This window comes from Loxodonta africana, unplaced genomic scaffold (genome assembly GCF_030014295.1).
Source record: "Loxodonta africana isolate mLoxAfr1 unplaced genomic scaffold, mLoxAfr1.hap2 scaffold_100, whole genome shotgun sequence".
NCBI classification, from domain to species: domain Eukaryota; kingdom Metazoa; phylum Chordata; class Mammalia; order Proboscidea; family Elephantidae; genus Loxodonta; species Loxodonta africana.
The window spans coordinates 524,647-596,735 of NW_026974869.1; the positions used below are offsets into that span (position 1 = coordinate 524,647).

Here is a 72,089-nt window from a genome sequence, read left to right on the forward strand (position 1 = left end):
CATAAAAGGAAATGAAGTCATCTTCAAATTCATACTCAGGAGCAGATTTAAAAAAAAAAAAAAACCTAATTGGTCAGGAACATGAAAGTATTCACAATACCAAAGCTAATCGAACCACATAAAATCATGTCTTGGAGAGTCATACTGATGGGAAATTTTTAAACCCTGGGGGGCAACTGAGAGGCAGTTCTACAGGCTCCTGTCCTCTCAGGGAAAACTCTTTAAATTCTAAATGGAACTACAGGAGGAAACTTTGGTTTCTTTTTGTTCCCAAGAACATGTTGAAGGCAGCACTTGAGAAGCAGTGGGGCACATTCTCTACCTTGTGTGCCTGTGAGGCTTTCTCTCTCTCTTAGATGTAGAAATAAGACTTGGAAATGGCATTCCCTTTTTTTTTTTATTAACTTTTATTAAGCTTCAAGTGAACATTTACAAATCCAATCAGTCTGTCACATATAAGTTTACATACATATTACTCCGTACTCCCACCTACTCTCCCCCTATTGAGTCCGCCCTTTCATTCTCTCCTTTCCTGACAATTTTGCCAACTTCCCTCTCTCTCTATCCTCCCATCCCCCCTTCAGACAAGAGCTGACAACACAATCTCAAGTGACCACCTGATATAATTAGCTCACTCTTCATCAGCATCTCTCTCCCACCTGCTGACCAGTCCCTTTCATGTCTGATGAGTTGTCTTCGGGGATGGTTCCTGTCCTGTGCCAACAGAAGGTCTGGGGAGCATGGCCGCCGGGATTCCTCTAGTCTCAGTCAGACCATTAAGTATGATCTTTTTATGAGAATTTGGGGTCTGCATCCCACTGATCTCCTGTTCCCTCAGGAGTTCTCTGTTGTGCTCCCTGTCAGGGCAGTCATCGATTGTGGCCGGGCACCAACTAGTTCTTCTGGTCTCAGGATGATGTAGGTCTCTGGTTCATGTGTCCCTTTCTGTCTCTTGGGCTCTTAGTTGTCGTGTGACCTTGGTGTTCGTCATTTTCCTTTGCTCCAGGTGGGTTGAGACCAATTGCTGCATCTTAGATGGCTGCTTGTTAGCATTTAAGACCCCAGACGCCACATTTCACAGTGGGATGCAGAATGTTTTCATAATAGAATTATTTTGCCAATTGACTTAGAAGTACCCTCAAACCATGGTCCCCAGACCCCCGTCCTTGCTCCGCTGACCTTTGAAGCATTCATTTTATCCCGGAAGCTTCTTTGCTTTTGGTCCAGTCCAATTGAGCTGACCTTCCATGTATTGAGTGTTGTCTTTCCCTTCACCTAAAGCAGTTCTTATCTACTGATTAATCAATAAAAAACCCTCTCCCTCCCTCCCTCCCTCCCCCCTTCATAACCACAAAAGTATGTGTTCTTCTCAGTTTTTACTATTTCTCAAGATCTTATAATAGTGGTCTTATACAATATTTGTCCTTTTGCCTCTGACTAATTTCACTCAGCATAATGCCTTCCAGGTTCCTCCATGTTATGAAATGTTTCAGAGATTCGTCACTGTTCTTTATCGATGCGTAGTATTCCATTGTGTGAATATACCACAATTTATTTACCCTTTCATCCGTTGATGGAGACCTTGGTTGCTTCCAGCTTTTTGCTATTGTAAACAGAGCTGCAATAAACATGGGTGTGCATATATCTGTTTGTGTGAAGGCTCTTGTATCTCTAGGGTATATTCCGAGGAGTGAGATTTCTGGGTTGTATGGTAGTTCTATTTCTAACTGTTTAAGATAATGCCAGATAGATTTCCAAAGTGGTTGTACCATTTTACATTTCCACCAGCAGTGTATGAGAGTTCCAATCTCTCCGCAGCCTCTCCAACATTTATTATTTTGTTGTTTTTTTGGATTAATGCCAGCCTTGTTGGTGTGAGATGGAATCTCATAGTAGTTTTAATTTACATTTCTCTAAATTTTTTTTTTTTAATGGCTAATCATCGAGAGCATTTTCTCATGTATCTGTTGGCTGCCTGAATATCTTCTTTAGTGAAATGTGTGTTCATATCCTTTGCCCACTTCTTGATTGGGTTGTTTGTCTTTTTGTGGTTGAGTTTTGACAGAATCATGTAGATTTTAGAGATCAGGCGCTGGTCGGAGATGTCATAGCTGAAAATTCTTTCCCAGTCTGTAGGTGGTCTTTTTACTCTTTTGGTGAAGTCTTTAGATGAGCATAGGTGTTTGATTTTTAGGAGCTCCCAGTTATCTGGTTTCTCTTCATCATTTTTGGTAATGTTTTGTACTCAGTTTTTGCCTTGTATTAGGGCTCCTAGGGTTGTCCCTATTTTTTCTTCCATGATCTTTATCGTTTTAGTCTTTATGTTTAGGTCTTTGATCCACTTGGAGTTAGTTTTTGTGCTTGGTGTGAGGTATGGGTCCTGTTTCATTTTTTTGCAAATGGATATCCAGTTATGCCAGCACCATTTGTTAAAAAGACTATCTTTTCCCCAATTAACTGACACTGGGCCTTTGTCAAATATCAGCTGGTCATACGTGGATGGATTTATATCTGGGTTCTCAATTCTGTTCCATTGGTCTATGTGCCTGTTCTTGTACCAGTACCAGGCTGTTTTGACTACTGTGGCTGTATAATAGCTTCTGAAATCAGGTAGAGTGAGGCCTCCCACTTTCTTCTTCTTTTTCAGTAATGCTTTGCTTATCCGGGGCTTCTTTCCCTTCCATATGAAATTGGTGATTTGTTTCTCTATCCCCTTAAAATATGACATTGGAATTTGGATCGGAAGTGCGTTATATGTATAGATGGCTTTTGGTAGAATAGACATTTTTACTATGTTAAGTCTTCCTATCCATGAGCAAGGTATGTTTTTCCACTTAAGTATGTCCTTCAGAATTTCTTGTAGTAGAGCTTTGTAGTTTTCTTTGTATAGGTCTTTTACATCCTTGGTAAGATTTATTCGTAAGTATTTTATCTTCTTGGGGGCTACTGTGAATGGTATTGATTTGGTGATTTCCTCTTCGGTGTTCTTTTTGTTGATGTAGAGGAATCCAAGTGATTTTTGTATGTTTATTTTATAACCTGAGACTCTGCCAAACTCTTCTATTAGTTTCAATAGTTTTCTGGAGGATTCCTTAGGGTTTTCTGTGTATAAGATCATGTCATCTGCAAATAGTGATAACTTTACTTCCTCCTTGCCAATCCGGATACCTTTTATTTCCTTGTCTAGCCTAATTGCCCTGGCTAGGACTTCAAGCACGATGTTGAATAAGAGCGGTGATAAAGGGCATCCTTGTCTGGTTCCCGTTCTCAAGCGAAATGCTTTCAGGTTCTCTCCATTTAGAGTGATATTGGCTGTTGGCTTTGCATAGATGCCCTTTAGTATGTTGAGGAATTTTCCTTCAATTCCTATTTTGGTAACAGTTTTTATCATAAATTGGTGTTGGACTTTGTCAAATGCCTTTTCTGCATCAATTGATAAGATCATGTGGTTTTTATCTTTTGTTTTATTTATGTGATGGATTACATTAATGGTTTTTCTGATATTAAACCAGCCTTGCATACCTGGTATAAATCCCACTTGATCAGGGTGAATTATTTTTTTGATGTGTTGTTGGATTCTATTGGTTAGAATTTTGTTGAAGATTTTTGCATCTATGTTCATGGGGGATATAGGTCTAAAATTTTCTTTTTTTGTAATGTCTTTACCTGGTTTTGGTATCAGGGAGATGGTGGCTTCGTAGAATGAGTTGGGTAGTATTCCGTCATTTTCTATGCTTTGAAATACCTTCAGTAGTAGTGGTGTTAACTCTTCTCTGAAAGTTTGGTAGAACTCTGCAGTGAAGCCATCCGGGCCAGGGCTTTTTTTGTTGGAAGTTTTTTTTGATTACCGTTTCAATCTCTTTTTTTGTTATGGGTCTATTTAGTTGTTCTACTTCTGAATGTGTTAGTTTAGGTAGGTAGTGTTTTTCCAGGAATTCATCCATTTCTTCTAGGTTTGCAAATTTGTTAGAGTACAATTTTTCATAGTAATCTGAAATGATTCTTTTAATTTCATTTGGTTCTTTTGTGATGTGGTCCTTCTCGTTTCTTATTCGGGTTATTTTTTTCCTTTCCTGTATTTCTTTAGTCAGTCTAGCCAATGGTTTATCGATTTTGTTAATTTTTTCAAAGAACCAGCTTTTGGCTTTGTTAATTCTTTCAATTGTTTTTCTGTTCTGTAGTTCATTTAGTTCAACTCTAATTTTTATTATTTGTTTTCTTCTGGTGGCATTCACTTTTTATCCAGCCACTGAATGGACTTTTCTTGATAAAGAATAGGAGATTTCCAGCACCGGAATTTTCAAGGGACTGATTGATGGTGAGGTTTATAATTCACATTTTTGCATTTTCTGAGGGGGTTTTTAAAGTGTGTTGTAGTGAGTGCTGTGGTCAAACTACCAAATTTAGTGCATGAGTCTATCAATGATGTGAACACTTGGGCTAGTGACATCACCCTTCTGGTTTTCAGATGCCTCATCTTTAAAGGTGATAATGGCATTAGTAAGGCTTATGGAAATATATGAAGTGATGCATAATAAATGCTCCATAAATAGCAGCTAATATAATCCAAAGTTTTTTCTGGGTTGGGAGTACCAGTTATTTAAAGTCTTATGAAATTAGATCTATCTTCAGCTTGTCGTCTTCAAATTAAGTTCAAATAACTTAGGAGTGCAACAAGTGCGGATTTCATCCTAGCTCTCTCTGTAGCATTTTATTTGTTCTTTTGGAATATATCCACATTTATCCCCTCACACTCTCCCCTTCCTGGTGTTGTAGATGGAAAAGTGGGATTTTCTGAGGCTCTAAAGAATACTGATGTAGTAACATGGAACCTTGACTACTACTTTATCATTTACAGAATTCCTATACATAATATACACTTAGAAATCTCGGTGGCATAGTGGTTAAGAGCTAGGGCTGTTAACCAAAAGCTCGGCAGCTGGAATCCACCAGGCCCTCCCTGGAAACTCTATGGAGACAGTTCTACTCTGTCCTATAGGGTCACTATGAGTCAGAATTGACTCGACAAATATCATAGGGCAGGGAATTAAGAATAAGAAAGAGTTATTTGTTCAAATCACAGAGCACAATCTTCTGAGGAAATTTTCAATAAGTACCTTTGATGTCATAGTTAGCATTCAGTTTCTGTCGCAGAATTGTTCAAGAATGTTTAAACAACTAAAGCTATGAACTACTGTATTGCTACATTTGGACCCCTTTTCTCTCTCCTTAAATGAACTAAACTGCCAAGAGAGAACAAAGAAGGCTCAGGCATCCATCAGAAAGGACCCAGGTAGGAACACGGAGAACTTATTATTATTTTTCAATTCCAGAAATAAGAGTTTAAGAGGAGATGTTTAGAGAAATCAGCAGAACAACACTGAAGAATGGAAAAGCATCTGCAGTGTGAAGCGAAGAGATTTCCCAGGTTGTCAGGGAAGGGGGTATGCTTAAGTAAACAGACAAGGGATATATATTGCTGAAACAAATGGTAATAATATCTTGGATCAAAACCACAGTGGACTAAGGAAATTAACAGAGAAAGAATGGAATTTAATCTATTATTTTAATTTGTAATAACTGTATTAATTTAGGAAGTCATATTCATATGTAGATATGACTGCTATGCAAATATATCTATATATAAATGATTCTAAAATATACATTTATATCTTTATTGTTTGAAACATAATTACAAAAACATTACTTACAATGATAACCTTACCAGTAAATCTGCATTTACTTTTGAATGTTATATATACTTCAAAGTTGAAACAGAAACTTCTATTGTTTTCAGAAAGATTGGCATTAGAATTAATTTTTCTGTTTCCTGATAAAATTGATAGAAAAGAAATAGTGGGCAATGAGGGTAGTGGGGAGTCAAGCTTGCGGCGTCACAGCCCCAGGAGATGCCCCAGAGGCCACAGTTCACAGCTGGCCTTCAGAGGACCCTAAGCAATCTATGATGCAGCCTCTGGCTATCAGGAAAGGAAAGACCATGGAATCTTCTAGGGGAAATATCGGCAGAATAAGGTGCTTCCTGAGACAGAGACGTAATTTAAGATTGATATCAGAGTGAGCATAAGGGCTGGGTAAGGCTGGACCTGATGGTATGGCTGTTTATCGAAGGTTTACAATAATTTTTACTTTTTAATATAACAGCCTAATCTATATTATGTCAGCGTGATAATTCCACCTACACAAATTATATTGGATAAATGATAAAATTATCCCCAAATCCCATCTCCTTTTTCGAGCTGTTCAACTAGTGGAAAATATGGTTTAGTGGGTTTAACCTTGATGAAACATAAACGTTTTAAATATTTATATAATATATAAAGATTACAAAATCTCTACCATTTTCATATGCTCTGTTTTAGTTTTTAAAATTATTTTAAAATATCTATACAAATGTGCAGGGGTATTACAACTTATCTTCTGTTTTTCTCATTTAACTTGTAAAAATACTTCACCTTCTATGTCTTTATATTATTAAGTAGTATTTTATTCACAGCATCATGCCCTATTAACTTAATTAAAACAAACAAACAAAAAAAACCTTGATTTTAAAAACACACAGTTTATTCTTAAGCTGATTTAATTTTCTAGCTCAATTTTTGTGTGTGGTCACTGCTTGAAAATAATGCTGACATCACTCTCTGACGTGTTTAAAACTTTATACTTTGACAATCAGTTTCATAATTGGTATCTTGTTGGATTCTTGCAAGTGAGGCAGCTTGCACAAGTGTTATTCTCACTACTTTATAGGAGAGTACACTGAGGCTTAATTGTTTTTTCAAGGGCACATGGCTATTTAGTGATAGCAGAAACAGAGCAATTATCTTTTTTTTGTGAAGCTTTAATAGTCACTAATTTTAGATTTACAGAGAAGTTGCACGGATCGCATAGGGAGTTCTTTTATACACCTCACCTAGCTCCCTCTATGTTCACATCTCATGTAACCCTGAGTACATTTGTAAAACCTGTGAAACAAACATTGGGATATTGTTGCAGGGCAAGGATTCCCAGCTTGGAAATAAGCCCTGCCTAGGTTCTTGCCTTCTACTAACCAAGAATGACCAGGAGAAGCTCAGAGTTTCCACACGAACAAAGGTTTATTAGTGGCAGAAAGAAAGTGAAGGCTCAGGAGCAGAATCAGAGAGAGACCAAGCAATGCTAGGCTCTGTTGCCCCAAACAAAGGTTTTTCTGGGGCTTATATGGGTTTGGCAAGGATAATAGGGTAACGAACATTTAGTAGGTTTCTTTCCGGGGGGGGAGGATTTCTCAGAATGGCAGTGCATACTAAATTAGGTTGCACGTGCATCTGGAATCCAAGATGGAACCAGTAGCAAAGGCTTCCGGGACTGGGTGGCAGAACTTATTATGGGGGCGTTACGCCTGGGCAGTCCCTCTGAGGGAGCCCGTTCAATTCCTGTCACAGGTACTAGCATCAGGTGGAGGTCATCTGTCAGTCACCTTGTGGATGTCTGCGCATGCTCCAGGGAACAGATAGGTCAGTCCTTCTGAAAAACATTTTATAAGGGAGTACATTGTTCTTTCCTTAGTGAATACTCCAAGATAGAGATTTTGCATTTGCCAAGCACAAGCATATAGTATTGTAAGTAAGTTGCAGGTGTTGCAGGGCTCCTTGCCTAGGAGCTCAGTCCCTTTTTCCTTCCTATCTCAATATTACAATTAATTAAACTCCAGACTTTATTCATCATTAACTGGTTCTTCCACTACTGTCCTTTTTCTGTTCTAGGACCCAATCCAGGAAAATTACCTTTTATATGACTTAGAATCATAAACCGTGTGATCATAAACCATAAGGACATTGTACGCTTCATTGTCAACATTTTCATGCTAATTTTGCAAATTGATTTCATCTGAAAACATAGAGAGCTATTTTGTTTATATCTAATGGGCATTGTAGATCTAAAATTGTATTACTCTTAAAACCCCCATAATGGGGAAGTGGAAAAGTAAGAATTATTTAAGTATTAAAACATGTTAGTATAGATTAATATAAAGCCAATTTGATTTCCTTTATCTAAAGAAGCTATCTGAAGTAGAAGTGGACTCATGGGTTTGAGAGCTACTAAGCGATTACAAAGATCATTTAAAAGTAGAATGCTTAAAAAAAAGAAAAAAGTATATTTACACTGTGACCAACTAAAATAATTTATACATTTAAAGTAATAGAAAGATGAGTCAGAGGGCTTATCAGTAAAAGCACTTAAGATCCCTGTTCATGGTAAAGTGAAAATTAAGCATAAATGAAAATGTTGACAATTCTTGTCTGTGTCAGTGGTCTGGGGGCTTGATCTCTTATTGAAAGATTTTATGTGTATACTGTTATCTGATTCTATCAACAGACATTCTTATTATATTCACTTTCCGAAAGTGGAAACCAGAGCTTTTAAATAACTTATTCCATAACCCATAACCAAAAGGAAGAGATTGGATTTGAACCCAGGTCTATATGAGTTTGGAGTTGATGTTGTTATTCATTTAACTTCGTTGTCTCTCTTGCTTTGGTCCTAGGATAAACTGACCACTCTTGGATCATATATTGATATTCTTTAATTTTTAATAAATGGTTGTTGACAGACACAATGACCTCATTGAGTTTGTATTATACTCTTGTTTTCAGGGTGACAGCTTGTAGCTGGATATGGAGTTAATAGTGGCGGCACAATTTAGGATTGCCTAGACCTTGGGACTATAAGGAAATGATTGTTATTAAGCAAGGAAACAGAAGGTATTAACTTACACAACTGCATATTTGCTGATTTTATTTGTTAATTCTAGTGACATTCAACAAAATCAATTTACTGATAATTCTCACAATAAGCCCCACTGTTCTTTTATTCATCCCTTCAGTAAACATGTAATCATGTGAACTACTTGACTGATAAATTTCTGCTATATGCACAGGTGAGAACACACTCAGTCTTCAAAACTGTGTCTGCCTATGGAAAAGGAAGTCAAAAGTTGAAGTAATTATCAGGTAGACTCATGGAAATGCTTTCAATGGGTAAAGCAACTGGCTTATTAAGTGAGATAATAATAACAACAATTTACAACAGTTCTATATCATAAGCAACATTTTCACATTTTTGAAATTGGCCATCAGCATAACCCTGCCAGATGATCAGGTAAGCTACATATGAACTATTTTACAGTGAAGCTATGTAATTTTGAAACAGTTATAACCTGAAAACTTGAAGAATTGTATTTGATCCTGTGGGGCACGTTGTATAAATGATTGGTTAATAATTGGTAAAGCCTTAAGACTGGTTTGTATTTAACATACTGTTTCTATTCCTTGCTAATATGGTTGTCATTAATTTATATATGTGTATGACCCTTACTGGGTTGCTATGAGTCAGAATCTACTCCATGGTAACTTTTTTTTTTTTTTTTTTAATAATGTGTTTTAAGGTGAGGCCATTACCTTCTGAACAAAAATCCTTTGGAGTTTCTTTCTCTGAGGTGTCCCATTTGTACATGATCAAATGAATCAGAACATTTTAACTTTGAGAGTTGGTTGGAGGCTCTAGAAGGCTATCCGTGTTCTGAAGTTTTCCCTAGAAAAGAAACATTCTCACCCATTTCCTTATTGATCCAGTGGATTACCCTTGGGATTTGGAGCCAGAAAATCCAGATCCACCTTTTGGTAATTTTTTTTTACCTTAACCTCTCAAAGCATGAGTTTGTTACCAGGGACATAGGGATTATAAAACCTAACATGGACTTTATTCTAGACACTATCGCTTGAGAAATTGCTTTCCTTGCATGATTTCACTTAGTCATCAGCACAACAAACTGAAGTAGGCATTATTATCAGCCTCTTTTTCTTCCTAAAATGATGAATAATAAAAAGCAACTCAACCTTTAATGTATACCTAGTACTTACTAAGCACAAATATAAGCACATTTCCATAGGATCTTTTTTTTTAATAAGAAATCATTTAATTCACCTTAAAGGCCCACTTGAGCTCTGATTTTAAATATTTAGGGAGTAGGCGTGATTTCCAAGTGCCTCTTAAACTGCATGCTATCTCTTCTTCTGTTTGTAGATAAGAGCAATTTCCAGATGAGAGATGGATTTCCCATGCAAGTCATCCTGGTTCCCATGCCATGTCAATGGCAGACATATCTAACACATTACAGCCCTCCTTTCCTCAGAGCTTGGATGTGCTTCAGAATCCTTGACAATTCACTCTAGGTAGCCACTACCAACTAATCAGTGTTGGTACCTAAGATAAACGCTATTGGTCATCTCCAGCACATATGAATGTTTCGTTCTCCAATATTGAAACTCTGTTTTGAAGTATTTAAGGGATTGCACTTAAACATACTGAGCCACATTGTATAAGTAATTGGTTAATATTGATAAAGCCTTTAGACTGGCTTATATTCAACATCTTGTTTCTATTCCTTACCTATATGGTTTTTGTCAAATTGTATATGATAAATATGTATACGGTGGGGCCATTACCTTCTGATTATACATCATTTGCAGTTAGTTTCCCTGACATGTCTCATTTATACTTGAGCAAGAGAATCAGAAGTTTTTTAACGTTGAGAGGTATGTGGAGACTGTAGAAAAGCCATCCTTCCTCTGAAGTTCTCCTTAGAAAAGAAATATTCTCACCCTTTTCCTTACTGATAAGGTGGAATGGACCTAGGCTCTGGAAACGGAAAATCCGAGATCCACTTTTTGAAAATTTTTTGACCTAAACCTCTTAAAGCACATATTTGTTACCAGTAACATAGGGATAATAAGTCCTAACATGGACTGTATCCTAGACACAAGGCACTGAGCAATTGCTTTCCTTGCATTATTTCACTTAGTCATTAGCATAGCATGCTGAAGTAGGTAGTGTTATTTTTACCAGCTTCCGTTTTCATTTTAAAATTATGAATTAAAAAAAGCAACCAAAAAATTAACATATACATATTATTGGCTAAGCATATGTCTAGGTGATTTTATAGGCCTTTATTTTTTTTTTTATAAGAAATGAATTAATTCATCCTAAAGGCCCAATTCAGGTCAGACTTTTAAAGAAATATCTGTGGGAGTAGGCATGATTTCTGCGTGCCTGTTAAACTGTATGTTATCTTGTCTTCTATTTGTAGATAAGGCATGCCTACTCCCTAAATATTTAAAATCAGAGCTCAAGTGGGCCTTTAAGGTGAATTAAATGATTTCTTATAAAAAAAAAAGTTCAGGAATAAGGAAGTAAAAAATGCCATGAGGAAGTTGTGGACCAGACTGGTGGTGGTTTCTGATAAAAATAAAACATGAAACTTATAAAAAAGCAAACTTCCAGAAGAAGGAAATCAAAACAGGCTTAGAGAAAAACTTTCTATGGGATGCACCTTGTAAGATAGAAGGTAATATAATGCAACAGAAAAACACTAACATGAAGGTCAGGAAATGTTTTTTCTACCTTCAGATCACTCATCATTTCGGAGTTGGCAGCTCAATGTCCTCATATGTAAAAAGACTTGAATTTTAAGCTTATTTAAAATATAATAACAAAAAGAAATTAGGAAAAGAGAGGAATCAGATTATCTATTAAACTGCTTGCCATTCACATCATGCTCCGAAAAATATTCATAGAAGGAGGACAATAATATCTTAGAGATTAGAACAGGAGCTTCCTGTAACTCTTTCAATTGAAAAGAAGTTTTATTTTTAGGGTACTGATCAGAGTTAAGGATCCCTGGTGGCCAAGTGGTTAAGTGTTTAACTATTAACCAAAAGTGGGTTGGTTTGAACCTACCAGCTGCTCCAGGGGAGTAAGATGCAGGATTCTGTTTCCATGAAGATCACAACCCTGGAAACCCTATGAGGAAGCTCTGCTCTGTCATATAGGTTTGTGATGAGTTGAAATGGATTAGATGGCAGTGGGAGGTGATCCCAGTCAATCTGACAGAAAAGCATTCAGGACCCAGGAAGGGCAGAGACAAGGGCATTCTCAGAAACTCAACTATAGATGTTCCTGGAACAAATGACTTCATCATTTAACATGGGTCCATTAACATCTGCAACAGGATTGGTGGAAGACTCATTAACAACCTACAGTATGCAGATGACACAACCTTTCTTGGTCAAAGTGAGGAAGACTGGAAGCACTTACTGATGAAGATCAAAAACCACAGTCTTCAGTATGGATTACACTTCAACATAAAGAAAACAAAAATCTTCATAGTTGGACCAATAAGCAACATCATGATAAATGGAGAAAAGATTGAAGTTGTCAAGGATTTCATTTTACTTGGATCCACAATCAACACCCATGGAAGCGGCAGTCAATATATCAGAAGATGCACTGCATTGGGCAAATCTACCACAAAAGACTTCTTTAAAGTGTTCAAAAGTAAAGATATCACCTTGAAGACTAAGGTGCGCCTGACTTAAGTCATGGTGTTTTCAGTTGCCTCATATGCACGCAAAAGCTAGACAATGAATAAAGAAGACCAAAGAAGAATTGATGTCTTTGAATTGTGGTATTGGCGAAGAATATCAAATATACCAAAGACTGCCAAAAGAACAAACAAATCTGTCTTAGAAGAAGTACAACCAGAATGCTCCTTAGAAGCAAGGATTGTGAGACTGTGTCTCACATACTTTGGATTTATTATCAGGAGGGATTGGTTCCTGGAGAAGGACATTATGCTTGGTAAAGTAGAGGGTCATCAAAAAAGAGGAAATCCTTCAACAAGATGGATTTGACACAGTGGCTGCAACAATGAGCTCAAGAATAATAAGGATTGTGAGAACGGCACAGGACCGGGCAGTGTTCCCTTCTGCTATCCATGGGGTTGCTATGAGTTGGAACTGGCTCGATGGCACCTAACAACAATAGCAACAACACTTGTTAAAATTCTTGAAAGATAACACCTGATTGGCCATTTCCTGCCAATAGCTGAGGTCCTTTTGGGTCAGTTGACCACCCCATGCCAATCATCTGAGGGAGAGGAAGGGAAGTAGATTTCATAAGGGAACCATTGATGAGTAGCTTTAATTTGAGTTCACTCAAAGAGGACTCTTGATAAATCATTTTCCTAGCAAAACCAATATCAAAGTTGCAGGTGTTGTGAGCTGACTACAGGGTAAACAGAGGCCGGAGGTATCTGAGAGTAAAATTTAGATTTCAAAGGGGGATTGCATTCAATTTACTCATTGATTTGAATTTTGTTGACTTAGTTTATCCAAGTGAAAATAATTCTATTTGAGCATTAGTCAGTAAAGAGAATTCAAATCAAATTAAACACATCTGACCTTGCCTATATATTTTTTAAATAGCAATACCCAACCTGGCTTTTATAGCTTTTCCTATCTACTCTGCATATTTCCATAACAATTTCTACTCTATAACCTACTATATAGTTTATTTCTTTCTTGTGTCTTATCTGCCTCCTCTCATAGAATAAACTGTGAGGCAGGAGATTTTTTCCTATGTGATTCACTGATGTATCATCAGTATGTAGAATCGCCTGTTGCAAGAGCTCTGTGTCTGTTGAGTAAATGAAAATAAGTGAGCTATCTTCCCTTTTTGAAATTTAAATGTATTTACACTATTAATCTACTAAAATGTTGAGTTTGGCAAGTGAATGTAGCTGTTGCTGGGATTTGTCCCTTGATCTTGAAAATAACCGTAGATAACACTTTAACACAACACAGTGAAGAATATTACAAATAAATTATCTACTCTAGTTATTTTCCCAAATCTATATAAAAAATTAAAACAGCAAATAAAGGTATTACTCTCTACTTACTCTTTCTCATTCTCCATTCCCTCTCCTATCACCTGCAAAAATAAGCGTTATTAATGATTTGAATTTTATTCTGAAGGCATTTTGGATCCCAATAAAATAATCTCTTACTTCAATTTTTCATTTTATTAATTGGGTTTGAATCTTGCCATAGTTTCTGAATTATTCACTAGGAATGTCACCTCAATAAGATGCAAATGAATAGGGTTTAAAATAGGGTTAAGTGAACAGGGTTTAAAGTAGAACACTAATTCATCCTAAAACTACATGTGAGAAACAAGTGGATCTAAACCCAAATATTTCTCAGTTGTCGTGTGTTCTCAGTTCCCATAACTGAATGTTCCATGATCAACTGCATTCAATAATACCCTGACATTTAACCTGCAGTCCAGTTGAATAATCCAGTCATTCAGTCTACAATGAATAGTTAATGAGCACTCCTGATCTGTTCACCTCAGATCTTGAAAGAACCTCAAGGGAACATTTTCGTAACTTCTTGCCCTTGGACAGTTCCATGATCTCCTTCGAAACTTTTTTTTTAGTTGTCTTTGAGTTGATTCTGACTCATGGTGACCCCATGTGTGCAGAGTAGAATTGCACTCCATAGGATTTTGAAGGCTGGTGCCTTTTGGAAGCATTTTGACAGGCCTTTCTTCCCAGGCTTCTGGGTGAGTTCAAACCACCAGCCTTTCAATTAGTAGAGAAGCACTTAACCATTTATGCCACCCATGGACTCCACTTTTGGCTGTTGTTATTTTCCAGGCCAAGAACATTTATGACTTTACTGTACATACCTTATCAAAAGAAAAGAGCTTTAGACTTGTAATTAAAGATTTTATCTTATGCTCAATTCTGTTACTAACTAACTGTGTGACCTTAGGTGAATTATTTCCCTTCTCTGGTCCTGAAATGTGCAAGTTTATTGTTGTTAGGTGCCATTGAGTCAGTTTGGACTCATAGCAACCCTATGTCTAACACAACGAAACACTGCCAGGTCCTGTGCCACCCTTAACAATCATTGTTATACTTGAGCCCATTGTTGCAGCCATTGTGCCAATCCATCTTGTTGATGGTCTTCCTCTCTTTCATTGACCCTGTACTTTACCAAGACTGATGTCCTTCTCCAGGGACTGGTCTCTCCTAATAACATGTGTAAAGTATGAGACGTAGTTGAGTCATCCTTTCTTCAAATGAGCATTCTGGCTGTACTTCTTCCAAGAAAGATTTGTTCAGTCCTCTGACAGTCCATACCAGTGCCATAATTACAAGGCATCTGCTCTTCTTTGGTTTTCCTTATTCATTGTACCGCTTTCACATGTGTATGAGACAACTGAAAACACCATAGCTTGGGTCAGGTGCACCTCAGTCCTCAAAGGGGCATATTTGCTTTTTAATACTTTAAAGAGGTCTTTTGTGGTAGATTAACCCAGTATAATGTGTTGTTTGATTTATTGACTACTGCTTCCACGGGCATTGATTGTGGATCCAAGTAAAACATAATCCTTGACAACTTCAGTCTTTCACCATTTATCATGATGTTCTTATTGGTCCAGTTTTCTTTATGTTGACGTGTAATCCATTCTGAAGGTTGTTGTCTTTGATCTTCATCAGTAAGTGTTTCCAGTCCTCTTCACTTTGAGCAAGGTACATTGTGTTATCTGCATATTGCAGGTTGTTAATGAGACTTCCTCCAATCCTGATGCCACCTTCTTCATGTAGTTCACAAGTTTAGGAAGGATTAATAAAAACACGTAAGTACTTCTTTGCACATTTCTGAACCAGGGGTGCTTTCTTTCTATGTATTATATCTTTCAGTTTTTACAGAAGCTTTTTAAAGTTAGGTCTTCTTGTTCCCGTTCAATTGTTGGAAAATCTGAGGCTTATATACTTTCAATGACTCACCAAAATGCTTCCTCAAGAGTATACTCCTCTGTTTATAACAAAAAATTCCAGATGTTGGGCCTGATTTTCTCCAAGAAGTTTGGGTCTGCTTTTTGCCACTAGGCCCTTCGATAAAAATGCAAATCATGCCTCCTTTTCTGCCTCCCATCTCTCCGTCTCAGCCCCTCCTTGGACTTCTCATTTCATCCTCATCGGGGATACCTAGCAGGCACTGATACACCTAGCAGGAAGAACATTCTGATGTCAGAATTCTGGGTAGGAGCATGGTCTCCCAAATAAGAAAGCAATATTGCAATGTAATCTGTCCTATCTTTAATTACTTGCAACCACATTAAAAAAACAAAAATCCAGGTTTCTTTCCTGTGAGTGGAAAATCATATCTTTAAAAAGAAAAAGAAAACACGTAAGACAAGTATTCCATATTTCCTTTCTCTTTTCCTTCTGTCTCCCTTCTTTATGAACTATTTTAAAACATAGATGGGGTTAGAAACAGGAGAATGTAATATTAATAATGTTAAAAGTAATAAGTAATAATTATTACCAGATATCTCTTACAAATGAGGAAACTGAAATTAATGGGTTAAGAAACTTGCCTGAATTCATGTCTACCACGCATATTTCACTCATCTGAGCCTTTAACTGGCTTCAAGACTTTAATCCTTCTAGAAGAGATGGGTTTAAGCAATCCTATGGAGAAGGGATTGAGGTTTCCTCAAACGCATTCAAAGTGAGAATGGAGTTTAACTTATTGGCCCCAAGGTTTGCTTTTGCTCTTGAACTGTCTGACCTGGGTAGCACATTGGAACATCCTTAGGGACTTGGCTGGGAGTAATGGTTTTTTTGGAGCTCCTGAGGCTGAAAGCCTACCATAGGCTTTTGTAGATTTTGTGTGAATTACAATAAATATCCAACACAGTAAAAAGAGAAACCTTAACTCAAAAGTACCTGTGGGAAGGGTACTGACCTCAGAGTTATTTCTCCCTCTGTGTACGGAAATAGCTTATTCCATAAAGACCTTTTCAAGAACAAGATTGATGAACATTTGATATATTTTTTTAAACCACACTGCCCAGTGTCATCGACCCACTTGTTTTTTCTAAGGTACTGCTTCTAGGGAGCAACAATGTAAAGTCTGCATTTGCAGGGTTTCTTCTCTCCATAAACTCCCCACTCTCCATAACCTCCTGTGATAGAAAGCATTGAGAAATGTCAATGAAGTACTGTTTCCATGTTTCAACTGGGATTCATATGATTCATCTTCTAAGCAAATTAATGCTGAAGATATGAAAAATATACTTAATTGGAAGTCATATATCTGCTCATAAGAAAAGAGGTAAGTTTTTCAAGTCTGTTAAAAATATTTTCTTCCCAATACCTCCTTATAAGTGATCTTGTGGAATCTATGCTCTGATGGAATCTATACTTGGTCTTTACCCCCCAATGAAAGGTGAAGGTGGACAAGGATTCCTAAATCTTTGCTGGCCTCAGAGCAAGTACACTATCTATCAAAGTCCTTCCTGCTTACACAAGAGGAAATAAACTACACTATGGCATTGAAGCCAGCCTGAGCAGAAATTTCTAATCTTCGGGATCCTCTTTTAAAGATTTGAAGTTCAGTGGTGATGATTATGAGACAGGATTTTCAAGACCCATGGCAACACTTGATCACGACCTACAATGGCACCTGCTCTCAGGTTGAGGTCCAAGTGGTAGTGTAGTTAGTCAGGGAGAAAAAAGTTGAACTCTGTGATGAAATCTTGGGTCACACAGCCATCAATAACATTCTTTGTTTGTCTCCTCCCATTTGTCTTTCTGCATCCCCTTCTCTTGCTCTTCTTCCTTCCCTGGAATTCACTGACTGTCACTCTCCTCTCCCCTACTTTAACTTCGGCCAGTCTCTGTCCCTTCCCTCCCTTCACTATTATTTGTTATGCACCTAGTTTGGTATTTGTCCCACCATGAAGTTTACAGTGGTTGGTTTTGGAGACAGGAAAGAAACTTAAGGTGTCATTTGACATCATTCTCTGCTGGTTTGGGACTTCTCCTTTCTAGGATGCAGTCTACATGGATGGTTGAGATTTTATGATTTATATGATTGTTGTTAGACACTAGAGAGAGAGGCTATCTAGTAGCATCCAAACCTTTTTATAGCCTGGTTAAACTTGGCAAAACTCTGTTACAGGTGAATCTTTGTACATAAGGAAAACAAGAAAAATGGCTAACTTACCTCGTGAAAAAGCACACAGGTCAAACAATGAAAGTGAAAACCTATTTAAGGTCATGCAAAAATAATATATAATCTAATATTACCTCATTCAATTCGATACATACCTAATAAAGTACATACTAATATAAGAGTATAGAGGATAGAGGTAGATGCCTATTTGTCTGGGAAGAAAAGGGAAGATTTTTGGGGCCAGAGATACAGATTTGGGAGGAGCTATAATTTGGACTATTAACATTTCAACAGGTAAAGTAAAAATTAAAGATACTAATAGATAGATAGATACAGCTAATAGCAAGTTCCCCTACCGTGGTGTCCTCCAGTATCAGGGAGGTAGGACTGTTCAGGAGTATTAGGAAACAATGGCTGAGCTCAGCGATAGAACTCTAAGGGACTGCTGACCTTAGCTAATGCATACATCTTTGTGAAGTGCTGCTTGCCTATCTTCAGGTTTCAAATCTTCTTTGCTCATTTAAAGCAAAATCAAATAGAATTGCATCACCTGGCTTTCAATGCTGTCCATCAGCAGCCCCCAAACTTACCTCTTACAACTTCTTGTTTTAATGAGTATAGTTTTTTACAATGCTTACCTGAATCAGTTCATGCTTCTCCCCCTCCTTATCATCTTTTACTCACTCGCTAACCTAACTGCTCCTCTCCTCACAGCAAATGACAGGCTTTTGTCTTTAGTCCCTGTCAGGAACTTAGTGTTTCAAAATAAAGTAATAATTAATTCACTTGCTCTTTATATTTGTCAGAGATAACTGAAACTGCCAGTCAAAGCTTTTTGTTTTTATAACCGGTATTATCACACTGAGTTAATATTTGAGCTGGATCACAGAAAAAAAAAATAAATAAATAAACAAAATTTTATTTCTTTTTGTACAGCTTTATAAGAGGAACAATTTGACTTACTAATTTGAAACATTAATTCTACATGGTAAAATTCAGTATAAGCTTTTCAATACTTTAGTTCCAGAAAATTTAGTGAGAAACTTCAGTTTCATACATTGAAATCAGTAAATCCATTCATTTCTCATTTTTGAACCTTCACTGACCCTCAATTTGTTCTCTAGGGTTCTCTCTACTTTTGGAACCACAGTTCATTAGGTATTATCATATACAGTCCTGTGTAACTTTTTGCAGATAATTATCTTATTCAGAATTATGTTATCCCTCCAATGTGATCATAAAGAGCTTGAAGACACATATCTATGTGCTGCTATAGCTACCAGAGACCTGATTAGGTTCTTAGTACATATGATGGCTGAGTTGAAGGTGCTATTGATTCATTGATGAATAGATGATTAATCAGAAAAAGGAAGAGTACCTCAAAATTCATTCTAAAAAAATTCTAGATCCTTTGACATTAATATTAAAAATTATAGAAATAATATAAGACAGGATAAAGACACAACTCTCCAGATTGATGACTGATGGACATAAATATGAAAAAAGGGAAAGAGCTCAAATTTAAAGGTATTTAAAAAACTAATGGATGGGGGCCAAGATGGCTGACTAGGCAGAGGCTACCTCGGATCCCTCTTGCAACAAAGACTCGGAAAAACAAGTGAATCGATCACATACATGACAATCTACGAACCCTGACCAACAAACACAGATTTAAAGAGTTGACCTGAGTGACAGAGATGGAGAACGAACAACTACGGGGAAGCAGAGACTGTTTTCGGAGCCTGGAGCCAGCGTCCCAGTCAGGTAACCTTGGCGCTGGGCTTAGGACTGGGCGCAAGGGAGCTGAACACAGCACCCTGTGTTGGCGCAAACACGGAGTGCAACCCTACCCCCCTGAAATGACCTTGGGAGGGGGCCCAGCTGGTCAGCGCGGGCAGCGTGGCGACACGACTGGCAGGAGGAGAAGTCGCTGGGAAGCAGTGACTGGTTTTGGAGCCGGAAGTGCAGCATCCCACCCGGGGAACCTTGGCACGGGGCTTTGGACTGACAGCACAGGAACTGACCACGGCTTCTGCGGGTCTGACCCTCGGGGGCAGTCTCTACCCAGCCAGCACACATAGGCGACACGCCCCTTGGAAATCTCAGATAAAATAGTCATCCCAAGCAAGATAAGTAACTTTGTCTATATTCCGGGGTGCTACTGCCTCCTGTTTTTCTGAACCCTCCCCTCCCCTTCCCAGGCGGCTTCATTAACATTGGAATTTCCTGAGCCAGAGGAAGAACTGCTCCCCGGTTTTTCTCCCCCCCCCCTTTTTTTTTGGTCTTTTCCTAACCCATTCTTCCGGCCTGAGAGAAGCAACCACAAAAACCCAGGGACCAAAAATCCTTCCCTAATTGGACTAAAAACACAGAATCAGCTCCAGCCAAACATATGTAATCCACAGTCTCCGACTTTCATCCCTACAGGGAAGAAGGTGGCTATTATAATGCAAAGGCATTCCTGATAATGATCTGACTGCATTTTTTTTAGCGGATTTACTGGAAAGACAATTTTCCCAGGTCTGATATCTCTGCGTATTCAACAGAGCCCTCACTGACCCACAACAGGGAACTGAGGGCTGAAGCTCCCCCCAGACCACCTAGCCTCCTGCCTTAGGGGTCTAAGGAGGGTGACACCTACCAATCTGTAGAGGTACTTGCATTGGGGGCCTAAGGTACAGCTGCAGAGCCCACCCACCAAGGTGCTTTTGGAATAGAGACACACCTACCTCACTGACACTTGGGGGAAGACTGTCAGCATCCTGCCCCCCCTGGAGTGTGAACCCCAGCTGCTACTAGAATCTGGTGAACACAACTATCACCACTACTTCTCAAGGTGGATAGGTGATAGGCTGCATCACACACTTGATCACCCCAAATCGGATTCTACTCAAGAATAGTGAATGAACTCAGGCATATAAATCTGGTAACAGCCCAAACCAGCTGGTAATAGGTCATAAGTAAGTCAAAGATTAAAAAAAAAACAACGGCTACAAAAATCAAGACAGCACAATCTAGTAGCCCATCCAAGTATATTGAAAGAAAACAAAAAAAGATAATACTACGTGAGCAAATATAGAATAAATCAGTACAATATCTTAGTGATGGCTTGGAGACAGCAGTCGATATCAAACCACATAAAGAAGCAGACCATGACTGCTTCTACAACCCCCCAAACTAAAGAATCAAAATCTTTCCCAAATGAAGATACAATCCTGGAATTATCAGATACAGAATATAAAAACTAAATTTACAGAATGCTTCAAGACATCACGGATGACCTCAGAAATGAAATAAGGCAATCTGCAGAAAAAGCCAAGGAACATAGTGATAAAACAGTTGAAGAACTCAAAAAGATTATTCAAGAACATAGTGGAAAAATTAATAAGTTGCAAGAATCCATACAGAGACAGCATTCAGAAATCCAAAAGATTAACAATAAAATTACAGAATTAAACAATGCAATAGGAAGTCAGAGGAGCAGACTCGAGCAATTGGAATGCAGACTGGGACATCTGGAGGACCAGGGAATCAACACCAACATAGCTGAAAAAAATCAGATAAAAGAATTAAAAAAAATGAAGAAACCCTAAGAATCATGTGGGACTCTATCAAGAAGGATAACTTGTGAGTGATTGGAGTCCCGGAACAGGGAGGGGGGACAGAAAACACAGAGAAAATAGTTGAAGATCTCCTGACACAAAACTTCCCTGACATCATGAAAGACGAAAGGATATCTATCCAAGATGCTCATCGAACCCCATTTAAGATTGATCCAAAAAGAAAAACACTAAGACATATTATCATCAAACTCGCCAAAACCAAAGATAAACAGAAAATTTTAAAAGCAGCCAGGGAGAAAAGAAAGGTTTCCTTCAAGGGAGAATCAATAAGAATAAGTTCAGACTACTCAGCAGAAACCATGCAGGCAAGAAGGGAATGGGACGACATATACAGAGCACTGAAGGAGAAAAACTGCCAGCCAAGGATCATATATCCAGAAAAACTCTCTCTGAAATATGAAGGCGAAATTAAGATATTTACAGATAAACACAAGTTTAGAGAATTTGCAAAAACCAAACCAAAGCTACAAGAAATACTAAAGGATACTGTTTGGTCAGAAAACCAATAACATCAGATACCAGCACAACACAAGGTCACAAAACAGAACGTCCTGATATCAAGTCAAATAGGGAAATCATAAAAACAAAGATTAATTAAAAAATAATAATAATACATATAACAGAGAATCATGGAAGTCAATAGGTAAAAGATCACAATAATCAAAAAGAGGAACTAAATACAGGAGGCATTGAACTGCCATATGGAGAGTGATACAAGGTGATATAGAACAATACAAGTTAGGTTTTTACTTAGAAAAATAGGGGTAAATAATAAGGTAACCACAAAAAGGTATAACAACTCCATAACTCAAGATAAAAGCCAAGAAAAACGTAACGACTCAACTAACATAAAGTCAAACACTATGAAAATGAGGATCTCACAATTTACTAAGAAAAACGTCTCAGCACAAAAAAGTATGTGGAAAAACGAAATGGCCAACAACACACGTGAAAAGGCATCAAAATGACAGCACTAAAAACTTATTTATCTTTAATTACGCTGAACGTAAATGGACTAAATGCACCAATAAAGAGACAGAGAGTCACAGACTGGATAAAGAAACACGATCCATCTATATGCTGCCTACAAGAGACACACCTTAGACTTAGAGACACAAACAAACTAAAACTCAAAGGATGGAAAAAAACATACCAAGCAAACAATAAGCAAAAAAGAAGAGGAGTAGCAATATTAATTTCTGACAAAATAGACTTTAGACTTAAATCCACCACAAAGGATAAAGAAGGACACTATATAATGATAAAAGGGACAATTGATCAGGAAGACATAACCATATTAATATTTACGCACTCTATGACAGGGCTGCAAGATACATAAATCAAATTTTAACAGAATTGAAAAGTGAGATAGACACCTCCACAATTATACTAGGAGACTTCAACACACCACTTTCGGAGAAGGACAGGACATCCAGTAAGAAGCTCAATAGAGACACGGAAGACCTACTTACCACAATCAACCAACTTGACTTCATTGACTTATACAGAACTCTCCACCCAACTGCTGCAAAGTATACTTTTTTTTCCAGCGCACATGGAACATTCTCTAGAATAGACCACATATTAGGTCATATAACAAACCTTAGCAGAGTCCAAAACATCGAAATATTCCAAACCATCTTCTCAGACCACAATGCCATTAAAGTGGAAATCAGTAACAGAAAAACTAGGGAAAAGAAATCAAATACTTGGAAAATGAACAATACCCTCCTGAAAAAAGACTGGGTTATAGAAGACATCAAGGAGGGAATAAGGAAATTCATAGAATGCAACGAGAATGAAAATACTTCCTATCAAAACCTCTGGGACAAAGCAAAAGCAGTGCTCACAGGCCAATTTATATCGACAAATGCACACATACAAAAAGAAGAAAGAGCCAAAAGCAGAAAACTGTCCCTACAACTTGAACAAATAGAAAGTGAGCAACAAAAGAGTCCATCAGGCACCAGAAGAAAACAAATAATAAAAATTAGAGCTGAACTAAATGAATTAGAGAACAGAAAAACAATTGAAAGAATTAACAAAGCCAAAAGCTGGTTCTTTGAAAAGAAAAACAATTGAAAGAATTAACAAAGCCAAAAGCTGGTTCTTTGAAAAAATTAACAAAATTGATAAACCATTGGCTAGACTGACTAAAGAAATACAGGAAAGGAAAAAAATAACCCGAATAAGAAACGAGAAGGGCCACATCACAACAGACCCAACTGAAATTAAAAGAATCATTTCAGATTATTACGAAAAATTGTACTCTAACAAATTTGCAAACCTAGAAGAAATGGATGAATTCTTGGAAAAACACTACCTACCTAAACTAACACAATCAGAAGTAGAACAACTAAACAGACCCATAACAAAAAAAGAGATTGAAACGGTAATCAAAAAACTTCCAACAAAAAAAAAGCCGTGGCCCGGACGGCTTCACTGCAGAGTTCTACCAAACTTTCAGAGAAGAGTTAACACCACTACTATTGAAGGTATTTTAAAGCATAGAAAATGACGGAATACTACCCAACTCATTCTATGAAGCCACCATCTCCCTGATACCAAAACCAGGTAAAGACATTACAAAAAAAGAAAATTATAGACCTATATCCCTCATGAACATAGATGCAAAAATCCTCAACAAAATTCTAGCCAATAGAATCCAACAGCACACCAAAAAAATAATTCACCCTGATCAAGTGGGATTTATACCAGGTATGCAAGGCTGGTTTAATATCAGAAAAACCATTAATGTAATCCATCACATAAATAAAACAAAAGATAAAAACCACATGATCTTATCAATTGATGCAGAAAAGGCATTTGACAAAGTCCAACACCAATTCATGATAAAAACTGTTACCAAAATAGGAATAGAAGGAAAATTCCTCAACATAATAAAGGGCATCTATGCAAAGTCAACAGCCAATATCACTCTAAATGGAGAGAACCTGAAAGCATTTCCCTTGAGAACAGGAACCAGACAAGGATGCCCTTTATCACCGCTCTTATTCAACATCGTGTTGGAAGTCCTAGCCAGGGCAATTAGGCTAGACAAGGAAATAAAAGGTATCCGGATTGGCAAGGAGGAAGTAAAGTTATCACTATTTGCAGATGACATGATCTTATACACAGAAAACCCTAAGGAATCCTCCAGAAAACTATTGAAACTAATAGAAGAGTTTGGCAGAGTCTCAGGTTATAAAATAAACATACAAAAATCACTTGGATTCCTCTACATCAACAAAAAGAACACCGAAGAGGAAATCACCAAATCAATACCATTCACAGTAGCCCCCAAGAAGATAAAATACTTACGAATAAATCTTACCAAGGATGTAAAAGACCCATACAAAGAAAACTACAAAGCTCTACTACAAGAAATTCAAAAGGACATACTTAAGTGGAAAAACATACCTTGCTCATGGATAGGAAGACTTAACATAGTAAAAATGTCTATTCTACCAAAAGCCATCTATACATATAACACACTTCCTATCCAAATTCCAATGTCATATTTTAAGGGGATAGAGAAACAAATCACCAATTTCATATGGAAGGGAAAGAAGCCCTGGATAAGCAAAGCATTACTGAAAAAGAAGAAGAAAGTGGGAGGCCTCACTCTACCTGATTTCAGAACCTATTATACAGCCACAGTAGTCAAAACAGCCTGGTACTGGTACAAGAACAGGCACACAGACCAATGGAACAGAATTGAGAACCCAGATATAAATCCATCCACGTATGACCAGCTGATATTTGACAAAGGCCCAGTGTCAGTTAATTGGGGAAAAGATAGTCTTTTTAACAAATGGTGCTGGCATAACTGGATATCCATTTGCAAAAGAATGAAACAGGACCCATACCTCACACCAAGCACAAAAACTAACTCCAAGTGGATCAAAGACCTAAACATAAAGACTAAAACGATAAAGATTATGGAAGAAAAAATAGGGACAACCCTAGGAGCCCTAATTCAAGGCATAAACAGAATACAAAACATTACCAAACATGATGAAGAGAAACCCGATAACTGGGAGCACCTAAAAATCAAACACCTATGCTCATCTAAAGACTTCACCAAAAGAGTAAAAAGACCACCTACAGACTGGGAAAGAATTTTCAACTATGACATCTCCGACCAGCGCCTGATCTCTAAAATCTATATGATTCTGTCAAAACTCAACCACAATCAAACAACCCAATCAAAAAGTGGCCAAAGGATATGGACACACATTTCACCAAAGAAGATATTCAGGCAGCCAACAGATACATGAGAAAATGCTCCCGATCATTAGCCATTAGAGAAATGCAAATTAAAACTACGATGAGATTCCATCTCACACCAACAAGGCTGGCATTAATCCAAAAAACACAAAATAATAAATGTTGGAGAGGCTGCGGAGAGATTGGAACTCTTATACACTGCTGGTGGGAATGTAAAATGGTAAAACCACTTTGGAAATCTATCTGGCATTATCTTAAACAGTTAGAAATAGAACTACCATACAATCCAGAAATCCCACTCCTGGGAATATATCCTAGAGATACAAGAGCCTTCACACAAACAGATATATGCACACCCATGTTTATGGCAGCTCTGTTTACAATAGCAAAAAGCTGGAAGCAACCAAGGTGTCCATCAACGGATGAATGGGTAAATAAATTGTGGTATATTCACACAATGGAATACTACGCATCGATAAAGAACAGTGTCGAATCTATGAAACATTTCATAACATGGAGGAACCTGGAAGGCATTATGCTGAGCGAAATGAGTCAGAGGCAAAAGGACAAATGTTGTATAAGACCACTATTATAAGATCTTGAGAAATAGTATAAACTGAGAAGAACACATACTTTTGTGGTTACGAAGGGGGGAGGGAGGGAGGGAGGGAGAGGGTTTTTTATTGATTAATCAGTAGATAAGAACTGTTTTAGGTGAAGGGAAAGACAACACTCAATACATGGAAGGTCAGCTCAATTGGACTGGACCAAAAGCAAAGAAGTTTCCGGGATAAAATGAATGCTTCAAAGGTCAGCGGAGCAGAGGCGGGAGTCTGGGGACCATGGTTTGAGGGTACTTCTAAGTCAATTGGCAAAATAATTCTATTATGAAAACATTCTGCATCCCACTTTGAAATGTGGCGTCTGGGGTCTTAAATGCTAACAAGCGGCCATCTAAGATGCAGCAATTGGTCTCAACCCACCTGGAGCAAAGGAAAATGAAGAACACCAAGGTCACACGACAACTAAGAGCCCAAGAGACAGAAAGGGACACATGAACCAGAGACCTACATCATCCTGAGACCAGAAGAACCAGTTGGTGCCCGGCCACAATCGATGACTGCCCTGACAGGGAGCACAACAGAGAACTCCTGAGGGAACAGGAGATCAGTGGGATGCAGACCCCAAATTCTCATAAAAAGATCATACTTAATGGTCTGACTGAGACTAGAGGAATCCCAGCGGCCATGCTCCCCAGACCTTCTGTTGGCACAGGACGGGAACCATCCCCAAAGACAACTCATCAGACATGAAAGGGACTGGTCAGCGGGTGGGAGAGAGATGCTGATGAAGAGTGAGCTAATTATATCAGGTGGTCACTTGAGATTGTGTTGGCAACTCTTGTCTGGAGGGGGGATTGGAGGATAGAGAGAGAGGGAAGCTGGCAAAATTGTCACGAAAGGAGAGACTGAAAGGGCTGACTCAATAGGGGGAGAGCAAGTGGGAGTACAGAGTAAGATATATGTAAACTTATATGTGACAGACTGGATTTGTAAATGTTCACTTGAAGCTTAATAAAAGTTAATAAAAAAATAGCTAAATTCCATTAAACAACTCGGAGTCCTTTTTGTTATTAGGTGCCTAGTAAATATTAATAGAAGTTTTTGCTACATTTTTTATGCCTTCAGATTTTCTACTTTGCCAATAGAAAATATCAGAACTTTATAACCTGGCTTTTATGGCCTTCAGCTATGATGGCAACTTACTTTTCCAACTTTTGTAGCACAACTTTTGAGTCTGACTAGAGGGTTCATATTGATATATTTTCCTGATATAGCATGTGCCTTATCATCACCATGAAACCTTTTGTTTCATTTTTTCTTATCTAAATGCCCTCCTTCCTTTGATTTTTATCCCCAACTTTTCACTACCAAGGCCCCTATTTTGTTTTTACTTTCCTCTCATTATGGGTCCATTGTATTGATGCTATTACATAATTTTGATTCATTTTTCTCTTCTTATTTATTAAAGATATTTAGAACTCACAATCCTAGGTTCTGATCATTATAAGAAAACTACTGTCATCCAGAGTGCTGATATGATTTCAGCCGCTCATCAAAGGAACTTAATATTTTAATACAGTGGTACAGCTTTATTATGGGTAGATAAAAAATTTTAATTAATGTTTTTGAAAAATTAAGAATATCTCTTTTAAATCCAATAGTGATAATCATAATGAAAATAACCGCTCTTATCTTGGGTACTGCGTACTCGCATCTAATAGTTAAGCATCAAATTTTTTAATCTTCATAGCAACGTTTAAGAGTATATTATTTTATTATTTGTGTTTTACAGATGAAGAAAGTAAATCACAGAGATATCAAGGAACTTGTTAAGTGTCACACCTCTGATGAAGAGTGAGGCAAGGTTTGAAACTAGGCAACGTGGCTTCAGACTCTATGTATTGATCACTGTGCTGACATATCTCTCAGTTCTAAGCTTTGAATGTTTGCATCTGATAGAACATGGTTTGGAATATGGATCTCTCCACTTAAAGTTATAGCTTACTTCTTACATAATTTTGAGTTCTTCACTGCTCAATCTATCCTTGAAAAAAATCTGTGCTTTTCTCTCTGTATATGGTTTCTTCTCTTCTAATATGTGTTGCATAGTGCCTTACTTTATTAGTGGTCGCCAAATAAAGTTTTTAGAAGAAGTATTCTGGGGAATTCAGGATAAAGAAGGATATATATGAGTAAAAACAATACTTAAGTTATTGGAATATTAGAAGTTATATGCAAGTCAAATTCATAGGTAGAGAAGTGCAATATTCTATGTTGAAGCTAAGTTAAGGGGATAAGTTCAAAAGAAAGATAAAGAGTAGTTTCCCTCCATTATGCCAACCAAAAGCATAGCTGTGGATTGTAAATATGTGTTGTAAATCCTAGCTTCTATTCCTGTGGTTATAATCCCATTTGCGCATGAGTTGTCTTTGTTGTGTTAATGAGACAGAATTAGTGTTGGTTGTGTCTTGAGTCAATCTTTTTTGAAATATAAATAAACGAGATTAAACAAGAAAGCTAGAAGCAGAGATAGGGGAAGAAAGATGCCAAGCCACATGATCACTCAGGAGCAGAAGTGCAAAGAGACAAGGACCTTCCTCTGAGCTGACTGAGAGAGAAAACCTTCTTCTAGGGCCAGCACCTTGAATTCAGACTTCTAGCCCCCTAAACTGTGATAAAATCCATTTCTGTTTGTTAAAGACACCCATTTCTGGTAACTCTGTCATAGCAGCACTAGATAACTAAGACATGCATTATCCAGCCATTTGTTATGTCATGAACATCAGTGAAGCTCGCATCTTGACCATGAGAGGCATAGATGATAGGTTGTCAAAATAGATCCGTTTTAAAGCATATTCCACTCAAGATTCTAAATGGCCAGGGATAGTAGACACAAAAATGAGCCAACAGAACGGAAAATATGTTCTTTAAAAGAAATTCTTCAGCAATATTATTGCTCAGTTATATTTGAATGTATTTTTCAAAGCACGTAGATAAGATGCGTAATGTATGAAACGTATATACTTGTATATGTGTGAGTGTAGACCCTTCTTCAAATTCTCATGATAACTCAGAATAAGGTAGGGCAGATATTGGTACTTCATTTTTCACAAGAAGACCAAGTTTCAAAGCAGTTAAGTCACTTGTCCAGGGAAAGACAAAACAAGTTCTGCAGTTCTCAATCTTGGTAAAAATCAAAGTTTCTGAAGGATATATATATACATACATGTATTTTACTTTATTTGCAAAATACAAAAGTGTTGGGCAAATCAGTCAGTTTCAGAATCAATAGATAAATCTGGGAGAGGCCTGTGCATCTGTAGATTTACACAGATTCCTGGGGAATTTTGGTGCACACCAAAGGCAATTGAAGATAACAAAACATGGAACAGAACAAACAAATTCAGAGTTTAGCCAAATGATCTTCCCAAAATATCACTTTTTTCTTCTCTCTGCAGATTAAACCTTTGTCAGCTTCATCACACATACAGCCACTGACATGGCGATGAATAACAGTGTGACTGAATTCATTCTGTTTGGGTTGACGCAGGATGCTGAACAGCAGAAAGCAATATCTGGGATCTTCTTGATTCCTTACCTTTTGACTCTGCTGGGGAACTCTCTCATTGTGGTGAGTCCCATGTACTTCTTCCTATTCTACCTGTCCTTTGCTGATGCCTGCTTTTCTACAACTACGGCAACCAAATTGATTATGGATGCTCTGTTTCAGGAGAAGACTATTTCCTACCATGAGTGCATGACTCAGGTCTTTGCAGTCCATTTCTTTGGGTGTATGGAGATATTTGTGCTCATCCTCATGGCTTTTGATCGCTATGCGGCCATTTGTAAACCTCTGCGATACACAACCATCATGAGCAGGCGTGTCTGTATCATGCTGGTGATTCTGGCCTGGGTGGGATCTTGTATCCATTCTTCAGCACAGATTTTCTTGGCTTTGAAATTGCCCTTCTGTGGCCCCAATGTGATTGATCACTATTTCTGTGACTTGCAGCCCTTGTTGAAACTTGCCTGCATGGACACTTATGTGATAAATTTGCTAGTTGTTTCCAATAGTGGGGCCATATGCATGGTGAGTTTCATGCTTTTGCTTATATCCTATGTTGTCATTTTATACTCTCTGAGAAACCACAGTGCAGAAGGAAGGCAAAAAGCTCTTTCTACCTGTACCTCCCATTTCATTGTGGTTGTCATATTTTTTGGTCCATGTACATTCATAGACACATGCCCACCAACTACATTTCCAGTGGACAAGATGGTGGCTGTGTTTTATACAATTGGGACACCCTTGCTCAACCCTCTGATCTATACACTGAGGAATGCAGAAGTGAAAAATGCCATGAAAAAGTTATGGTGTAGCAAATTATGACTTCAGTTGATAAATAAAAAAAAAAAAATGCAGAAGTGAAAAATGCCATGAAAAAGTTATGGTGTAGCAAATTATGACTTCAGTTGATAAATATGGTGTATTTAATTTACAATTCCTCAACATCTTAGTTTTTGGACAAGAAAGGTGAAATACATCTAACAGGAAAACAATCCTAACGGGAAACAACAATCAACATACATCAACGTGTTATTGATTCATTGTGCACACAGTTAATATTCTGAGAGGATTGTATTACACTATGAGTACTTAAAAGCTCACAACCACTGTGAACAACATATAATGATCCATACTTGAATTCTATCAACATCTGACCATTTTTACTTGGTAATTTCTTGTAGAAATTTTTCTCCTGAGAGAAATGCACTGTGTGTCAACCAAATTCCTTTTATAATTTTTTTTCTAGTACCATATGAATTTGGTCAACATGAGCCAGTACGTAAGAAACTTGCAGAATCCAGGTTGTCATTTTGCCAGTATGAGCATTTGATAGGATGTTCCTAGAAGATGATACCTTGGACATCTGTAGCTGAGCCTTCCTCACTGGGCAATCCTACACTGATACCACTAAGTCTCTCTTTCTGCCAGATTTTTCTGATCTCAGTCCCTGCAGCCACCAATGTGGAGGACCATATGCTAGCTTGTCAGAATAACACTCTCTAGAAGCACCCTTCCAGCACGCATGTACACACGTATGTGCAAATGCACACACACACACACACACACACAAATACACACACAAATTTTAAGGTACTTGACTGGAACAGTTAGCTATGACCTCTGGATGAGAGACAATTAAAAATTAAAGTAGGAGGTGCTGTCAGCCAAACAGCAGAGTAGGCAACTCGAAACAAGTCCCTCCACAGAAACATCAGAAAAATGGGTACCGATGTGAGAGGCTGGCATATCTCTCTCTACTCCCATAATGGGGCAAGAGGATTCTCTACAGGGAATGCTCCAAAGCAGTTCTCACCAACCACTCGCCCACTTTACACTGACCAGGTTCCATACCCTTTATCTAGTTGTGAGGATTCTGATCTTTGTCATTCATTGCCTTCACTATGGAAACAGGCATGGTGTGGTCTGGAACACACTTTGTAATTTCATGCATTGTGTCTAGCCAAAATGTCAGCCTCACCACCTTGTTACATTAGAAATGTGAAATCATGATTTGTATCATTGCTGGAATTCAAAAGAACTGATTTCCCCTTAGGAAGGGCTTGTACGTTACTTGAATTTGAGAAACAATTTGTGCGCACACTTGTGAAAGGTACGCTTTATGGACAAAGGTTTGTGTAGTTAAAATTTACCTGTAAACAGGAAAAACTACAAAATGAATTATAGCTCTTAGATCTGATTACGGAGCTCCAGTAGTGAGGGAAAAGGACTGACTTGAGGAAGGCTAAAGGGGAAAGGGTAACCATCACAAGCATAAGATTAAGGGGAAGAAAAGAAGCCTTGGAAATCAGTCTCAGATTGGGCAAGACCCCAGGCACAGGTAAAAAAAAAAATTTATATATATATATATGTATAGAAATCACAGGTGACCTCATAAAAGATCCAAGACAGCTATTAGAAAATCCCTTGTGGTTATTTATATGGTGAGGGAAGCCATTTTCAGTTTCCGCCATCCTGTATGTTAATTTTTCATTCTTTATTTATTTCATTAAAAGTACATGTCTTTTAAATTTGAGTATACAAGGCATACGGAGTCCCATATTTCTATTTCACCAAGAAAGTCTTTTTCATATCCATGCTGTTGATTTATCTATTCTTTAAAACGTTTTCCATTTGTTTTATAATGCAGAATTCCATAGTCCAAGGAATATTATATATATATTTTTTTATACATGTGTATATATATATATATATATTATTTTACTCATTCTTAAACAAGTTAAGATCTGGCATTTGCATATAACCAATATGGCAGATTTTGATATCACTTAAATGTCCATTTTTTGTGTATCCAGGTACAAGATTCACACTGTCTTGTGAAGTTTCACCACATACACGCACAGTTTAGTATTAGCATTCAGCAACAGGCTCAGATTGCTCAGGCCCCTTGTGCAGATTTTTGGATCTTTGTTCTCTGCATAGCTCCTTCCTCTCCAGGGTTCGGCCGCTCAGATTGCAGCCTCTTCAGCCACTCTGAACTCCGACCTCTGTTTCCTCATCCCAATGAGAAATGTAGATCAGAAAGAGCTTCTACCAGAAGCCTGCAGTTATCTTAAAACAAAACAAAACAACACTTAAACCTGCTGCCATGGAATCACTTTTGACCCATGACAAACCCACGTGTTACAGAGTAGAATTGCTTCATAGGATTTTCTTGACTGTAATCTCTAGAGGGAAACCCTGTTGTCGTAGCGGGTAAGTGCTAAGGCTGCTAACCAAAGGGTCAGCAGTTCGAATCCACCAGGCTCTCCTTGGAAACTCTATGGGGCGGTTCTACTCTGTCCCATAGGGTCGCTATGAGTCAGAATTGACTCGACCGCACTGGGTTTGGTTTTTTTTTTTTTTTTTTGGTTTTAATCTCTACAGAAGTAGATGGCCAGTCCTTTCTTCCATAGCACTGTTGGGTGGGTTTGGACTACCAGCCTTTAGGTTCGTAGTTTAGCACAAATTGTTTGTACCATCCAGGACTTTTGCATCTATCCTAGGGCTCACCTGTTTTGTTTCCCTTCCCTAAGGGACTCTAGTTCTATACTGCTTTTTTTCCAATTTTGGAAACAATTGTTTCATTTTTTTTTTCCAGTTTTAGTAAAGAAATAGGGAAGTCCAGTTTCTCTGCTCTGTCTGAAAGGATTAAGTACTATATTTAAGAAAATTAAATTTCTATATCTCACTTTATTCAGCTTTCCTTTAGGAAGATGTTTAGTATACTTGATGATGGTTTCACACATTTTTATGTTCTTTATATAGTTTTTAGTTGTATTGTGACTTATTTTATTTTCTAAATATTTATTGCAATTTTATTTGAAAATGTTATGTTGATTTTCAGCTACACTTTTAATAAACCTTAAAACTTGTCATTGGCCCTCTCAGTTTTTCTAAAAAGATGAACATGTTAACAAATAATGAACTGTGCCTCTTCATTTTCAGTTTTGATTACCTTATTTCTTTTTGCCATTATTTTGTTGGTTAACACAGAGTTTCCAAAGTGACAGCCCATGGACAGAATTCCCCTGAAAGAATTTATTTGATCCAAAGATTGTTGCTCAGCAGAGCGTTTTAAAGAAACTTAATTGGTTATCAACATATTCAAATCAATAAAATGCACATAAAAATATGGATACCATACTTCTCCTGAAAATCTGAGTGTTTGGCAAATTGTACATACACTCCCATAAGGCAACAATGGATCAGAGCTAGTAATGGACGACCCTTAAGGAGGATAAAATTCACTCCATCTCTAAAGCCATATTCCTATGACCCCTTAAAAGTCTCCACAGAAGCTGGTGTTGCTCGTTTATTTATTCAACTGGACGCTGTAGGTTTTGAGGTTAGGATCTCTGCATTAGGGCCCTCAGTACAATGTATAGTAATAATAATTGAAAGAAAAAAAAGTTTCCATCGAGTTGATTCCAACTCACAAAGGCCCTGTGTGTCAGAGTAGAACTTGCTTCATAGGATTTTCAGTGGCAATGACCTTTAGAAAGTAGGTTGTCAGGACTTTCTTCCAAAGTACCTCTGGTTAGATTCAAACCATCGCCCTCTCAGTTATCAGTCAAGCACTTAACTGTTTGACCGCACTAATAAAAGATTGCTTTGTCTTGTTACTGAATTTAATGAACCTCTTTCACAGCTAAATTTGACATTTTTTTTTTAGTTTTATGGAAGAAACCCTTTCATCAAGTTAAAGAATTTCAATTTTACTTTTAGTTTGCTGTGTTTTGATCATAATCCAGACTAAGATCTACCAAATCCCACTTTGGCATCTTGGAAATGATTTTACTATATATATATAAAACCTGCTGCCATCGAGTCGATTCTGACTCATAGTGACCCTACAGGGCAGAGTAGAACTGCCCCATAGAGTTTCCAAGGAGAGCCTGGTGGATTTGAACTGCTGACCTTTTGGTTAGCAGCCGAAGTACTTAACCACTACTCCACCAGGGCTTCCATATATATATATATATATATATATATATACACACACACACACATAGCCAGTGCTGTCGAGTCGATTTGGACTCATGTATATATATTTATATACGTATACACATATATATATATGTAATTGCTAGTCCTTACCTACTAAAATGTATTTAATGAGAAAGACAAGCACCCCATTTAATGAGATGAGAACTAATCTTCATTAAAGATGTCACTTTGGGAACTAAGGTACACCTGATCCAAGCCGTGGCATTTTCAGTTGCCTCATACGCATGTGAAAGCTGGACAATGAATATGGAAGACCAAAGAAGAATTGATGCTTTTTAACTACGGTTTTGGCAAAAAATATTGAATATACTGCCACAAGAAGGAACAAATCTGTCTTGGAAGAAGTACAGCCAGAATGCTTCTTAGAAGCAAGGATGGCGAGGCTTCCTCTCACATGCTTTGGACATGTTATCAGGAGGGACCTGTCCTTGAAGAAGGACATCATGCTTGGTAGAGGGTCAGAGAAAAAAAAAGGAAGACGCTTAAGGAGCTGGACTGACACAGTGGCTGCAGCAATGGGCTCAAACATAACAATTATGAAGACGGCATAGGGCTGGGCAGTGTTTTGTTCTGTTGAACATAGAATGGCTATGTGGTGGAACCAACTTGATGGCACCTAACGACAACAACAATTTTAATTACTTATTGAAAATATATCGAATAACTGGCAGGTGAACCTATATTATAATAAGACGTAGTCAGGGAGCAGCTGGTAGGTTTGAACTGCCAACATTTTGGTTAGCAGCCGAACCTGAACCACTGTGCCACCAGGGCTCCAAACAATTACAAACATGGAATTAAATCTAGCATTATTAAACCTCACATATTATACATATATGAAGTTTAGGACCACAAGCTAAATCCCTCTCAGTATTCACATAATATGATTATAATACAGACTCTCTTAAGGTTTTTACAGGATACCCTGGTTGCATAATGTTTATGGCTGCTAACCAAAAGTTCAGCAGTTCAAATCCAACAGGTACTCCATGGGAACCATATACAGCAGTTCTACCCTGTCCTATAGGGTCAATTATGTGTTGGAATCGATTCGACAGCAATGGGTTTGGTTTTTCTGGAAGGTTTTTACAAAGGCCCAAATAACCATACTATGGTGGCATTTCTCTTCTATATTGATGGTAAGTTGAAAAATGAATAAACCTAAAGTCAATGTGGGTACTTTGAAATATTTTAAGAAAGTATTGTGAAGTTTATTCTACAATTAAAAATTAAAGGACAAAATAAAAGGTAACTACAAAAGCTTTTCACATCATATTGCTCAATAACTATAGCACATAAGTTAGGATCAAATAGATGAATGGATAAACAAACTATTGTATACACACAAAATGAAATACTACATAATAATAAAGAACAATGATGAATCTGTGAAACATTTCCCAACATGAATAAATCTGGAGGACATTATGCTGAGTGAAATAAGCCAATCACAAAAGGACAAATACTGTATGAAACCTCTATTATAAAAACTCATGAAAAGGTTTATACACAGAAAGAAACCATCTTTGATGGTTATGACAGAGGGGAGGAGAGGGGAGGAAAAAACACTAGCCAGACAATAGAATAGTGGTAACTTTAGTGAAAGATTAAGACAGTACACAATACTGGGGAGCCAGGACAACTTGCCCAAGGCAGGGTCATGGAAGCTTCATAGATGCATTCAAACTCCCTGAGGGACCAAATTACTGGGCTGAAGACTAGGAACCTTGGTCTTGGGGGACATCTAGCTCAATTGCCATAACATAGTTTATAAAGAAAATATTCTACACCCTACTTTGGTGAGTAGAGTCTGAAGTCATAAAAGCTTGTGAGCAGCCATCTAAAATACTCCACTTGTCCCACCCCATCTGGAGCAAGGGAGAATGGAGAAAACCAAAGACACAAGGGAAAGATTGGTCCAAAGGACTAATGGACTACAACCACCACAGCCTCCACCAGAGTGAATCCAACACAACCAGGTGGTGCCCTGCTACCACCACCAACTGCTCTGACAGGGATCACAGTAGAGTCCCAGACAGAGTAAGAGAAAAACACAGAATAAAATTCAAACTCAAAAAAAAAAAAAAAAAGCCAACTTAGTCTGACAGAGACTGGAGAAACCCCAAGAGTATGGCCCCTAGACACCCTTTTAACTCAGTACTGAAGTCACTCCTGGGGTTCACCCTCTAGCCAAAGATTAGACAGGCCCATAAAACAAAACAAGACTAAATGGGTACACCAGCCCAGGGACAAGAATGAGAAGACAAGAGGGAACAGGAAACCTGGTAATGTGAAATTCAAGGTCAAGAAAGGGAGAGGGTTGACATGTAGTGTGGTTGGCAATCACGTCACAAAACAATACGTGTATTAATTGTTTAATGAGGAACTAATCTGCTCTGTAAACCTTCATCTAAACCACAATTTTAAAAAAAAGTTAGAGTTAATATGAGATTCTAAAAGAATTTTTGGCTTTGAGTCATTTTGAACAGGTAATAATAAAATTCTTGCTCTTTGGGGCTTCAGAGAAGGCCAGGACTTAGATATATTAGCACTACACAATCTGACCCCTGCCTACATTTCTGGCTACATTTCTTGCTGCTCTTTACTTTAATAACTATGTTCCAGCCACTTTACTCTTTTATAGTTCCTCGAAAATGCCTACCTTAGAGTTGTTCTATGTATTTTCTCTCCGTAGAATCTATCCTAGTACAACTCACAGGGATATTTCCTAATGATTCCTTTTTTTTTTTTAATTTTTATTAAGCTTCAAGTGAACATTTACCATTCCAATCAGTCTGTCACATGTAGGTTTACATACATCTTACTCCCTTCTCCCACTTGCTCTCCCCCTATTGAGTCAGCCCTTACAGTCTCTCGTTTCGTGCCAATTTTACCTTCTTCCCTCTCTCTCTATCTTCCCATCCCCCCTCCAGTCAAGAGTTGCCAACACACTCTCCAGTGTCCACCTGATTTAATTAGCTCACTCTTCATCAGTATCTCTCTCCCTCCCACTGACCAGTCCTTTTCATGCCTGATGATTTGTCTTCGGGGATGGTTCCTGTCCTGTGCCATCAGAAGTTCTGGGGAGCATTGTCTCTGGGATTCCTCTAGTCGCAATCATACCATTAGGTGTGGTCTTTTAATGAGAATTTGGGGTCTGCATCCCATTGGTCTCCTGCTCCCTCAGGAGTTGTCTGTTGTGTTCCCTGACAGGGCAGACATCGATTGTGGCCGGGCACCAACTAGTTCTTCTGGTCTCAGGATATTGTAGGTCTCTGGTTCAAGTGGCCCTTTCTGTCTCTTGGGTTCTTAGTTGTCGTGTGACCTTGGTGTTCTTCCTTTGCCTTTGCTCCCGGTGGGTTGAGACCAATTAATGTATTTTAGATGGCTGCTTGTTGGCATTTAGGACCCCAGGTGCCACAATTCAAAGTGGGATGCAGAGTGTTTTCATAATAGAATTGTTTTGCCCATTGATTTAGAAGTCCTCTCAAACCAAGTTCCCCAGACCCCAGCCCCTGCTTCGCTATCCTTTGAAGCTTTCATTTTATCTCGGAAACCTCTTTACTTTTAATCCTGTCCAGTTAGGCTGACCTTCCATGTTTTGAGTGTTGTCTTTCCCTTCACCCAAAGCAGTTCCCATCTACAGATTGATCAATAAAAAGCCCTCTCCCTCCCTCCCTCCCTCCCTCCCCCCTTTGTAACCACAAAAGTATGTGTTCTTTTCCGTTTTTTCTATTTCTCAAGATCTTATAATAGTGGTCTTATACAATATTTGTCCTTTTGCAACTGACTCATTTCGCTCAGCATAATGCCTTCCAGATTCCTCCATGTTATGAAGTGTTTCAGAGATTCGTCACTGTTCTTTATCGATGCGTAGTATTCCATTGTGTGAATATACCACAATTTATTTACCCATTCGTCCGTTGATGGACATCTTGGTTGCTTCCAGCTTTTTGCTATTGTAAACAGAGCTGCAATAAACATGGGTGTGCATATATCTGTTTGTGCGAAGGGTCTTGTATTTTTAGGGTATATTCCGAGGAGTGGGATTTCTGGGTTGTATGGTAGTTCTATTTCTAACTGTTTAAGATAACGCCAGATGGATTTCCAAAGTGGTTGTACCATTTTACAACCCCACCAGCAGTGTATGAGAGTTCCAGTCTCTCAGCAGCCTCTCCAACATTTATTATTTTGTGTTTTTTGAATTAATGCCAGTCTAGTTGGTGTCAGATGGAATCTCATCGTAGTTTTAATTTGCATTTCTCTAATGACTAATGATCGAGAGCATTTTCTCATGTATCTGTTGGCTGCCTGAATATCTTCCTTAGTGAAATGTGTGTTCATATCCTTTGCCCACTTCTTGATTGGGTTGTTTGTCTTTTTGTGGTTGAGTTTTGACAGAATCATGTAGATTTTAGAGATCAGGCGCTGGTCTGAGATGTCATAGCTGAATATTCTTTCCCAGTCTGTAGGTGGTCTTTTTACTCTTTTGGTGAAGTCTTTAGATGAGCATAGGTGTTTGATTTTTAGGAGCTCCCAGTTATCTGGTTTCTCTTCATCATTTTTGGCAATGTTTTGTATTCTGTTTATGCCCTGTATTAGGGCTCCTAGGGTAGATCCTATTTTTTCTTCCATGATTTTTATCGTTTTAGTCTTTATGTTTAGGTCTTTGATCCACTTGGAGTTAGTTTTTGTGCATGGTGTGAGGTATGGGTCCTGTTTCATTCTTTTGCAAATGGATATCCAGGTATGCCAGCACCATTTGTTAAAAAGACTATTATTTCCCCAATTGACTGACACTGGTCCTTTGTCAAATATCAGCTGCTCATAAATGGATGGATTTATATCTGGATTCTCAATTCTGTTCCATTGGTCTATGTGCCTGTTGTTGTACCAGTACCAGGCTGTTTTGACTACTGTAGCTATATAATAGGTTCTGAAATCAGGTAGGGTGAGGCCTCCCACTTTCTTCTTCTTTTTCAGTAATGTTTTGCTTATCCGGGGGTTCTTTCCTTTCCATATGAAATTAGTGATTTGTTTCTCTATTCCCTTAAAGTATGACATTGGTATTTGGATTGGAAGTGCGTTGTATGTATAAATGGCTTTTGGTAGAATAGACATTTTTACTATGTTAAGTCTTCCTATCCATGAGCAGGGTATGTTTTTCCATTTAAGTGTGTCCTTTTGAATTTCTTGTAGCAGAGTTTTATAGTTTTCTTTGTATAAGTCTTTTACATCCTTGGTAAGATTTATTCCTAAGTATTTTATCTTCTTGGGGGCTACTGTGAATGGTATTGATTTGGTTATTTCCTCTTCGGTGTTCTTTTTGTTGATGTAGAGGAATCCAAGTGATTTTTGTATGTTTATTTTATATCCTGAGACTCTTCCAAACTCTTCTATTAGTTTCAGTAGTTTTCTGGAGGATTTCTTAGGGTTTTCCATGTATACGATCATGTCATCTGCAAATAGTGATAGCTTTACTTCCTCCTTACCAATCTGGATACCCTTTATTTCTTTGTCTAGCCTAATTGCTCTGGCTAGGACTTCAAGTATGATGTTGAATAAGAGTGGTGATAAAGGGCATCCTTGTCTGGTTCCCGTTCTCAAGGGAAATGCTTTCAGGTTCTCTCCATTTAGAGTGATATTGGCTGTTGACTTTGCATATATGCCCTTTATTATGTTGAGGAATTTTCCTTCAATTCCTATTTTGGTGAGAGTTTTTATCATAAATGGGTGTTGGACTTTGTCAAATGCCTTTTCTGCATCAATTGATAAGATCATGTGGTTTTTGTCTTTTGTTTTATTTATGTGATGGATTACATTAATGGTTTTTCTGATATTAAACCAGCCTTGCATACCTGGTATAAATCCCACTTGATCAGGGTGAATTACTTTTTTGATGTGTTGTTGGATTCTATTGGCTAGAATTTTATTAAGGATTTTTGCATCTATGTTCATGAGGGATATAGGTCTAAAATTTTCTTTTTTTGTAATGTCTTTACCTGGTTTTGGTATCAGGGAGATGGTAGCTTCATAGAATGAGTTGGGTAGTATTCCGTCTTTTTCTGTACTTTGAAATACCTTCAATAGTAATGGTGTTAAGTCATCCCTGAAGGTTTGGTAGAACTCTGCAGTGAAGCCATCTGGGCCAGGACTTTTTTTTGTTGGGAGTTTTTTGATTACTGTTTCAATCTCTTTTTTTGTTATGGGTCTATTTAGTTGTTCTACTTCTGAATGTGTTAGTTTAGGTAAGTAGTATTGTTCCAAGAATTTATCCATTTCTTCTAGGTTTTCAAATTTGTTAGAGTACAATTTTATGTAGTAATCTGATATGATTCTTTTGATTTCGTTTGGTTCTGTTGTGATGTGGTCCTTCTCGTTTCTTATTCGGGTTATTTGTTTCCTTTCCTGTTTTTCTTTAGTCAGTCTAGCCAATGGTTTATCAATTTTGTTAATTTTTTCAAAGAACCAGCTTTTGGCTTTGTTAATTCTTTCAATTGTTTTTCTGTTCTCTAATTCATTTAGTTCAGCTCTAATTTTTATTATTTGTTTTCTTCGGGTGCCTGATGGATTCTTTTGTTGCTCACTTTCTATTTGCTCAAGTTGTCGGGACAGTTCTCTGATTTTGTCTCTTTCTTCTTTTTGTATGTGTGCATTTATCGATATAAATTGGCCTCTGAGCACTGCTTTTGCTGTGTCCCAGAGGTTTTGATAGGAAGTATTTTCATTCTCGTTGCTTTCTAAGAATTTCCTTATTCCCTCCTTGATGTCTTCTATAACCCAGTCTTTTTTCAGGAGGGTATTGTTCATTTTCCAAGTATTTGATTTCTTTTCCCTAGTTTTTCTGTTATTGATTTCTAGCTTCATTGCCTTGTGGTCTGAGAAGATGCTTTGTAATATTTCGATGTTTTGGATTCTGGAAAGATTTGTTTTATGCCCTAATATGTGGTCTATTCTAGAGAATGTTCCATGTGCGCTAGAAAAAAAAGTATATTTTGCAGCAGTTGGGTGGAGAGTTCTGTATAAGTCAATGAGGTCAAGTTGGTTGATTGTTGTAAGTAGGTCTTCCGTGTCTCTATTGAGCTTCTTACTGGATGTTCTGTCCTTCTCCGAAAGTGGTGTGTTGAAGTCTCCAACTATATATGTGGAGGTGTCTATCTCACTTTTCAATTCTGTTAAAATTTGATTTATGTATCTTGCAGCCCTGTCATTAGGTGCGTAAATATTTAATATGGTTATGTCTTCCTGATCAATTGTCCCTTTTATCATTATATAGTGTCCTTCTTTATCCTTTGTGGCGGATTTAAGTCTAAAGTCTATTTTGTCAGAAATTAATATTGCTACTCCTCTTCTTTTTTGCTTATTGTTTGCTTGATATATTTTTTTCCATCCTTTGAGTTTTAGTTTGTTTGTGTCTCTAAGTCTAAGGTGTGTCTCTTGTAGGCAGCATATAGATGGATCGTGTTTTTTTATCCAGTCCGTGACTCTCTGTCTCTTTATTGGTGCATTTAGTCCATTTACATTCAGCGTAATTATAGATAAGTAAGTTTTTAGTGCTGTCATTTTGATGCCTTTTCATGTGTGTTGTTGGCCATTTCATTTTTCCACATGCTTTTTTGTGCTGAGACGTTTTTCTTAGTAGCTTGTGAGATCCTCATTTTCATAATGTTTAACTTTGTGTTTATTGAGTCGTTACGTTTTTCTTGGCTTTTTTCTTGAGTTATGGGATTGATATTCCTTTTTGTGGTTACCTTTTTATTTACCCCTATTTTTCTAAGTAAAAACCTAACTTGTATCCTTCTATTTCGCCTTGTATCACTCTCCATCTGGCAGTTCAATGCCTCCTATATTTAGTCCCTCTTTTTGATTATTTTGATCGTTTATCTATTGATTTCCATGATTTCCTGTTGTGTGTATTATTTTGTTTATTTATTTATTTTTTAGAATTAGTCTTAATTTGTTTGTTTTTGTGCTTTCCCTGTTTGAGTTGCGTTGATATCAGGACGTTCTGTTTTGTGACCTTGTATTGTGCTGGTACCTGATATTATTGGTCATCCGGCCAAACAATCTCCTTTAGCATTTCTTGCAGTCTTGATTTAGTTTTTGCAAATTCTCTAAACTTGTGTTTATCTGTAAATATCTTAATTTCACCTTCATATTTCAGAGAGAGTTTTGCTGGATATATGATCCTTGGTTGGCAGTTTTTCTCCTTCAGTGCTCTGTATATGTCGTCCCATTCCCTTCTTGCCTGCATGGTTTCTGCTGAGTAGTCTGAACTTATTCTTATTGATTCTCCCTTGAAGGAAACCTTTCTTTTCTCCCTGGCTGCTTTTAAAATTTTCTGTTTGTCTTTGGTTTTGGCAAGTTTGATGATGATATGTCTTGGTGTTTTTCTTTTTGGATCAATCTTAAATGGGGTTCGATGAGCATCTTGGATAGGTATCCTTTCTTCTTTCATGATGTCAGGGAAGTTTTGTGTCAGGAGTTCTTCAACTATTTTCTCTGTGTTTTCTGTCCCCCCTCCCTGTTCTGGGACTCCAATTACTCGCAAGTTACCCTTCTTGATAGAGTCCCACATGATTCTTAGGGTTTCTTCATTTTTTTTAATTCTTTTATCTGATTTTTTTTCAGCTATGTTGGTGTTGTTTCCCTGGTCCTCCAGAAGTCCCAGTCTACATTCTAATTGCTCGAGTCTGCTCCTCTGACTTTCTATTGCGTTGTCTAATTCTGTAATTTTATTGTTAATCTTTTGGATTTCTACATGCTGTCTCTCTATGGATTCTTGCAACTTGTTGATTTTTCCACTATGTTCTTGAATAATCTTTTTGAGTTCTTCAACAGTTTTATCAGTGTGTTCCTTGGCTTTTTCTGCATTTATCCTAATTTCATTTGTGATATCTTTAAGCATTCTGTAAATTAGTTTTTTATATTCTGTATCTGATAATTCCAGGATTGTATCTTCATTTGGGAAAGATTTTGATTCTTTTGTTTGGGGGGTTGGAGAAGCTGTCATGGTCTGTTTCTTTATGTGGTTTGATATGGACTGCTGTCTCCGAGCCATCACTGGGAAACTAGATTTTGCAAGTAGTCAGCTAAAAAAAAATGCAGTCAGATCCCTATCTGAATTCTGTCTCTGGCTCCGGGTATTCGGATGTTAATGGGGTCGCCTGGGGAGGGTGGGGGAGGGATCTGAGAGCTAGGAGTGTAGCACCACAGAATATAGAGCTGAACACCACGTTCACGCTCCGCCCCCGTTCGCCAAAATCCGGGCTGGACGAGTCCCTGGCTAGGACACTGCTTTCCTTGCTCGGAAACCAGTCAATTCCTCCTGGGGACTTCCTCCGGTGCGCGGCACCGCTCGTGGGCACTGGGTGGGCGTTTCCCGCACGAACGGGTGGGCCCGCCCCCAGGGTCTATTCAGGCGATTATAATTAGGTCCCACGGTCACGCCCCGCCTGTGCGCGCGCCCAAATCCCAGCGGGATGACTTCCGGGTTAAGACGCTGCTTTCCCTGTTCGGGAACCAGTCACTTCCTCCCCGGGACTTCTCCTTCCAGAGCGCCACACCTCTCGCGTGAACTGGTTTGGGGTCACCTGCACGGCCAGGTGGGCCCGCCCCCTGGGTCAATTCAGGGCAATAAAAATGGACTCCGTGCTCACGCCCCGCTCGTGCGCGCGCCCAAGCCCCGGCAAGACGGCACCCTGTCTGGGACGCTACTTTCTGCGCTTCGGGACCAATCAGTTCCTCCACACGGCCCGGTGGGCCCGCCCCCTGGGTCAATTCAGGGCAATAAAAATGGACTCCGCGCTCACGCCCCGCTCGTGCGCGCGCCCAAGCCCCGGCAAGACGGCACCCTGTCTGGGACGCTACTTTCTGCGCTTCGGGACCAATCAGTTCCTCCCGGGGACTTCTCCTTCCGGTGTGCCACACCTCTCGCGCAAACTGAGAGGGCGTCACTCGCACGACCAGGTGGTCCCGCCCCCTGGGTCAATTCAGGGTAATAAAAATGGACCCCGCGCTCATGCCCTGCCCGCGCGCGCGCGCGCGTGCCCAGATCCCAGCGGAATGGCTGCCCGTCTGGGATGCTGCTTTCCCTGTTTTGAGACCAGACACTTCCGGGGATTTCTCCCTCTGGTGTGCCGTGCCACACGCGCGGACTGGGTGTGCGTCCTCCCGCACGAACGTGTGGGCCCCGCCCTGGGGTCACTTTAGGGAAATATAGTTGACCGCCCACCCGCTCGCGCCCCGTCGGCTTCTCGCCTAACTCCCGGCGGGACGGCACCCCAGCTGGGACGCTGTTGTCCCCCCTCCCAGATCAGTCACTGCCTCCCGGGTGCTTCTCCCTCCGGCTGCGCCCCTACGCCGCCCGCGCCAACCTGCTAGGCTTCCTCCCGGGATGGGTTCGGGGGGGAAGGGGTGGGCCCCCTTTCTGTGCCGTCTGCCCCCCTGGGCTCTGCCCCCGATCGAGCTCCGAAGGTCACCTGCCTGGTGCGCTGGCTCCTAGTTCTGAAAACAGTCGCTGTCTGCCCGTATTTGTTCGTTTTCCGTCTCTAAGTCTGTGCTTGTTGTTCAGAGTTCGTAGATTGTTATGTATGTGATCGATTCCCTTGTTTTTCCGAGTCTTTGTTGCAAGAGGGATCCGCGGTAGCGTCCACCTAGTCCGCCATCTTGGCCCCCGCCCCTAATGATTCCTTTTGACAATTATTGGTGCTTGTCATTATTATTAATCTTATTAATTAATACATTTAATCACTTTTTATAAGGAAACCTCAACAAAATTCAAAATCAACTGGAAATGTCACTTACTCATAGAATCCTTCTCTGATTACCCACTATGATGTACTCTTCCAGAAATAATCAAAGCACTCCATTCCCATTAACTCTGTTGTACTGATCACACTTTGGGTTTTTTTGTTTATTTTTAATTGCTTATTAACTGCCTCCCTAATCATCAGAATTTGGTTCTTTTGAAAAGGAAAGGTGTTTATCTTCTATAATCATTCAACAGACAGGTATTGAAAATAACTTTGTTCCAGGCATCAATAAAACAAAAATCCTTCCCTCAGAGGCTTTCAATCTAGAGAGGAAGATGGAAAGTCACAGAAGTCAAATGATAACTATACAAAAGTAGTTACACTTTTGATCATAGCTGTAAGGAAATTAAGCAGATGTTGAGTTAGAAAATAATGGCAGGAGTGAAAGATTCTTTTAATAGAGTCGTTGGGGAAGGCTTCTCAGAGAAAGTGATACCAATGTAAGACAGAATATGACTGCTTGTTTCCAGGTAGAGAGCCCAGCAAATGCAAAGTCACTGTGGTGAGAAAGGGCTTAGATAGGCCTAGCTACAGGTGAAAAAACCCAACATGGCTGAGGAGAGGAGATGGGGAGCTCTTAATGTGCTTGGGAAGGTAGAGGCAGTCATCAAATTAACCAGGAAACTCTAGAACAAGGAAAGGAATTTCCAAAGGCAGCAGGAAGCTGAGGAAGTGTATAAAAGAAAAGAGTATCATAATCTCTATATTGTAAATACCCTAAATAATAAATCAGACTTATATTTTTAAAAGATATCTCTGGATTATTCTGGAACATGGGCAGTTTTATTTCTCACACATCTTGGAGAAAATGACGCTCTTTATTGGGAAACTCATAATGCTATCGGCATGATGACAGTTACTTGCCAACTAAAGTCTCTCGTTGAATCCAAAGTTTCTTCATGACATTTTTCACCTCTGCATTCCTCAGGGTGTAGATTAAGGGATTTAACATGGGTGTGATGATATTCGACACAGCCATTGCCTTGTCTATGGGATAAGTGGCCACAGGCTTTACTAGAAGAAAATGCATGGCACAAAGAACAAGACGATCACTGTGAGGTGGGAGCCACAGGTACACAGGGCTTTGTGTTGCCCTTCAGAGCTACAAGACTTCAAGGAGCAGAGGATGATCATGTAGGAGACAATGAGGATAAGAAAGATGGTCACATACATCACCCCACTATTGAGGATGACCAAGAACCCAGGATGCGGCTGTCCATGCAGGCCAGTGTCAGCAGTTGAAACAAATCACACATAAAGTGATCAATGACATTGGGACCACAGAAAGGTATTTGGTACATGAAGAGGAGCTGTGTAATTGCATGCAAAAATCCTCCCACCCAGACCCCTCCCAGCAGCAGGCAGCACACCCGAGGACTCGTGGTAGTCATGTAGTGCAGGGGCTTACAGATGGCCACATTGCGGTCATAGGCCATCACAATGAGAAGGATGATCGACACCCCACCAAAGAAATGTACTGCAAAGAGCTGGGTCACGCAGCCTTCAAGGGAGATGGTAGTACTCTAAGAGAAGGAATCCACAATCATCTTGGGGGTGATGACGGAAGAAAAGATGGCATCCGTTAGGGACAAGTAAATAAGGAAAAAATACAAAGGTGAACTCAGACTCTTACTTGCAGTCATAGTTACCACAATGAGTAGGTTTCCCAACACGGTGGTCACATACATGATTACAAATACAGTAGAAAATATTTTCCGCAGCTCTGGGTTTTTCCTAAGACCCAAAAGAATGAATTCAGTCACGTTGTTTTGGTTTCCCATTTACCAGGTACCGATATGAGCTCTGGCTGAGAGTCGGAAAATCTAAAAAAGGAGCACAGCATTTATAATTAGTGACTATTTGTCTTCAATTATTTGGCTCAAGATGTGTATGGAGAGTTAGAGGCAGTAACCGGGTAAACCAGAGAATTCTAGGACAAGGCAAGGAATTTCTAAGGGCAATGGGAAACCAAGGGAGAGTATAAAGCAAGACTATTATAATTTCTTCATTGTAAATACCCTAAATTATAAATCAGGCTTATATTTTTAAAAGATACCTCTGGATTCTAGTGGAAGTTGGGCAATTTTATTTCTCACATATCTCTTACGGAATAATTTTCAGGGGAAATTCATAATGTTCTCAGCATAATGACAGTTACTTGCCAAACAGTCTAGACCAGATGCCATGGAGTAGATTCCGACTCATGGTGACCCCACGTATGTCAGAGTAGAACTGTGAGCAGTAGGGTTTTCTATGGTTGATTTTTCAGAAGTAGATTGCCAGGCCTTTCTTTCAAGGTGCCTCTGGGTAGATTCAAACCTATAACCTTTGGGTTTGCAGCCGAGGTCGTTAACTGTTTGTATCACCTGGGACTTCACATTTCTCAAAGTTCCTAATAAATTACTAAGGATGCAGTGAGCACCAATACAATTCATGATATTTCATAGAACAAAAGGAAACTGCAAGGAAGTGTGAACTGAATAGAGAATACTGGTGTCAGCCCTTTCTCCAGGCTTGAGAGTGGAGTTGATATCAGAGACTGGCTACTATTCCTCTGTCAATCAGACTCAGTGATGACAGTTATCGGGTATAGTCTGTAAACATTTGTATTTCTAGACTTGCTTCAGCCATAACCAAGGACCAAACCATACCCCAAACTTCCAGCTCAGCGCTGACTTACAACCATCAGCTGCTTTTGTGATATTCCTTTTCTCTTTCCACAATGGCTCAGTGAGGAACATTTTTTAAAGGACTGGTCAAATAAGAAAGGGGCAATCTTAGTTAACATTTTTCTTTTTCTTTGTCAGTCCAGTTCCCTCTTATCCCATAATTATTTAAGCAGACATCAAATATTTTAAAAACTCAGGAGATGCTGCAAAGTTGAGCAATAAAAAGAAGCATCAGATGTGGCTCTTTTCCTTAAATAAGGGGCAGGCCTAGTAAATTTAAAATAATGACAAATAAATCATTGAGAATGGAAGAAATGAAAGAAAAACAAAGTATTGAAGTTTTAAAGCTAGACAAAGGCTATTCCCTGCAGAGAGGAAAGCATGAGCAAAGGCCCAGAGCTGGGGATAAGAGACATGGTTCAGGGCAGAACAGAGAGCTAAGGTCTTAGAGTTAACATAGAGCAGGTTCTAATTTTGACTTCTGGAACACTTTTTAGCTGTGTAATTAGCTAAAAGTCATTTATCCTTCCAGATCTGCATTTTTATGTAGAAATATTGCATTTGTGTATTTATAAATGCATTTTAATAATATAAATTTATACATAGATTGCATCATGTATGCAAATATACTGTACATTAAATTTTTAATCAACGACTTATTATTGACAACATTCCATGTCAGTATATGGAGATTTATCATATTCCCAATTTTCTGCTAGTACAATGCTATGGTGAATGTTTTGTGTTGATGTGTGTATCTCTGACTATATCAGGGAAAACCTGGTGGCATAGTGGTTAAGACCTATGGCTGCTAACCATAAAGGTAGGCAGTTCGAATCCATCAGATGCTCCTTGGAAGCCCTGTGGGGCAGTTCTACTATGTCCTTTAGTGTTGCTGTTAGTCGGAATCAACTAGACAGCAAGTGAGCCAGGTTATAACAATATAGATGCAGATCAAGATATATAGCAATAGATTTAAGTAGTTCTGTAGAATAAGTTTTTGTAATAGAATTGCAGAATCACAGGAAATGAAGATCTTACACTTGGACAACCAAAACAAACCCACTGGCGTCGAGTTGATTCCGGCTCAGAAACCCTATAGGACAGAGTAGAATGGCCCCAAAGTGCTTCCAAGGGGCAGCTGGTGGATTTGAACTACTAACCTTTTGATTAGCAGCCATTGCTCTTATCCACTGTGCCATCAGGGATCCACTTGGAATAGGTATTGGTAAATTCTCCTTACAAAATGGTCATCCATAACAATAATATATTTCTTTCTATCCTTTTTTTCTCTTATTTTTGTCTTTCTTCCTTACGTCAATTTCTTACTTTTCAGTTGTATTATTTTTGTTATTATAGAGGCATCATTGTATATCAGAATATAATTCAGAAGAATTTTTAGTAAGTAAACATTTAAACTCATTTCATAGATAAAGAACAATTATTCTTTGTCTAAGTAGATTTGTCAATAATCGATCTACTCATCCCAAATAACAACCGTAATAATAATTAGCATTTATTAAGCATATTGACTTGTTCACTTCCTTGAGGTCATGAAGTTAGTGAGTAATATAGTCTGTTTTTGAATCCAGGAAGCTGGAGTCTGGAGCTGATAGTTCTTTCTGATTTCTATCTGGGCTATATAACATTTCCATTGAAAACCTACGTACCTAGATGGTTCTAGGGATTGCAGTTGGATTGTCAGTTTTATGTAGTCGGTGGACTTGTATCTCTAAAGCTTTCTGAGTATCAAACTAGATTTTTCTCTTATCCCTAAAGGACTTTAAAGTAGCCTCTTTAGTACATATATCACCCCAGTTTTTTTTTTTTTCTCTTTTCATAAACCCAATGGCAAATTAGTGGGTTTGCAATTGACTGCAGTAGAATTTTGTAGAATGGAAGTGACAATAATGTTTTAATTTTTAATATTGCAATCTATAATAACTTATCAGTGTTTCCATAGGATGCTCCTAAATTACCTCTATCCTCGCTATCACCAAACCACCAGCATTACCACAGCTGTTCCTGCTACCACCACCACCACTGTGATCATCACTGTCGTCACCAACACTGCCACAACTACTGCCATTATCACCAACACCAGTACCATCACCAGCACTGCCACCACCGCCATCGTTACTACTGCCTCCACTGCCATCTTCTTCATCGCCATCACCACTCCCACTGTTGTGCCGATGGGTAGATCTACTTATAATAAAATTTAGTAGTTGTTCTGTTTTACTGATAAAGAAATATAAAAATTCAGCTTATTCCTAAATGAAGATCTTCAATCTAAAATTTAAGTATTACTCTCTAAATATCACAATTTTTTAAGAAAAAGAATACATTAATACTTTTTTTTTTTTTACCCTTAATCTAAGATGAGAAAGAATAATATGTAGGGAAGGAAAGAGAGAAATGGCCTTGAGAACTAAGAAAAAAAGAGATAGAAGAAGAAAATAAATGGAAAGAGTAGGAAACACACATACACACTCACAGGGGAGAGCTAGAGCTAAATAGGAGAGAGAGGGGGAGAGAGAGAACACAGCAAGAGAAAAAGATTGAAAAGAAATTGGAAAAAAAAAATCAGACAATCTCCTAGTAACTATTTCCAGATACTTTACTCCTTTTTTGGAAACCTACACATATTATTTTATTTACAAATTTTCATTTCTAAGATGGAGGCCAATTGACACACTTAATTTTTCTTCTCAGAGTAAAAAGTAGATCAAGCAAAATAATTTGATCTCACTCTAGCTAGACCTTAAGTATGAACTGAAGTTCATGACTCAAATTCCAGAGAATAAACATTGCTAACAGAAAAAGCACACAGATTTTGAGTGTGAATTACTGACATACTTTAAAAGCAAAAGATATATACATATTAATATGTAATTAATTAATTCAATTAAAATTTGTCATAATTTGAAAGTGATTTCTATGCCATAATTCTATGCAACAATTAAAACCTAAGTATTAAGTACTCAATCAAAAGATAAAGTTGACCCTTAGAATTTAGTTTTTACAATTGGTCAAAAGTGGAAAGTTATACAAATAAAGACTCTAATCATTTCAAGTCTAACCCAAGATCTTATCCCACCTGAGATTCATTCACATAAAGCAACTTCTCCAGAGAGCCTAAGAACCAGGTGAAATGATTCCAGAGTATATTTTCATACTGTGGAAGTAAGCTGCCCAAGATATAAGCGGAAAAACATCATCCAGTCATTAAACGCTGGTCAAATCTGTCAAACTAGGATTTCTATTGCTTTTGAAGAGAGATTTAAAGCAGAAGTTGTAGGTATCTAAGAGCCTAATGAAGAAGTATACATTCTGTTTTACCAAGGGACTTATTTATATCCTCTCCAATTAAGGTTTGCTGAAGAGGTAGCCAAGCAGAGAATTTACTGAATCATTCAGGCCCCTTTTTGAATCCCAGTGGATTTTATGTTGAGATCAAAGTAGAAATTGTCTTTGTTCAGTTTCTCAGAAGGTACATCATGGATACAATGTTTTCCTTTGGGTTATAAGAGGCTAAAGGGCCTATCTGAACAACTGTGACAAGGCACAGACTTACATCACTCAGTTGTAGCCTTCTGGGGCTCGTTCTCCACCGACAGAGAGGCTAATCCCTAATGCAGTGAATTCCCATTCACCCACTTTAATAATAGGGTGTGCTCAGGGGAAGAATATCACTAAGGCCAGGCCAACATGCAGAAACCTAGATCACAGTATTAACCATTTAGTCATTTGTTCATGCACTATGATGTGTACCTCAATTACAGAACAGCCATAGCTTTAAATAGTCAGAATATAGCAACAGGAAGGAAACGGAGTCATATCCCACCTCTGGGTTCCATCTCCCACACAGAAGTGATATCTGTCCCTGGGAGGTCACTTTTATGGTCAATTTGTACCCAGATTTATTTATTTATTTATTTTCAAATTTATTAAGAAATGGCATTTTCAATTAATACTGTTTTACCATTTTTGGAGAAATGGGTTATAATTTTCATTCTTTCTCCACTCTATAAAATGATTTTATTTGCATTAACTTTTTTTTATCTTCAACACCCTCTCAGGTAATCAGAGTTAGGATGATTTTTTTCAATTTTCAGAATCTAATCCTCAGATTATCCACAGGCTTATTTTTGCTCTCAAATCATTTTTACTAATTGTCTGATATTAACTCATCAGACATGGGGTCTGAAGTTACCCTATGGTCGTGAGAGCCATTTAAATATAGGTTAGAATCAACTTCTCTTGGTGGGGAAAGATGGGGAGAGAGTAATATGAGTGTCTATAGTCAATTCTTACAAATTCTAACTCAGTTGTTACATCAGTGGCTATTCAAATTTGCATCTACTCTCTATTGCACTGTTGTTGTTAGGCACTGTTGACTCGGTTCTGCCTCACAGTGAACAGAAAGAAACACTGGTCGGTCCTGTATCATTCTCAAAGTGGTTTCTATATTTGAGCCCACTGTTGCAGCCACTGTGTCAGTCTGACTTACTGAAAGTCTCTTTTTTGCTGACCCTCTGCTTTACCAAGTATGGTGTTCTTCTCCGGTGACTGGTCCCTCCTGATAACATGTCCTAAGTACATAAGACAAAGTCTCACGATCTCACTTCTAAGGAGCATTCTGGCTACACTTCTTCCAAGACAGATTTGTTTGTTCTTCTGGAAGCCCATGGTGTTTTTAATATTCTTCACCAACATGATAATTTAAAGGCATCATTTCCTCTTTGGTCTTCCTTATTCATTTTCAAGCTCCATGATGCTATTCTGTTTTATTTCCTTTATCACATTTGTCATAATGTGAAATTATATCTTTCATTTAGCTTTTATTTGCTTTTTATTTATTTGCACCTTTTTTTTTTAGAGTATAACTAGTAAAAAAAATTGACCTTTCTGTATTTCTGATTTTCAGAATGAATCCCTGGGATGTACAAATGGTTAAGTGCTAGACTACTAGTCGAAAGGTTGACTGTTTGAACCCGTCCAAGAGGCTCCTCAGAAGACAGATCCAGTGATCTGCTTCTGAAAGGTCACAGCCTTGAAAACTGTATGGAACAGTTTTACTCTGTATATACTGGGTCAACATGAGTTGAAACTGACTTGACGACAACTAACAACAACAGGAGTGGTACAGTATGTAGAACTTGAAAGATAATAGACGTTTGTTAAAAAAAAGTAAATGCACATGCTGTTTTTGTTGATAGGTGCCGTTGAGTTGGTTCCAACTCACCGTGACACCATGTACAACAAAGTGAAACACTGCCTGTGCCTGCACCACCCTCACAATCATTGCTATGCTTGAGCCCATTGTTGTAGCCACTGCGTCAGTCCATTTTGTTGAGGCTCTTCCTCTTTTTTGCTGACACTCTACTTTACCAAGAATGATGTCCTTCTCCAGGGACTGATCCCTCCTGATAACATGTCCAAAGAAAGTGAGACGAAGAGTCTTCATCCTTGCTTCTAAGAAACATTCTGGCTGTACTTCTTCCAAGACAGATTTTTTCATTCTTTTGGAAGTCCGTGGTATATTCAGTATTCTTCGCCAATACCGTAATTCAATGTTGTCAATTCTTCTTTGGTCTTCAACCTATTTGATCAAACAGTCCTTTTTCTTAATAACGTGATTAATATTCCAGAGCAGCTAATATGGGACAAGTTACTGTGAAGAACTGGTATTTATTCAAGGAAGCTATTCTCATACCATAACCCGTTGCCTTTGAGTTGATTCCAGCTCATACCGGACAGAGGATATACTTAGCCAACCACTTGGCGTGACTTGAGTCTTAAAGTTTTCTATTGACCTGTGTGCCATATCATCTCAAATTTTACCATTCACTATTTATTCTTTTGAGTTGATTGCTATCCTATCAATTGCACTTCTTTTCTAAAAATAAGTAATATATTTACTTTGGTGGGAATAAAATCATTAAATGGTTTTTTCCCTTTGACAAGAGGAAATAAGTGAAGATGGGTTACCTGCAAAGATTAGAGTCAACTGAGAGTTTAATGGAAAGAAAAATTCCCAGATATGATACAGGAAGAACCAAAGGTTACTTTTATAATATGGTCCATGGTCATCCCTGCATTTTGTCATTTTAGAATCATGTAAAGGATCAAAATAGCATTGTGGAAAGAGTCCAGACACTGCCCAAAAGACTTGGCAATCCAGTTAACCTCAAATGGGCTCATTTTGCTCATAAGCCAAATGAAGTTAAACGGCCTGGGTGGAGCAAACAATTAAGTGTTTGGCTGAAAGATTGGTGGTTTGAGTCCACTCAGAGCAGCCTCAGAAGAAAGGCCTGAGAGTCTACTTCTGAAAGGTCATAGCGATTCGGAGCTGCTGTGGAGCACCGTTCTACTCGGACACACGTGGGCTGGAATGGACTCGACAGCAACTGGTTTGGTTTGGTTTTTTTTTTTTTTTTTAAGATGGGGTTAGTAATTACATCATGATGTAAGAATTACTAGCTAACGTTTGTAAAATTTCTTCCAAACTGTCTGGTTCATAGTTAATGTTCAACAAAATTTAGTTAATCCCCTCATTTAAATGACGCCAAAATGGCATTTCTTAATTAAATATGAAGCTTAACCCATACTGTCAAGTAAGCGAGGCATATACTGTCTTTCTTTTTTTTTCCCCTCCCCTTTGGAATAATTTCTTTATAAAGCACAAGAAGTTATCTGACGCAGTTGTTACCCATGAGTAGTCCCACAATGTAAGTAGAAAGGGAAACGTGGTTCCTTAAAAGCATTCCCAAGCTATCAAGATTTTCCTCCTGAGGCTGTCAGACTGACTTACATTGTCTCCTAGAGTCTTGTCCTTTCCAGATTTGCTGTTGCCGGTTTATTTTCTTGTGTCTCACTCGTAATTGTTTTAGCACCTCTTTACCGAGCTCTTGGTGTCTTTCACTCAGATTCCTATTTATTAGCTTTGATATTGTTCTTTAGATGTTCTTTTAATTCTCTTTTATGCCCTGGATTAAACGTGATATATTATAAGTACTTGACTTGCCCTTGTCAATATTCCAAGTTGCTAGGCAGGATATGTCATCCGAAGATTAAAAGAGGCCCCTAAGCTCTTAATCTTTATCTGCTACAACTTCTAATTGTCAGTAATAATTGGAACTTTTGTCATTTTGTAGTTCAGTTGCTGTTGTTGTTAGGTGCTGTCGAGTCAGTTCCAACTCATAGCAACCCTATGCACAACAGAATGAAACACTGCCCAGTCCTGTGCCATGGTCACAATTATTGCTATTTTTGAGCCAATTGTTGCAGCCATTGTGTCAATCCATCCGGTTGAGGGTCTTCCTCTTTTTTCCTGACCCTCTGCTTTACCAAAAATGACGTCCTTCTCCAGGGACCGATTCATCCCGATAACATGTTGATAGTATGTGAGATGTAATCTTGCCATCCTTGCTTCTAAAGAACATTCTAGTTGTACTTCTTCCAAGACAGATTTGTTCATTCTTTTGGCAATCCATGGTATGTTCAATATTCTTCACCAACACCACAATTCAAAGGCATCAATTCTTCAGTCTTCGTTATTCATAGTCCAGCATTCACATCAGGGGCACCTTAGTCCTCAAGGTGACATCTTTGCTTTGTAACACTTTATAGAGATCTCCTGCAGCTGATTTGGCTAAGGCAATGCGTGTTTTGGTGTCTTGACTGCTGCTTCCAGTAGTTCAATTAGGGAACATAATATTCTTAGATATCTAAGGGGAGATTTGAACACACAGTTAGATGTATGTAAGTGTGGAGGTAGGGAGCATGGTCTGGAATACAGATATAAATTTTTGAGTGTTCAGCATTTGAATAACCTTTAAGACTATGGGATTGGATGCATTTACTGAAGCAGTATGTATTGACAGAGGAAAAATTTAGGATCAATGACTGAGCCCTTGTGTACTCTACAGCCTTAAATAGTGAAGTAAAAAAGTCAGAATTCACAAAGCAGAATGAGGAGTGACATGTGAAGCAGAAGGAAAACCAAGAAAATGTGTGATATCGGAAACCGAGTGAATAAAGTATATCAAGGAAGTAAAAGTAATCTGCTATTGCCAATATTGCTGATAGATCTAGTAAAATGATGGTCAAGACCTGAACATGGGATTTAGCAAAGTGGAGGTCCTTGGCAATATTGACAAGAAAGCTTTGTTAAGGTGGAGCCGTGGGGAAGGTCTTCCTGGAGTTGGTTTAAGATGGACTGAATAGAAAGGAATTTGTAACAGAAAATAAGAAAACCAGTTCAATGCATTTCACTAAGAAGAAGAAATAAATGGAAAAGTTGTTGGCAGAGAAGCAAGGTTAAGAGAATGGAACTTTTAAGATGGGGGAAATAACGAGATGGCTTTATGGTGATGGTATGATGGAGTAGAGAACGACAGCTGCTAAGGAGGTGGTAGGGAGAACTATCGGACAATTACTGTTGAGTAGACAAGGAGAAATGTGCACGAGTGGAGGTTTTGACTTCAGATAGTAGCAAGGATAGTTTACAGAAGAGCAGAGTTCTGTGGTAACAGGCAGGGAGGAAAAGTATGTGGTTACAGATGCTGGACAGTGGGCAGAGAGAATGGTGTGAGTTTGTAGAAATTCTCTGTTTTAAGTTTCCTCTGTGAAATAGAAAATATAATCATTGGTTGAGACTGAAGAAAAGGAAGGATGTACTGGGGGTTTGAAGAGAGGAAAAGGTGTGAAATAATCTTTTAGGCCAGAGGGAGAATAAATGGACTGATGGCATGTAGTATGATATATTGGTAGCATCAAGGGCCCATTAGGCCTTCACGGTCATGAGTTTAAAATGACACTCACAAGTTGTATCACAGCTTGGTTAAAAATTCTCACAATCCATTAACATTTTCTGAAGAAACAGGGAAATCTGCAAAATCCTCTAGTTCTAGATTACATTTTGAAGCAGCAGCATTTTGGCCTAATATTTGACTTGATCGCCACCTTGTGGGAAGAGAGTATAAAGATTAGGTTGGTTAGAGATTACCATAAACCGGGTTGTCCTAATCTGAGCAGGGATTAGGGTGGGTAGTTTGTTCCTGTACCTGTTTAGGAAATGGTTCTGAGTATTGATTTTTCTCTGTTTATTACTGTTGTTTTTTTAGCTGCTATCGAGTTGACGCTTCACTCATGGTGACCCCATGCATAACAGAACAAAATACTGCCAGGTCACGTGCCATTCCCCTGATCAGTTTTGGGCCAGACAGAGGTGATCCATAGAGTTTTCACTGGCTGATTGCATAAACAGACCACGAGGACTTTGTTCCTGCACACTTACTACAGCACTGGCTTCATTTTCATCCATAGAAGTGCCAAATTTCCAATCATCTTGTTTTAAAATGTGTTATCAACTCCTATTGTAACAAGTTCTTGGCTTTTCCTTTCAGGTTTAGAGTCTCTGTCACTTTATTTTTATCTAAAAGATCTGGAAGTATGCTTCAGCTCCAAGTTCTGTTCATGGTCTATTAATGTCGCCCTTTTCAAATAAATTACAAACCATTTGAACCTGGTAGCAAGGCAGATGCCAAGGCTGTTGCTTCTGCTTCAGGAGCAGGTCTCCAGAGCATCATCTATTCCTGATTTTATCTCAAATATTTGTTTCACACTCTTCCTATGATTAACAGGCTTCCTGCACTTTATTGTACCTATAATTGTAAATGTGGTTCCAATCAGTTTTTATGGGACAGAACGTTAAATCACTCTTCTTAAACAGTTTCAGTGTTCACCTAGGGCATGTGACAGTTCCAGGACCATGGGGCTGGCTCCTTAGCCTCTGCTCTTTGAAGGATGATTTCTAATCTCAGAGGCCAGGACAGGCACCCAAGCTGATAGACACATATTCAAAGCAGAACTATTACAGTATAGATTTATTCCTTATAATCAACTGTTTTTTTTTTTCCCTAAAGATAAGGATGTTTATTGATAAATTTCTGATATTTCTCATAGCCTTTGAGGCTTTTAAAATTAAAATAAACTCAGCCTGGCCTGGGGCTAGTTTATGGGGCCAGGGCACGTAACTTCCAGAACATGTAGAAGGAGGAGTTGGGAATATACCATTGAGTGGACATTTAAATATATGTTTTTAGTAAATGGTACATGGAAATAAGTTAATTAAAATCATAAATTAAGTTTATATTAAGACAGCCAGTTGGTTTTGTTACCTTCGACAGCTGAGGCACAAGTAGAAGTGGCCAAATATATATTCAGTGGCATTTGCTTCCATTCCTCAAACCAATAGACTCTGAGCTTAGAGTTTCCAAAGCCAATATCAAAATGACCAAGAACAGACTAATGGTGACTTCAAATTCCACCAAGTCCACTCTAAACTGGGAACACATTTCATTGAGGATTCCCATGACCTAGTGGGAGAAGCACTTATCTTCATGTGCCTGGAAGTGTGGTTCTGTACATGGTGTACCCCACAAAACTGATTCTAAATATCACCCATGATGGGTTCACTTAATCACATACCACTGACATGACAGCAGTCCAGTGTGCTAGCACCTTCCTTCTGATGCCAGAGAGCAAGAATAGAAATCTTGGCCATTGCTAGTTCTTCAGTCTCATTACAGTGGCTGGAAACCCTCGGTCAGTTTCTATTGTAGCATGCCCTGATGGGAAGTAATCCAAGGAGACAATTTCGGATATCGTTTTAGCGGTTACCAGAACGGTATCTAAAGGATCCACCATCCCCAAATGGCTCCATGAAGAGCTTATTTTTCTTCCCTCCAAATACTGTGCATTTTCAACTTGACTCAGTATCTGCTTCCTAACTTTTTTTCCCCCTCCTCTTCCTTCTTTGTACTTTATCCTGGAAAACTTTCTTCGATTTCTCAAGGGAAGAGTTCATCCAGACCCCTTCCAATGGTCATCATCCTCTACAAGCATCCAAATTGTCTCAGTTTCTTACAGCAGTTCTAACAGAAATAGTACAAGTGGGTGGCTTTAAAGAACAAGAATTTATTTTCTTACAGTTTAGGAGGCTAGAAGTCTGAACTCAGGTTATGGCTCTAAGGCAAGGTCCTTATATCTCAATTTCAACCTCCAGTAGCTAGCAATCCTTTTAGTTCCTGGGCTTGTAGATTCAACTGCCTCCGTTGTCCAATAGCTTCTGTCTTCCCCCTGTGTCGGTATGTATCTCTGTGTCTGTGCCGCTCTTTATATAACTCGGAAGTGATTAGGTTTCGGATCCACCCTACACTGGTATGACCTCAGATGGTTATTTGATTACATCATACTGGTTTCTATTTTGAATGGTGATTACATTAAGGAAAGTGATTACATTACATTACATGTACTGTGATTTTATTTTATTAGGTTACATCTGCAGGTACAGGGGTTAGGGTCCTAATGCATATTTTGGGGGGTACAATTCAATCCATAACAGAAATCAGACAAAAAGTAAAAATATTATTAAATAATATATTTCACATACCTTAAGGGTGTTTTGTGCATGTTCGTGTTCGTGTACCCATATATATGCACAGTTAAATGTTACAGAGCAATGTTAGCCCTATCAGGTAATGTATTAATTAATCAGAAACAAGAAGAAATAGAAAAAAAAAAATAAAAGGATTTCATTTGTTAGCAATGAGGTGCCAGTTAAAAAGGAAAAATGAAGGAAGGAAAATATTTGCAATTTCATTTTGCTGGCCCCTGAATTGATTTTCTGTCAGCCGTACTTATGACTTCCACGTTTATATTCTGGTTTTGGAGAAAACGTTAGTATTATAATTATGGATATTATGGGAATATCAATCTGGTTAATGTTTGATATTAGAAATAAAACCAAAGTGAAATAAAATAAAACATTTAAGGGGATATTCTAGTTACATCTAGAATCATCACCAATATTTGAAAATGAATATTCATATAGTGACAATAAATCAGAAGGCCATGACTAATTTGTGATGTTATCATTATGTGGAAACCGTGGTGGCACAGTGGTTAAGCGCTACGGCTGCTAACCAAGAGGTCGGCAGTTCAAATCCGCCAGGTGCTCCTTGGAAACTCTATGGGGCAGTTCTACTCTGTCCTATAGGGTTGCTATGAGTCGGAATCAACTTGACGGCAATGGCTTTTTTTTTTAATGGGTTTTATCATTATGTAGATTGGATACCATTGTAACCTATGCAGTCGTATCTCTGAAGGTCAGGGATGTCTGAAATGACACTGAAGTAGGCATTCAACTCTTTGATCTTTCAAACGCGGAAGTCTAAGGTGATAAATGATGTTGACTGAATACCAAGACTGAAGCTGAACTTTAGAGCATTTATATTAGAAATTTCTACAAGAAACTCAAGTTTGATAAACAATTGTCTACAAATTTAAAACATTCCCTGAAGCCATATATATATATATATATATATATATATATACACACACATGTATACAATGAAAATTTCAAAGGGAATCACTAGTCTTGAGTGTGAGGTTGAGCTCTGCCCACGCTCTGGATGACAGGAAGGGGAGAAGAGTGATCTCAGGAAGATGCTATGTGTGAAGGCGAAGAGTTGGCATGAACTCAGAGATGGGAAGAAAGGCTGGTGGGTGGCCTGAATCACAATTCTTGACTGGTCAGGTCACTGGATATAGAAACATCACACACGGCAGCTGACGTAAAGTCTTCAGAGAAATTTTACTATGTTGGATAACTGGGAACCGCTAGTAGGAATCATTTTCAGTAGCTCAATAGCAGGATTCAGCTCCAAAGTTCTTGCTAAGAAAGCATTGCTGCTAGAAGTTATCACTGGGGAGTTGATAAGTAACAGTGCCTGTTAGTGTGGAGACAGTTTTGGCACCAAACATTCTGAATAATTAAGGCATTGCATCAGCCTGGGAGACCAAGGGACCATTTGGGAAGAAGTCATTGACCACAGTTTGCTGTGTGCCTCAGGGAATGCACTTTTTTTTCCTCCTGCTTCGTGTGCCAGATGCAATTCTAAGGAATCTGTAAGTAGAACTGATGAAAAGAATACATCATTATCATTGCTTTAATTTAGCTCATGACCTCAGGAAATTACGCCCCAGAGAAATACTTGGCATCTGCATATCAACATTTACAAACCAAGTAATAAATCGTATTGGGTGCAATAGAATACAGGTAAATCTCTTTGACCATGTAGTCTTTCTGAGCTTTTCACTTTAAGGAATTTCTTATAGGCTAAAGCACCTGCAGACAGAATCTTCCATTCAGAGGTCACAGGTCCACTTAAGACTCAAGGTCCTGGACATTCATCTATTTCTTGAGCTGTAGGAAATCAAAGAAGGTGTTAAGATATATCTTACTACCATTTTCCAAACTGGGAACTTTCTTCTACTTGACTAGATTTTTGAGCCCAGGCTATATTCTAGGAATGAAACAACTGTGTGATATCATGCACAATGCTAAGATTTCTTCATTATCTTGCCTTTCCTAACCTCTAAACTCCTCTTTAATTATTTGCTTCAAAAAGTTCTGAAATAAAGTAGGTATGAATATAGATATAATGGTAGATGAAAAAATCTCTGTAAGTATTCTTCTGACTAATAAAAATTAATCAAATACCCCAAAACCAACTTTTAAGACCATATACCTTAATAATATTTAATAAATAAGGGGAAATCTTTCTGCCATTTCTCTTTTACATAGGACACCACTCTAAGTGTTCTAGAAATTGTATTCTAAATACAACACAGACTAAGTGGCTACGAATTGATATTTCTAGATAGGCATTAAAAAAATAGAAATTTAGACTGTTTGTGGATTACAGATTATACATGTTCCTGATTAAAACAAAAGAATAGAGTATTTTGTTTAATCCTTTCCTTATAATGTGGAGGTTTTTAGGGATGTTCACAAATATTCAGTCTTATTTTTCTTTGGCACATGGTTAGGTTGCATTTCCTACGCTCCTTGGGAAAATGTATGGCATTACCTTAGAAATTTGAATATTGGAACATCCTTAGTTCCTCAGAGGAAGATCAAGGTTCAGTTCCCAAAGGAAGGAAAATGGACTCTGATAAGGCATAAGCAATCAGAGCCCACTAAGACAGTTTCTGCAACTCATCTTTAGCATCCTTGTAAAGCAGGCAGGAGGTATCTGAAAGTGTGTTTAGATATTGTGCAGCAAGATAGCTGATATTCACCAAAGGATGAATGCATCTATTTGTTATTGACACCATATTGCACACTGCTTCATGAAAGACATCATACTCTATTATGGAGGCAACCTGTCATTTTCAATGTTCCATTTGATATTGTCTCTCAGTAGTTTCTAACTGCTGTTAAGTCACATCAATGAAAAGGAGTCCCAGAGGAGTACTTGTGTCCCAAACCCTGACCTCACTTCTGTTTGCCATTGTTTTTTAATTAGTGGTCTTAGTGTAAGTTCAGAATTTATTCTACTGATTTCATTTACAATTACATAGGTAATTTTTCAGAAAAGATAATATTAAGTTATTACTTAAATTATTTTCCATTTGCTTTATTCATTCAATTACTGAACAATTGATTACTAAATGCACGCTATAAACTATCATTTACTGGATACACACTATATTAGATATGGAAACCCTGGTGGCTTGGTGGTTAAGTTCTGTGGCTGCTAACAAAAAGGTCAGCAATTCAAATCCACCAGGTTCTCCTTGAAAACTCTATGGTGCAGTTCTTCTCTGTCCTGTAGGGTCACTATGATTCAGAATTGACTTGATGGCAATGGGTTGGCTGATATTAGATATGGCAGCAAACAGGAGAGTCACGATCCCTGTCTTCATCCAGTGCTTACAGTTCAGTTGTTGTTGTGCGCCATTGAGTCAGTTCCAACTCATAACGACTGTATAGGGCAGAGTAGAACTGCCCCATAGGGTTTCCAAGGAGAGGCTGGTGGATTTAAACTGCCAATCTTTTGGTTAGCAGCCGAGCTCTTAACCACTACACTACCCGGGCTCCTTTACAGTTCAGTAGAAACTACTAAGTGTGAGGAATAAAAGTAGAATTATTTCCTAGCTTCTAGTCCTTTTTCCTATTTTACATTTCTTTAGTCACTGATCAGTTTACTCAAGATTTGCATGTATATGGGTTTCAGACACTAGTGCTCAGGTGGCCTTCTTATGCAGAAAACTCACTCATTCCTTCCTAAAACTATACTGCTTTGGGTTCCATATCACTACTCTTTTATGATTTTGCTCATGATTCTTTGAACATGCTTCTTGAGTCCCTTCTGGGATTCTTCTTTATTTCTTCTCCTTTTAAATGTTAGTGTAACCCTACATTTTGTTGTAAGCCCACTTATCCAAACTTTCTACTTGTTTTCCTTGGGTGACCTCATCTACTCTCATGATTTCAACTATCACACACAAGTAAAGATTCCAAAATCTAGTTCTACAATCCTGACTTGAATTTCATACTTAAAATAAATAAATAAAGTGTCTACTGAACATTTTCACGTGCATATGCTATAAAAAAATATAGCATATGATATAGGTACCTGAATTTCAACCTATCTCCATTGTTTTACAGTTAATTCTAACTCCCCAACCTGACATACCATCACTTAACCATTAGCTACGTCTGCCATCATCATCACTTTCTAATACACCCTGATTCCCAATTCAGGACAGTGTATGGAAAATGAGTGGAAAGGAGACAAACCATGGAAGAAAATAGTCATTGGTATAGATTTCAGTATTGAATTTTCTAAATGTGCAACCTGGGCAAACTAATTCTGCAAATTTCAGTTTTCTCTCACATAAAATGTCATCATTGCAAATACATAACTCATGGAATAGCTAAGTAAATTAAGTATATATGTATAATTTATGTAAAGGGATAAACACAGGGTCTAGTATATAAGAGGTTGTTGTCAGTCGCCATCTGTCCTGACTAATACCAACCACATGCACAACAGAATGAAACACTTCCTGGTCCTGCACCATCTTCATAATCATTATTATGCTCAAGCACATTGTTGTGGCCACCATATCAATCCATCTTGTTGAGTGTCTTCTTTTTTGCTGCCTTTCTGCTTTACCAAGCATGATTTCCTTCTCCAGGGACTGATCACTCCTGATAACATGTCTGAAGTACATGAGACGAAGTCTCCTCATCCTTGCTTCTAAGGAGTGTTCTAGCTCTACTTCTTCCAAGGCAGATTTGTTCATTCTTTTGGCGGTCCGTGATATATCCAATATTCTTTGCCAACACCATAATTCAAAGGCGCCAATTCTTCCAAGGTCTTCCTTATTCATTGCCCAGCTTTCTCATGGCTATTAAGCAATTGAAAACACAGTGGCTTGGGTCAGGTGCACCCTAGCCTTCAAGGTGACGTCTTTGCTTTGTAACACTTTAAGGAGGTCTTTTGCAGCAGATTTGCCCAATGCAATGTGTTGTTTGATTTCTTGACTGCTCTTCCATGGGTGTTGATTGTGGATCCAAGTAAAACGAAATCCTTGACAACTTCAACCCTTTCTCCTTTTATCATGATGTTGCTTATTGGTCCTTTTATCATGATGTTGCTTATTGGTCCATTTGTGAAAATTTTTGTTTTCTTTATGTTGAGGTATAATCCACGCTGAAGGCTGTATTCTTCATTAGTAAGTGCTTCAAGTCCTCTTCATTTTCAGCAAGCAATGTTGTATCATCTGCATATTGCATCTTGCGAATGAGTCATCCTTCTATCCTAATGCTGCATTCCTCTTCATATAGCCCAGGTTCTCAGATTATTTGCTCAGCATACAGATTTAATAAGTATGGTGAAAGAGTACAACTCAGATGCACAACTTTCTTCACTTTAAACCACGCAGTATCCCCTTCTTCTGTTCGAGTGACTGCCTCTTGATCTATGTACAGATTCCTCATGAGCAAAATTAAGTGTTCTGCAATTCCCACTATTCAATAAATATTTGATGAAGTAAAATTATTTCAATAAAACAGTATTCTTGATTAAATGACTTTTTACTAAGGTGAATTAGTAGAACAAATGGAAATTAATTAGATAAATCTAAGGTATCTATTAGGTTGTGAATAATTATATATAAATAACTATAATAACTATAACAATAACAACTATAAAATAACTATAGCTATAGCTATGGTTATAGCTATAACTATAACTGTAACTACTATAACTGTAAAATTATATATATATATATATATATTTATATACACCAATGAAAACCCAAAGCTGTTACCACCAAGTCCATTCCAACTCATAGTGACCTTACAGGACAGAGTAGAACTACCTCATAGTGTTTTCAAGGAGCAGCCAGTGGATATGAACTGCCAACCTTTTGGTTAGCAGCTTGAACTCTTAACCGCTGTGCCACCGGGGCTTTCTCTCTCTCTCCATAGTTATTATATTTATATATAATTATCTCCTTAGACCCCTTGCTATAACTCTGGTTCCTTGGTGCAGGATGTTTATAGCCCACAGCATAGAATCTCTGGTTTCAGAATGCCACAATGACTTCCTTGAATTCTCCTTGCAAATAAATTGTAAGAGCCAGAAAAAATCTATCTCCCATTGCACGAAGGGGAGCCCTGGTGGCCAGTGGTTAAGAGCTCGGCTGCTGACCAAAAGGTCCACAGTTCAAATGCACCAGCTGCTTCTTTGAAACCCTATGGGGCTGTTTTAGTCTGTTCAATAGAGTTGCTATGTGTTGGAATCAACTAGATGGCAATGGGTTTTAGTGCAGTGAAGGGCAATTAGGGCGTTGGGTGGAACGGGAATTCTTTTTGTGATCTCCCTCTCTTACCAATGATGTCATTTTTTCTTTTCCCTGTTTTCTACACAACTTTCATCACCACTTGTCTTTTTTCTTTTATTCTGTGGTACCTTTGATCTGCCTGAGGCAACTAACAAACTTTTGTTTTTTTTTTCTGGTTTCTGAGTATGAGGGGGTTAATTTGCCCTTGTGGCTCAGTGGTTAAGCACTGGACGGCTAACTCAAAAGTCATTGGTTAGGACCCACCAGTCAGCCATTCTGGGAGAAAAGACCTAGCAATCTGCTCTCCTAAAGACTACAACCTTGGAAACCCTATGAGGGCAGTTCTACTCTGTCCTGTAGGGTCGCTATGAATCAGAATCAACTGGATGGCACCAAACAACAACTTGCTATTCTCATAGGCTAAATAGATAAGCAAAAAGTTAAGCTTAGTACAACACCTGGGATGTTTCTGACTAGCACAGGAAGGAAAACTTTAGGGAATAATACTTTCTAGAATGATAATAACTGACATCATTATGTCTCAAAATATTCCCTCTAGAATGCAGAGAGCTTTTCTCCCCCCAGTATTCTATGAGAATGCTTATTTAAAAAAAGGATAGACAGACTTGATAGTAACTTAGACAATCTACTAACAGGTAAGTAAATGATTATTTCCATCTTTATCAACTCAGAAAGACATCATTACAGAGTAATTCAGCATGATATTCTAATAGACTTCCTTATGTTTTGTCACTATACTGCTGCCACATACTCTGAGAAAGGAACAAGGAAAAAAAAATTAACTCAGTGTTTGTAAAAGTTGACCATTAACTTAGGAAACAAATAGAAGAAAACACAAATTTGAGGAGGAAAATCTATCTTTGAATTCAACAAATATGAGCATCTGGTATGTGAAAAGCTATCATTGCTGTGTGGGGAGAGATGGATGAAGCCCAGGGCTATTGCTTCTTGAGATGGTGGAGTGTATAAAAGTTCACAAATGCTTCTGTTGTAAGGTAGCAATGAAGTTGTAGCAAAGAGCTTCGAGTACTGGAAAGTTAGAAGAGGTTATGACTAATAAGAAATTAGATAAAAAGTTAATAGATGTGATGACCTTGACATAGTTTCTGGAGAATGCCAGATTTTCCACCTCCAAGTGAGTACATTAAGTAGAATATTGTACTATCACAGGATAGAATAATTACTCCTTGCATGTTTCCAAAATGAAAGAATATAATTTGCAGTTGACACTCTTCTGAGGTTTATTTTAAAAAGTTGAAGAATGACATCTCAGAGAAACTTCAGAGCAAACATGATGATAAGGAAGCTAAAAACTATATAATTACTTTGAAGAATAGTATGCCCTGTATGTGGGAGAGTAGTTCCTGAAAATAGTTTGGGTAAATATCATCCCTTTTACTCAACATTTGTCCCTATCCGACCTACTTTCTTTTCACACCTTGTTACCATTGCGCCTCTGTAATACTCCTGCTTCTCTGTCTGATAAAATTCAGTAAGAGAAACAATTGTCATTGTGTTTGGAGCAACCGGATATTGGAAGCATAAACCAAAACCAAACCCACTGCCATCAAGATGATTCTGACTCATAGTGACCCTATAGGACAGAGTAGAACTGTCCCATGTGGTTTCCAAGGAGCACCTGGTAGATTTAAATGGCTGATATTTTGGTTAGCAGCTGTAGCTCTTAACCACTACCCCACTAGGGTTTCCACTGGAAGGATAGGTAATGTATATTGAATTTTATGGCAACCTTTGGTCCTCAAGTCAGAATGTTTCCAAGGTATCTCTTTACCAGATATCAAAATTCAAGGGATTCACTTACATAGAGTGAGGAGCTCAAAAGGCAGACTATACCACCTCTTACACTGGACTTTTGAGAGCCAAAGAATCATGGGACAACCTGTTAACCTTCTCTCACACACACGGGTTGACATAAATTGGAAGCAACTCATCGACAGCTAACAACAAGGGTCAAGTATTCATATGAAAAAAAATGCTTAAGATTTCATCTTCATGGATGTCAGTGTCTTACATGGCAGTGTGGTGCTGTGTAAAGTGCATTATCTTCTACTACAGTTATAGAGCTGATTCACTAACCCATAAAACCATAACCCATTGTCATCAAGTCAATTTCAACTCATAGGGGCAAGTTACTTAAAATCTATCTCTTTATCCCCCAGCTTTAACAATTCAGAGTATATTTGTCTGTCTTTCATACTACATAAGATAGAAAGAAAGCCCCATTAAATGAATGGTGTGAATACATTTCATAATCAGAATTCTCATTGCCTTTGAATCAATTTCAATGCATAGTGACCCTATAGGACAGAGTAGAACTGCCTATAGGGTTTCCAAGGCTGTAATCTTTACAGAAGCAGACTGCCACATCTTTCTCCCGAGGAGCAGCTGGTGAGTTCCAACCACCGACCTTTTTGTTATCAGCCAAGTGTTTTAACCACTGTGCCACCAGGGCTCCTTGTAATCAGAATAGCATTGTAATATTATTAATTAGTAATATTATATAGTAATTAGTAATATGTATTGGTACATTTTAAGAGGTAGGGAAAGTTCAGTTCAAAAGCATTTACTGAGCACCTACATTGCATAAGGCGTTTGATTTGAAACAGTAGAAAATAAATTCTGAGAGCTCATAGTTTTCCAAGAATCTTATCTAAGGAAGGAAACTAAAACAATTCCATACATAGAAGTGTATTGTAAGTGAAAATGTGTAAAATTACAAGAATGTTATAAAGAAAGCTTGTAGTAAGTAGGAGAGAGAATTCCCTTCATTACAAGACAAGCATTGACGGCTGCCTAAAGGAGGTTCCTCTGTAGTTGGATCAGGATGTTTTGAGAAGGAGGAAGTGGTTGGATAAGAAAAGGAGGAACAGAAATAGCAAGATGGGTTTTGAGAGCTTCATCCCTATTCATTTCTAATCTCTGGCTTTTACATTATTTCCATTATGAAGTTCCCACATATACACTTACTAATCCTTACTCCCACGCTCCCATTGCATGTTGAATATATCCTTATTAGACACAGAATTCAATGAATATTTGTCAATTTGGGAACTATATTCATGCTCTTCTAGATCATGATATTTTGTAGATGAAAAATTCCTTTGTCCAAAAAAATACGTGTACTTGAGGTGATAGAATATGTTTCTAAAGGATATTAATAAATGTATGATTAAAGCAATCTGGTTTGTTTGGAATATGAATGAGCTTTAAGACTGCTGATCTCCAATACCTGTGGCTGTAATCCCATCTGTGAATGGATTTTCTTTGATATGTTAATGAGACAGTATTAGTGTAGGGAGTGTTTTAAATCAATTTCTTTTGATATATAAAAGAGATTAAACAAGGAAGTGAGCAAGGAGAAATCAGGGAAGATACATGCCATACCACATGAAGATCGCCAAGGAGCCAAGACAAGGACCTTCCCCCAGAGCCCATGAGAGAATAAACCTTCCTCTAGAGCTTGAACCTTGATTTCAAACTTCTAGCTTCCTAACCATGAGAAAATAAATTTATTTTCTTTAAATCCACTTAGGTGTGGTATTTCTGTTATAGCAGTACTAGAAAATTAAGACAGAACTGAAAATTATAAACAAGTTAATAAAAAGTATTTATGATTCATAATTTAACTTAAGGATTTATGTCAAAATATATGTAGAAAATTAACTTGTTTTAGTAATGGATAACCTAATGAGATTGATAATATACAAACCCAAAACGCCACTCTCAAAGGAGTGACCAAAATCACAGACTATTGAAGATGAATGAGACTTTTCTATCATCTTACCTTCAATGCCTACCGTATTTTCAAATACAAATATTTTATGATGTATCATTCATTTAAAAATGAGTAATGAAAGGAATGAACTTACTGTAACAGTTAAGATACCAAGAGTCAGGTTTCTTACAGTTTATCCTTGCCCAGAATCACATAGAAAACACATAGTCCAAAGAAAATTATGTTTTATTCTGGGCACTCCAAAGTGAGTAACTTTATCGGGAAATTTTGCAAGGGTAGGTTTTACTTTGGAGGAAGATAAGATTTATTTGAAGGCTGTTGAGGAAAAGAGAATTTACAAAGGAAGAAGAAAGCTAGTCTACTTTGACTAACCCAGTCTGGATTTTGGCCAACTCATAACTTTCTAGACAATGTATTGGAGGTATGGATGTGACTTGGGAAGAACACAATAAGATAATTCAGTCTTCTGTATTATATTTAAATACATAACATTTCAGTATATGTCTTTACATGCATATGGCCTCCCTTCCAATGTCATAGTGATGAGAAAGATGTAAAAAAAAAAAAAGTTTTGCTCTTGAAAGTGAAGGTTTTGATTATTTCTGTCTAAATTTGTAAAAGAAGTCTTCACTGAAAGATGTTACATTTCAAATTTCAATAATAATCATTAAATTTGGCAGGACAGAAAACAAATTTAATAAAGAAGTCAGTTACTGGTTATCCACAATCCCTCTTCTAACCACATTGCCCTCCCTTTTCTGCTTTTCTGCTCTGTTCTAGGAACATGGGGTTTTCAACTACTAAGGATAATGCAAACTTTATTGGGAATTACAGTCACGCTTTGATCCTACAACAAACTGCCTGGTGTGTCTGGTAACAACCCCCACTCCTACTGCCCCAGATCTAAAATGCTTAAGCTAAAAACTGGAAGCGTGAACTATTAAGCAATCATCACACCTCTTTTAATTTGGAAATGTAAGCTCAGGGACTTTAAGTGCTCTAAGAGGTGCTTTTCAGCTTTTCAGAAATTGGAGGAAGAAAAATAGAAATGGGAATATTTGCAATATTACCAATTGTCAAAAAACTTTCATTTGTGCTTATTAGCAAATGTCAAGTACCAAATATCATTAAGGTGTTTGAAGGTAAAAATAGATTAGTTAGAAGCTAATGGAGCACTGGTGGCACAGTGGTTAAGAGCTCAGCTGCTAACCCAAAGGTCAGAAGTTTGAATCCACCAGCCACTCCTTGGAAACCCTACAGGGGCTGTTCTACTCTATTCTAAAGGGTAGCTAAGAGTAGGAATCGAATCAATGGCAATAGGTTTGGTTTTGGTTTAATAAGTATTATAGGACTACTATGTTTTTTTTTTTTTTATGAGTCAGAAGCAACTTGAATAACAATGGGGTAAATGAATGTTTCTTACTCATTTTTTAAGCTGGGATATCTGGGAAAGAGTGTTCAGTAAATAGCTGGGCCATATATATTTTTTGGTCCACTTTACTATGTACATAAAAGTTGGTAGTTCGAACCCACCCAGCACCACCATGAAAGAAAGGCCTGGTGATCTGTTTATGTAAGAATTATAGCTAAGAAAACGCTAGAGTAGTTCTACTCTGTGACACATGGGGTCTCCATGAGGTGGAATTGAGTTGATGGCAACAATTTTTTTTTTTGGCTTATTGTACATTTATAAGTAATATACATTATATAAGAATGCATCGCTAATATGGAATGCCTACATCTATGTAAAAATAAGACATTCTTTATAAGAATGGGAATAGTGTGTGGCTTTATATATATAATATTAAACTCAAAAGAGAAGACGGATATGTCCTCAATGCTGAGTGAGAAACAATGCAATCCATGGGCCCCAAGGTCTAGTGAATAAGAAAAAAAATAAGTAAACAAGTTGGAACCATATATCCTGGTTTTGTATCCTCAAGTAAAACAAATTCATAAGAGCAGAAAAATATTAAAGCTAACAAGCAGTTGCATTTAAAGAGTGATTTAAGAAAGTATCTCTTATAAGCTTATTTGAGATTTAAAATTGTCCTGTGAAGAAGTTGTTATAAATTGAGAGACAAAGAGATAAAGTGACTCATTAGGAAACAAGAGCTAGAATGTCCCTGATGAGGGATAGTTAGTTTTGCTGAAAATATCATTAACATTGCATAGCACCACAAATTAAATTGCTTAAAATATTTCACACAGTTACATAACACCATACATTAATTCCTGTATCATTTATTTTTTTCAGA

At 38.1% G+C, this 72,089-nt stretch overlaps 1 protein-coding gene and 2 pseudogenes across 1 annotated transcript; 2 read left to right on the forward strand and 1 right to left on the reverse strand.

The window, feature by feature from the left end:
- The first annotated feature begins 27,399 nt into the window (after positions 1 to 27,399).
- On the forward strand, positions 27,400 to 31,372 carry LOC111748903 (olfactory receptor 4C11-like). The gene has a single exon (XM_064278919.1). It carries the CDS (start codon positions 29,786 to 29,788, stop codon positions 30,671 to 30,673), a length of 888 nt encoding a protein of 295 aa, XP_064134989.1. The 5' UTR covers positions 27,400 to 29,785; the 3' UTR covers positions 30,674 to 31,372.
- A 13,801-nt stretch (positions 31,373 to 45,173) lies between these two features.
- LOC135229135 (olfactory receptor 4C6-like) lies at positions 45,174 to 52,233 on the reverse strand (annotated as a pseudogene).
- Positions 52,234 to 71,167: 18,934 nt separating this feature from the next.
- Positions 71,168 to 72,089, forward strand: part of LOC135229132 (olfactory receptor 4C16-like) — a 2,062-nt pseudogene continuing 1,140 nt past the window's right edge.

What these genes read in the sequence shown, in the direction of transcription:
- LOC111748903 (XM_064278919.1), top strand. Translation starts at nt 29,786, where the DNA reads ATGGCGATGAATAACAGTGTGACTGAATTCATTCTGTTTGGGTTGACG.